The sequence below is a fragment of the Triticum urartu genome, chromosome 1A, assembly GCF_056163025.1.
Source record: "Triticum urartu cultivar PI428250 chromosome 1A, HENAU_Tu73, whole genome shotgun sequence".
Lineage (NCBI taxonomy): Eukaryota > Viridiplantae > Streptophyta > Magnoliopsida > Poales > Poaceae > Triticum > Triticum urartu.
The window spans coordinates 277,644,332-277,716,420 of record NC_141873.1 but is presented as its reverse complement, the minus strand read 5'-3'; positions in this window follow the sequence as shown (position 1 = coordinate 277,716,420).

Sequence of the window (72,089 nt, the reverse complement as noted above, 5' to 3'; positions counted from 1 at the left end):
CTATGTTAAAACTGCTTTATGTGATCTTGGAGCTGGTGTTAGTGTTATGCCTCTCTCTCTATATCGTAGACTTGATTTGCATAAGTTGACACGTACTGAAATATCTTTGCAAATGACCGATAAATCAACTGTTATACCTGTCGGTATTTGTGAGGATGTGCCTGTTGTGGTTGCAAACGTTACTATTTTAATGGACTTTGCTACTCTTGATATTCCTGAGGACGATAGTATGTCTATTATCCTTGGTAGACCTTTTTTGAATACTGCAGGGGCTGTTATTGATTGCAATAAAGGTAATGTCACTTTTCATGTTAATGGTAATGAGCATACGACATACTTTCCAAGGAAACAACCTCAAGTCCATAGTATCAATTTCTATTGGAAACATTTCAACGATTACTATTGGAGGTTTTGAATTCCTCCTTCCTACTGTCAAGAAGAAATATGATATTCTTATTGTTGGGGACGTGCATATCCCCGCTGAGGTAACCTAGTGTTATTCAAAAATTCTCCGGTTTCATGTTATTCGGAAAGAGTTTGTTAACAAGACTTGATCAACCTTATTAGTGGATTCCTTTTGATGAGCATGAGATGGATGAAGTTAGAAACAACAATTCTTTGTACCCTCCTTTTACTTTCTGTTATTTGGATTAAATAAAGCAAAATAATAATTTCTGTCAGTTTTTTTGAATTATCCTTGCAATAAAAAATACCCCGAAAATAAAAGTTCTCCAAATGCCCTGAAAACGATATATGCATTTTTGTAGAATATTTTAGAATTATTGGCACTGAGAACACAGTAGGGGGACCGACCATCTGGCCACGAGGGTCCAGGGGGCGCCCCCTGCCTCGTGGGCCCCACGTGGACCCCCTCCACTTATTCCAGCACCCACACACTTCGTCTTCCTCCAGAAAAAATCACCCCGTAGCTCAAACCCGTGTTCTAGCTCATCTTGCTGCCATTTTCGATCTCCTTGCTCAAAGCTCCATTCACAAAACTATTTGGGGAGATTGTTCTTCGGCTTGTGACTCCTCCAATGGTCCAATTAGTTTTTGTTCTAGTGCTTTATTTATTGCAAATTTTTGCTACTTAGGTGACCCTGTTCTTGAGCTTGCATGTCAAATTTATATGGTCCAAAGTAGTTTTAATGCATGATATGGCCTCTAGGCACTTGTTGCAGTAGTTGCTATCAATCTTGTTGAGTTTGGTTCACTTTTATTTTGAGTCACTAAAAATTTCAGAATTTTTTTGGAGGAATAAAAATGTTTAGGAAAATGTACCAAGGTGGTTCCTCAAGGAAGCAAGGACCGAGGCTCGCGATACGTGAGCTGGACGATGAACCACCGAGGGAAGCCCAAGTGCGGCCTTGTGAATGGCCGTCAGAGGAGTTTATGGTCCAAGCAGGTATCAAGGATGAATTTGACGCATATGTGCGCAATGCTGATCTTGAGGACTTCGTGTCAGATAAGTGCCGACAGTACCGCTACCTAACCGATTCCTTTGTGAGGAGGTTTAAATTTACATCCTCGCGCAATTCTCACACTGTTTTATTTTATCTTTATGATAAATCATATACCATGGACCTAGAGGATTTTAATACTGCTTGTAAACTCCAACACTGGGGCAATGTTAGTGAACCTCACAAATTTGAATATAAAGACTTTCTGGCTAGTATCACTATGGGGGAATTTAGGGAAATCACACAAGCTACCATAGGAAGCATTCATTTCCCTTCCATACATTATTTTGCTCTCTTCATTGGTAGATGCATTAACGGTAAAGATGAGGCTTGTCACATGTGCGTTCCAGATATTAGTGTCCTCAAGAGTGCAGTATTAGGTGATAAACAATATAACTTGGGGGCCATTGTTGCACGAAGGCTGCATCTTAACGGTATAAGTGGAGATTTGTTTGGTGGAATTTATGAAACTCGTGTAGCTAATTATCTTGATGTGCCCATACATGCAAATGATATGGAATTGCTTCCTGCTTATCTAGATTATAATGTTATGGTTCGCCATCATTTTGTTGAGAGGAATGAACAGTTCCTCCAGTACCGACTAATCTTTGACAGACAACGTACTGTCCATGTTGCTCTCCCTGCTCCTACTTTCTTTAACTTTCAGGCAAAAAGGAGATATGTTATAACCAGGGAGGAGGCAAATGAGTACGAGAGGAGGACGGAGGCAGCTCGCCTCCAAGGTGCAGCTCTTCAGGCAGTAGTTGCCGCATCTCAGTACAACCCCAGCTATGACTTTGGATATGCACTAGGCTAGTAGTGGCCATAGACCAACTTAGGCCAAAATCCTAAGCTTGGGGGAGTACGTATTTCTCACCGACATTACATTCATGTTCAGACACTCATTCCAGTTGTCGGTGCTCATACTTTTTCATTGTACTATCCATGCTAGTTCATTTTATTTTCTAGCATTCTTCTTGTGTGTTTAAAATAAAAAATTTAGTTGTAGCTAGTTTATTTTCCATGCTTGCAGTAGTAGTAATTAAAAGAAAACCCAAAAAGATATCTCGTTCTTCTTTTACTTGTTGGGAGCTTTCTCGTGTAAATAGTTTTATTTATTTTCTTGTTCTTTGGGGGTCGAGAGGAGAAGACCATGATGAAAGTGTTGAGTGGTTATTATATGCATTATTGTTGATTTAACCAAGAACCCATGTTACCTTGTCTTCTCCCTTGTATTAAATGCTCGCAGATTCCAGCTTAGTCCAATGCACATGCACTATTATTATTATCCACACCGTTCGGTCGTGCGAGTGAAAGGCAATAATGATGATATATGATGGGCTGATTGAGATGAGAGAAGCTGGTATGAACTCGATCTATCTTGTTTTTGTAAATATGATTAGTTCATCATTCCCGATTCAACCTATTATGAATGAAACATGTTTGCAATGACAATTCGAGATTATAGTTGCTCATGCCATGTTTAATTTGCTAGGAGTTTATAATGGCTTACCTTGCGTGCCAACGTGCTATTAAAATGGTTGTGATGTGGTATTATAGGGTGGTATCCTCCTTTGAACGATTTGAGTGGCTTGACCTGGCACATGTTCACGCATGTAGTTGAAACAAAATCAACATAGCCTCCACGATATTTATGTTCATGGTGATTTATATCCTACTCATGCGCTCTCTAGTTGGTCGCTTCCCAGTCTCTTTCTAGCCTTCACTTATACTAAGCGGGAATACTGCTTGTGCATCCACTTCCATAAACCCCAAAGTTATTCCATATGAGTCCACCATAGCTTCCTATATGCGGTATCTACCTGTTGTTCCAAGTAAATTAGTATGTGCCAAACTCTAAACCTTCAAACGAAATTCCGTTTTGTATGCTCGAATAGCTCACGTATCAACTAGGGCTGTCTATGTATTCCATGCTAGGTGGGTTATTCTCAAGATGAGTGGACTCCGCTCATCATTCACGAGAAAATGGTTGGTAACCGGGATGCCCAGTCCCATGCTCATATCAAAATAATTGCAAACAAAACTCCCCCAGGATTGTTGTTAGTTGGAGGCACCCGTTGTTTCGGACAAGCCATGGATTGATGTTTGTTGGTGGTGGGGGAGTATAAACTTTACCATTTTGTTTGGGAACCGCCTATAATGTGTGTAGCATGGAAGATATCGAGATCTCTTGGTTGTTATGTTGACAATGAAAGTATGCCACTCAAAATGTTATTTATCTCTGTTTCAAAACTGGAGCTCTGGCACCTCTGCAAATCCCTGCTTCCCTCTGCGAAGGGCCTATCTATTTACTTTTATGATGAGTCATCATCCTCTTATTAAAAAGCACCAGTTGGAGACCACCGCTGTCATTTGCATGCATTGCTATTAATTTACATTGAGTATGACTGTGACTGGATCTCTTTTACCATGAATTACAATGTCTAGTCAGTCCTTGATCTTCAGGGGTGCTCTGCATTTATGTTTCACGGTCTCAGAAAGGGCTAGCGAGATACCATCTTGTTATATCATATTATGATTGGTTTGAGAAAGTGTTGTCATCTGAGATTTATTATTATTGCTCGCAAGTTGATTATGCCATTGATATGAGTAAACATGAGACCTAAATGTTATTGTGAATACGATTAGTTCATAAACTTTGCTGAAAAATTGAATGTTGGCTTTACATATTTGCAACAAAAAGATCAAACAGAGTTTGTAAAAGTTTTTCTTTATCACTTTCAGTTTGTCAACTGAATTGCTTGAGGAAAAGCAAAGGTTTAAGCTTGGGGGAGTTGATACGTCTCCAACGTATCTACTTTTCCAAACACTTTTGACCTTGTTTTGGACTCTAACTTGCATGATTTGAATGGAACTAACCCGGACTGACGCTGTTTTTAGTAGAATTGCCATGGTGTTATTTTTGTGCAGAAATAAAAGTTCTCAGAATGACCTGAAAATTTATGGAGACACGTTTTGGAATTTATAAAAAATATTGGCGAAAGAATCAGCGTAAGGGGGTCCACACCCTGTCCACGAAGGTGCAGGGCGCCCCCCTGGGGCGCGCCCCTGCCTTGTGGGCCCCCTGAGGCTCCACTGACGTCAACTCGAACTCTATATATTCACATTCGGGGAAAAAAATCAGAGAGAAGGATTCATCGCGTTTTACGATACAAAGCCGCCGCCAAGCCCTAATCTTCATCGGGAGGGTTGATCTGGAGTCCATTCGGGGCTCCAGAGAGGGGAATCCGTCGCCATCATCATCATCAACCTTCCTCCATCACCAATTTCTGATGCTGACCGCCATGTGTGAGTAATCTCATCGTAGGCTTGCTGGACGGTGATGGGTTGGACGAGATTTATCATGTAATCGAGTTAGTTTTGTTAGGGTTTGATCCCTAGTATCCATTATGTTCTAAGATTGATGTTGCTATGACTTTGCTATGCTTAATGCTTGTCACTAGGGCCCGAGTGCCATGATTTCAGATCTGAACCTATTTCGTTTTCATGAATATATGTGAGTTCTTGATCCTATCTTGCAATTCAATAGTCACCTACTATGTATTATGATCCGGTAACCCCCGGAGTGACAATAATCGGGACCACTGCCGGTGATGACCGTAGTTTGAGGAGTTCATGTATTCACTAAGTGTTAATGCTTTGGTCCGGTACTCTATTAAAAGGAGGCCTTAATATCGCTTAGTTTCCAATAGGACCCCGCTGCCATGGGAGGGTAGGACAAAAAATGTCATGCAAGTTCTTTTCCATAAGCACATATGACTATATTCGGAATACATGCCTACATTATATTGATGAACTGGAGCTAGTTCTGTGTCACCCTATGTTATAACTGTTGCATGAGGAATCGCATTCGACATAATTATCCATCACTGATCCATTGCCTACGAGCTTTTCACATATTGATCTTTGCTTAGTTACTTTTCCGTTGCCACTGTTACGATTACTACAAAAACCACTACTATTACTTTGGCCACCGTTACCGTTACTTTCATACTTGTTTGCTACTAAATACTTTGATGCAGATATTAAGTCTTCCATGTGTGGTTGAATTGACAACTCAACTGCTAATACTTGAGAATATTCTTTGGCTCCGCATGTGTCGAATTAATAAATTTGGGTTCAATACTCTACCCTCGAAAACTGTTGCGATCCCCTATACTTGTGGGTTATCACTTTACGGCTTAGAACCAGGATTTCAAAAATGTTTTGAATGCCACAGAGCATATGAGATGTTCCAAGAGCTGAAATTGGTATTTCAGACTCATGCCCGTGTCAAGAGGTATAAGACCTCTGACAAAGTACTTTGCCTACAAGATGGAGGAGAATAGCTCAGCTAGTGAGCATGTGCTCAGAATATCTGGGTACTACAACCACTTGAATCAAGTGGGTGTTAATCTTCTAGATAAGATAGTGATTGACAGAGTTCTCTAGTCATTATCACCAAGTTACTAGAACTTCGTGATGAACTATAATATGCAAGAGATGACGAAAATGATTCCCAAGCTCTTCGTGATGCTGAAATCAGCGAAGGTAGAAATCAAGAAAGAACATCAAGTGTGGATGGTTAACAGGACCACTAATTTCAAGAAAACGGGCAAAGGAAAGAAAGGGAACTTCAAGAAGAATGGCACTCCCGTGAAGAAGCCCAAAGCTAGACCTAAGCCTAAAACTGAGTGCTTCTACTGCAAAGGGAATGGTCACTGGAAGCAGAACTACCCCAAATACTTGGCGGATAAGAAGGATGGCAAAGTGAACAAAAGTATATTTGATATACATGTTATTGATGTGTACTTTACTAGTGTTCATAGTAACCCCAGGGTATTTGATACCAGTTCAATTGCTAAGATTAGTAACTCGAAACAGGAGTTGCAAAATGAACATAGACTAGTTAAGGGCAAGGTGACGATGTGTGTTGGAAATGACTCCAAGGTTGATAACATCACCATCGCACACTCCTTTTACCTTTGGGATTAGTGTTGAACCTAAAATAAATGTTATTTGGTGTTTGCATTGAGCATGAATATGATTGGATCATGTTTATTGCAATATAGTTATTCATTTAAGTCAAAGAATAATTGTTGTTCTATTTAGATGAATAAAACATTCTATGGTCATACACTTAATATAAATGGTTTATTGAATCTCGATCATAGTGATACACATATTCATAATATTGATGCCAAAAGATGCAAAGTTGATGATGATAGTGCAAAATACTTATGGCACTGCCGTTTAGGTCATATTGGTGTAAAGCGCATGAAGAAACTCCATGTGGATGGACTTTTGGAATCACTTGATTATGAATCATTTGGTGCTTGCGAACCATGCCTCATGGGCAAGATGACTAAGACTCCGTTCTCTGGAACAATGGAGCGAGCCACTGACTTACTGGAAATAATACATACCGATGTATGCAGTCCGATGAGTGTTGAGGCTCGCGGCGGGTATCGTTATTTTCTAACCTTCACAGATGATTTGAGCAGATATGGGTATATCTACTTAATGAAACACATGTCTGAAACATTTGAAAAAGTTCAAAGAATTTCAGAGTGAAGTGGAGAATCATCGTAACAAGAAAATGAAGTTTGTATGATGTGCTCGCGGAAGCAAATATTTGAGTTACGAGTTTGGCCTTCATTTGAAACAATGTGGAATAGTTTCGCAACTCACGCCAGCTGGAACACCACAGGTTAATGGTGTGTCCAAACGTTGTAACCGTACTTTATTAGATATGGTGCGATCTGTGATGTCTCTTACTGATTTACCACTATCATTTTGGGGTTATGCATTAGACACAGCTGCATTCATGTTAAATAGGGCACCGTCTAATCCATTGAGACGACACCGTATGAACTATTGTTTAGCAATAAACCTAAGTTGTCGTTTCTTAAAGTTTGGGGTTGCGATGCTTATGTGGAAAAGCTTCAGCCTGATAAGCTCGAACCCAAATCGGAGAAGTGCGTCTTCATAGGATACCCAAAAGAAACTGTTGGGTATACTTTCTATCACTGATCCAAAGGCAAGATCTTTGTTGCTAAGAGTGGATCCTTTCTAGAGAAGGAGTTTCTCTCGAAAGAAGTGAGTGGGAGGAAAGTAGAACTTGATGAGGTAATTGTACCTTCTCCCGAATTAGAAAGTAGTTCATCACAGAAATCAGTTCAATGATTCCTACACCAATTAGTGAGGAAGTTAATGATGATGATCATGAAACTTCAGATCAAGTTACTACCGAACCTTGTAGGTCAACCAGAGTATGGTCTGCACCAGAGTGGTACGGTAATCCTATTTTAGAAGTCATGTTACTAGACCATGACGAACCTATGAACTATGAGGAAGCGATGATGAGCCTAGATTCCGCAAAATGACTTGAGGCCATGAAATCTGACATAGGATCCATGTATGAGAAAAAGTATGGACTTTGGTGGACTTGCCCGACGATCAGCAAGCCATTGAGAATAAATGGATCTTCAAGAGGAAGACGAACAATGATGGAAGTGTTACTATCTACAAAGCTCGAATTGTCGCAAAATGTTTTTGACAAGTTCAAGGTGTTGACTACGATGAGATTTTCTCACTCATAGCGATGCTTAAGTCTGTCCGAATCATGTTAGCAATTGCCACATTTTATGAAATCTGGCAAGTGGATGTCAAAATTGCATTCCTTAATGGATTTCTTAAAGAAGGGTTGTATATGATGCAACCTAAGGTTTTGTAAATCCTAAAGGTGCTAACAAAGTGTGCAAGCTCCAGCGATCCATCTATGGAACTGGTGCAAGCCTCTTGAAGTTGGAATATACGCTTTGATAAGTTGATCAAAGCATATAATTTTATACAGACTTGCGGCGAAGCCTGTATTTACAAGAAAGTGAGTGGGAGCACTACAACCTTTCTGATAAGTATATGTGAATGACATATTGTTGATCGGAAATGATGTAGAATTTTTTGGAAAGCATATAGGAGTGTTTGAAAGGAGTTTTTTCAAAGAAAGACCTCGGTGAAGCTGCTTACATATTGAGCATCAAGATCTATAGAGATAGATCAAGACGCTTGATAAGTTTTTCCAATGAGTACATACCTTGACAAGATTCAAAATGGAACAGTCAAATAAGGAGTTCTTGCATGTGTTGCAAGGTGTGAAGTTGAGTAAAGACTCAAAACTCGACCACGGAAGAAAATAGAAAGAGAATGAAAAGTCATTCCCTATGCCTCAGTCATAGGTTCTATAAAGTATGCTATGTTTTGTACCAGACCTATTGTGTACCTCACCATGAGTTTGGCAAGAGGGTACAATAGTGATCCAGGAGTGGATCACTATACAACGGTCAAAATTATCCTTAGTGGAATAAGGATATGTTTCTCGGTTATGGAAGTGACAAAAAATTCGTCGTAAAGGGTTACGTCGATGCAAGATTTGACACTGATCTGGATGACTCTAAATATCAATCCAGATACATATTGAAAGTGGGAGCAATTAGGTAGAGTAGTTCCGTGCAGAGCATTGTAGACATAGAAATTTGCAAAATACATACAGATCTGAATGTGGCAGACCCGTTGACTAAACTTCTCTCACAAGCAAGACATGATCACACCTTAGTACTCTTTGGGTGTTAATCACATGGCGATGTGAACTAGATTATTGACTCTAGTAAACCCTTTGGGTATTGATCACATGGTGATGTGAACTATAGAGTGTTAAGTCACATGACGATGTGAACTATCGGTGTTAAATCACATGGTGATGTGAACTAGATTATTGACTCTAGTGCAGGTGGGAGACTGAAGGAAATATGCCCTAGAGGCAATAATAAAGATGTTAGTTATATTTCCTTATATCATGATAAATGTTTATTATTCATGCTAGAATTGTATTAACTAGAAACTTGATAGATGTGTGAATACATAGACAAACAAAGTGTCCCTAGTATGCCTCTACTTGACTAGCTCGTTAATCAGAGATGGTTAAGTTTCCTGGCCATAAACATGTGTTGTCATTTGATGAACGGGATCACATCATTAGGAGAATGATGTGATGGACAAGACCCATTCGTTAGCTTAGCATAATGATCGTTTAGTTTTATTGCTATTGCTTTCTTCATGACTTATACATGTTCCTCTGACTATGAGATTATGCAACTCACGAATACCGGAGGAACACTTTGTGTGCTATCAAACGTCACAACGTAACTGGGTGATTATAAAGATGTTCTATAGATGTCTTCCATGGCCGCCCGCCTTGCTCGCATCCTCTCCATTAATGGCGCCCAAGCCGCAGTTTAATATGGTTTTTAAATATAAAACACTCATTGCAAACGTTTTAGTTAGAACACCTGTATGCAAACCGACAACTTCCCCAGGAAGTCAATGGAAAATGTGACTAGCAGGATTTGTGCAGCTCTTGATCGCAAACGTTTTAGTTAGAACACCTGTATGCAAACTGACAGCTTCCCCAGGTGTAACACCCATGATGCGGCTATATCTCCCACGTGTCGGAGCACGACTTAGAGGCAGAGCCGCATAGTAGGCATGTCGCAAGAGGGGTAATCCTTACACATCCCATGTATTGAATAAGAAAGAGATAAAGAGCTGGCTTACAATCGCCACTTCACACAATACATAAATATAACATTACATCATCCAGAATACAATCAAGGTCCGACTACGGGACCAAAATAAAGACAACCACAAATGCATAGGTCCCCGATCGCCCCAACTGGGCTCCACTACTGATCGTCTGGAAAGGAAACATAGTAACGTTCTGAATCCTCGTCGAACTCCCACTTGAGTTCGGTCGCATCCCCTGGACTGGCATCATCGGCACCTGCATCTGGTTTTGGAAGTAATCTGTGAGTCACGGGGACTCAGCAATCTCACACCCTCGCGATTAAGACTATTTAAGCTTATGGGTAGGAAAAGGTAGTGAGGTGGATCTACAGCAAGCACTAGCATATATGGTGGCTAACTTACGCAAATGAGAGCGAGAAGAGAAGCAAAGCACGGTCGAGAAGCTATAATTATCAAGAAGTGATCTGGAAACTACTTATGTTCAAGCATAACACGAGACCATGTTCTCTTCCTGGACTCCGCCGAAAAGAGACCATCATGGCTACACACGTGGTTGATTCATTTTAATTAAGTTACGTTTCAGGTTTTCTACAACCGGATATTAACAAATTCCCATCTGCCCATAACCGCGGACACGGCTTTCGAAAGTTCAAAACCCTGCAGGGGTGTCCCAACTTAGCCCATCACAAGCTCTCACGATTAAAGAAGGATATTCCTTCTCCCAGGACGACCCGATCAGACTCGGAATCCCGGTTACAAGACATTTAGACAATGGTAAAACAAGACTAGCAAAGCCGCCCGATGTGCCGACAAATCCCGATAGGAGCCGCACATATCTCGTTCTCAGGGCACACCGGATGAGACATCCTACGAGTAAAACCAAACCTCAAGTTGCCCCAAGGTGGCCCTGCAGTCTACTCGTTTCAGACCAACACTCAGAGGAGCGCTGGCCCCGGGGGGGGGGGTTAAAATAAAGATGACCCTTGAGTCCACGGAACCCAAGGGAAAAAGGCTTAGGTGGCAAATTGTAAAACCAAGGTTGGGCCTTGCTGGAGGAGTTTTATTCAAGGCGAACTGTTAAGGGGTTCCCATTATAACCCAACTGCGTACGGAACGCAAAATCAAGGAACATAACACCGGTATGATGGAAACTAGGGCGGCAAGAGTGGAACAAAACACCAGGCATAAGGCTGAGCCTTCCACCCTTTACCAAGTATATAGATGCATTAAAGTAAACAAGATATAATGATGATATCCCAACAATAATCAAGTTCCAACAAGGAACAAACCCCATCATCACCTGCAACTAGCAACGCTATAAGAGGGCCTGAGCAAAGCGGTAACATAGCCAAACAACGGTTTGCTAGGAAAGGTGGGTTAGAGGCTTGTCATGGCAATATGGGTGGCATGAAATAGCAAATGGTAGGCATCGCGACATAGCAAAGGAGCGAGCAACTAGCAAGCAAAGATAGAAGTGATTTCGAGGGTATGGTCATCTTGCCTGCAAAGTTCTCCGGGTTGACGTAAGCTTGATCCTCGTAAGCATACTCAACGGGTTCCTTGATCATGAACTCGTCTCCCGGCTCTACCCAAGGCAAGAACACAAGGAAAGGAAACCACAATCAACCACGATGCAATGCGCAAGCAACATGATGCAAAACATGACATGATATGTGGGATGTGATATGCAATGCATATGCGTGCTCCGGAAGGAAAAGATTGAACCACACCTCAACTTGGAAGACCAAGAGTATCGCTGGAAAGATGAGTTGATTTCAGTCGAAATCGATATAAAGATCACCAGAATCGGATGCACGGTTTGCAAATGGCAAGCAAAACAATAATGGCACAATTATGCGATTAACGGCACGATGCCATCTAAAATGCAACAAGAAACTAAGCTACTGCACTCCAACATAGCAACAAAGCACATGGCAGTGATCTACTCAAGATGCTTGACAAAATATGAACACTGAGCTACGGCTAAATCACACAATAACAGGTTCAAACAAGCATGGAAAAAGTGCAAAAGATATCAGCTTCACAGACTTAGTGAAAATACTAACATGCCAGGAATTAACATCAAGAAGCAATGTTTAGAGCAAGATAACAACATGCTACAGGATCAGATCCTAGCTATACAAGGCATGGCATGAATCTACTCAAAGCATATAACAAAAGTCCCTTACTAACCATAAGCCAAACGGGCACAGAAAATATGATGGCACCCATGTAAACATAGCAAGTTTCGTTAACAGATTCAGACTTAGCAAAAAACTGGACATGGCATCAACAGAATTATGAAGGCAAGTTTGCGAGCTCGATGCACTCAACACAAGGCATTGCGTGACAAACTAAGCATACTACCAGCAATAAGACATGATAATGAAGCCAAGAAAAGTAATAACAATTTGATAGCATGCATGGATCAACTACAATAATCTTGGCAAAATTGATTAACACGTAACCAATCTGCCAGGAACATTTTATAGCAAAAGTAGAGCAAGATTGTGTCATTCTAGGGCACTCCATAAATGCAAACAGGGACATGGATGGATAGAGCATAACCATATGTCCAAATCATCCTTACTGAACATACTCAAAAGAAGCATGGATCTCTCTGTAGCAACATGAATACATGGCATAAAAATAACAGCAGGGAAAAGTCTTAGTGAAATTCTAAGTCCCTGAAATCAGCAACATCACGAGAGCTACTTTGCATGCTTGTGCTAGTCACCACATTAATCACAAAAATACATGACATACACCCCTGTAAAGATGGCATGGCATAGCCCAAAACACATGTAGAGCTCATGCTCATATGCAACACACAATAATCATGGCAAAAATGACAAATGCTCAAGATCTGTTAAGAAACAAGAACTAACATTTTATAGCACTCTTGCAACAGTCATTAGGGCATCAAGATGGACTCAAACAAGCATGGTGCAATGGAACAAAATGAAGAACACATCCTGATGAACATTTTGATATATTGCACGCCCAAAATGGAACAACACACATGAAGTTATGATGCAATGAATAGAGCTTCAGAATGTAAATATTTGAGGACTTAGAAGATATTTCGTGGTCAACCTAGTCTTCCAGATCCAGATCCGGGCGGCGCGGTTTACGAGGTTCACCGGAGAAGGCTCGCCGGAACAGGAGGAAGACGGTGGCCGGAGCTTATGGGGTCGCCGGGGTCGTGGATCCGGCGGCGACGGACGGAGGCGAGGCGCCGCGCGGTGGCCGGCGTCGGGCGGAGAACGGAGCGGTGTCACCGGAGCGGTTGAAGGCGGCGAGCGGTGAGACGGCGGCGAGGCGTGGCGGCGGCCGGCGCACTCGGGCTCGGGCGGCGGGGCCGGCGCGGGGGCACAAGCGGCGGCGACCCGGGCCGGGAGGGCCGCGGTCGAGCCCGGCAGGCCGACGCGGTGGGAGGCGGCGACCTGCCACGTGGCGGGCGCTGGTTGGCCGCGGGCGTGTCCGGTGGGAGCGGACACGTCCGGCGGCGGAGAGGACGAAACTAGGGTTTCGGGACCTGGATTTTTGGACGGGGAGGACAGATATATAGGTAGAGGGAGCTAGGAGAGTCCAAATGAGGAGCGGTTTTCGGCCACACGATCGTGATCGAACGGCCGAGAGGATGGAGGGGGTTTGGATGGGTTTTGGGCCACTTTGGAGGGGTGTTGGGCTGCAACACACACGAGGCCTTTACGGTTCCTCGGTTAACTGTTGGAGTATCAAACGGACTCCAAATGGCACGAAACTTGACAGGCGGTCTACCGGTGGTGTACCAAGGCCGCTTGGCAAATCTCGGTCCATTCCGAGAATGTTAAACACCCGCTCACGAAAAGAGGCAAAGGTGGCGCTGGAGGACATAGGAGCGCCGGATTGCAAAACGGACCATGGGGAAAATGCTCGGATGCATAGACGAACACGTATGCAAATGCTATGCACATGATGACATGATATGCAATGCATGACATGGAGAAAATGCAAAACAAAGACAAAACCCAACCACGAGGGAATATCATAACTTAGAGCCGAAAACGACAAGAGTTGAAGTACAAATATGGTAAGTTACATCCGGGGTGTTACACCAGGAAGCCAAGAGAAAATGTGCCGAGCAGGATTTCGGCAGCTCTTGATCGCAAATGTTTTAGATAGAACACCCGTATGCAAAGTGAGAGCTATGGTCTTCCCCCTTAAGTCTAGGGAAAATTCGCAGCGTAGGATTTGTGCATCTCTTCAACGCAAACGGTTGTTTTGGATGACCCATGTGCAACCACGTACAAACAATCTGGTAAGATTTGCATCTGTCATATTGGGTATGTTGCCATTTGTCAAACTGGAAAGATTGACATTTATTGCTCTAGTAACATTGCCATTTGTCAATCCTTGTAACAGTGTGATTTGTCAAAATATACAGCTAAAAATCACTAGCACTATCTAATTTTTGCAACTAAAATCCAGTAATTAAGCATAGATTCCATTCATAGATTAAGCAGTCGTTCTTAATTCATACAAACATTTCAACTCGACAGCTGAACCGACCAAACTTTTTCCCACTTGTTGCCAACCACATACTGAAATAGCTAGTTCAACTATATATACTAGCTAATTTTAAGTACGTTGTACAGTTCCACCACATCTATAGTCAGATGAACTGAACAAAATAGCCCCTAAATACTACTACTACTATGGAGGGGCTTTGTGCTACTTCCGGCAACCTCTCCTCTGCCGAGCGCGCTCAGTAAGAGGCAGAGGAGGAGGAGCCTACCGACGAGCTGGACAAATACAATACGGTGCCTGCCACTGCTACATGTTCAGCAACGCTCACCAGCTCGAACGCCCACTGCCGCTCCAGACGATCCCTCTCGAAGCGGCCGGACTGCTCGTAGATCTCCTGATTCCTCGCCTCTGCGCCGGCGTGTGCTACGACCACGACTGCAGTAAGGCTCTTTGCATGCCCGACGAGGCGCTCCTCCTCCTCCCGCGGGAACTCGATGTAGCACGCGAGGTCGCTGACGCACGTGCGGGCTTCCACCTCTGCCTCCCTCCTTCGGGCGGCGGCGGAGCGGGTGATGATCCCGGCGGTTGACGGTGGGCTGGTGGCCACGGCGGCCAACAATGGGGTGACGGCCATGATGGCCACCTCCTGCCTTCGGGCCGCGGTGGCGGAGCTGGTGATGGCCGGCAGTGGGGTGGCGGCCATGAGGCCACCTCCCGCCTTCGGGCCGCGATGGCGGAGCGGGCGATGGCCGGGAGTGGGTGGCGGTCACGACGGCGACCTCCCGCCTTCGGGCCACGCTGGCGGAGTGGGCGATGGCCCTGGCTTTTGATGGTTCTGTGGCGGCAACGGCGGCCGGCAACAGCTGCCGACGGGCACCGGCGGCGGAGCGTGTGGTGGGTGTTCCGAGCACACCCAACAGGGACGCCACACACACTACACTACGTCGGGGACTGAGTCACCGCCGTCGCGTTGTAGCCTCCCAGCTGGAGCTGTCCTCTGATGACAACGGAGTGGCTGAGTGACGATGACAGACCGGTGCCATTGGTGATTGTGGGAGAAGCCGACGAGATAAGCTACAGGGAGGGAGTGGAAAATGCGACGCGGGACTCACCGGCCATGAAGGTTTATATAGCAGGCCGATAAGCATTGGGATTTTGGGCGATTTCACCTAGTCGGGCGGGAAGCTTCCGCGGGAACATGCGAGGTTGTGCGGGAACGAGCTCAACGAAGATTAATCGGCGCCACCGTTTGGCCAAAAGAACGCCCCCACACACTGCGCAAGCTTGCGCTGTAAGCCGTCTGTGGTAGTGGGGTGACAAGATGTGCGAGAGGAGGACGAAAGGACACATACACATACGGTTAATACAAAAAGCGTTTGCGATTTAATTACCTACTCTACTCCCGTCCTGGTTTATAAGTAGGATTTAACTAATAAAATACGAATGCATGTCGCCAAATATTATGTCGTTGGATTCGTATTTGAACATAGTTTCCAGTTATACAATTTTTGTAACATGCATTAACACTTTTTTGGTTAAATTTAAGGTTATATACCAGCAAGCGTTTTCCCGCAACACACACGGCTTATTCCATCACAAACAGCTCGGATGGATCAACTTTATGCCACGTATCGCACACACAACTCTAATCTGAGTCGTGCTTGATGTCTGCGACATCGCTCGCATAGTTCGTCTTATTTGCCACGTATCACTGTGCTGGCCTCTGCTCACGTCCCTCGGCAAGCTCTACTCGCTGTTAGGCGCCGCGGCACGCTCAACTTGTGGACAGATTTTCCTTGCATGTTCAACTGCTATATATATATATATGGTTGCTCGCCGTTGAGGCAACCGCGGAGCGCTCTGCTCGCGTCCCTCCGCGCGCGCTCTGCCAGCAGTTGGGCATGCGCACGATCACATCGGGGCCCCATATGCATGCGGTTGCGCCGCGCGCGTTGCCACGCGGTGTAGTTACGTGCGACACGATGGAGTTACGCGCTACAAATTAGAACTGCCATCAGGGCCTGCCGATATTCCTGGCCGTTCAGCTTCCCCTTTAATTCCCGCGGCCATTATAACCTTAGTCTCTTCAACCTTTCGATCGCGCCCCACAACACAACAAGCACACCCACGATGACACATAGAGACGGGATGTCTAGCAGTGCTCCAATGGAGTTCGGCGAGCAAGAGTGGAGACCCATGCGAGGGAGATGGATCTCTCGGTGGTGTACACCATCGACCCGGCCGTGGTGGATGACTACATCAACAACGTTGAGAAGTTGCTTGCTCAAGACAAGTACAAGGTGGTCGGCATCGACCTCTAGTACACCGCCGGTCGTCTCGACATAGATCAGAAGGTTGCCGTCGCCCAGTTGTGCGTGCGCCATCATGTCCTCATCTACCACTACTGCATGGCCACAGAGCCTTGCGACCGTCTCAACAGGTTTGTCAACAACACCGACTACAAGTTCTCCACGGTGGAAACCACCGACGATGTAAAAGCGCTCAGGGTTACGGACTTGGCCTGCCAGAACCTTGTCGAAATCCATGAGCACTACAGGGTCTAGGGCAGCATGAAGGACTCCCTGGTTGAACTCGCCTCGGCCATCATCGACCCCTACTACAAAAAGATGAAGCAAGATGCCTAGAGAACAAGTCCCGTATCCTGGCATAGGGCCTGGATGCGGCAACCGGATAAACCTCACCTCAGGTTCGCGGCCAAGAGCGTGTACACATGTTACGAGATGCACAGGCGGATTGTTGACATGAGGAAGTGCCTCGTTACCCAAATCGACGAGCCCGGATCGAGCCACAAGCAGAGCAAGCGTCACAAGAAGTAGACAATGATCAGATGATCGTTTATGCTAGTTAATCATGCATGCAATATATAGTTTACTTTATTGGTGTGTGGAAATGTCATGTGTGTAGTAGCCACCTATGTAATTATGCATGTAATAGTTTACTTTGGTGTGTGCAAATGCCATGGTTGTAGTAGCCACCTATGTAAGTGGATGTTTAATTTGGTTATGCAACCATGTCCTTATAAGTGTGTATATATGTTGTTGTTCTGTATACAATCCCATCACACAACACACATGTCTTATTAGCAGCAACCGTCTGTGTTATTATAGGTCTTTGCACACATTTCTGATTACAGACATGTTTGCCGCGTATCACACACATCATGTTATATTCAACCATTTCTGTTCTCTTGTCTCAATGCAAATAGTTCATCCAAGTGAACCGCATGCCGTATATCACACACACCTTGATCTGGCTGACATTTTCTTTTGTGTTTCCTAATCACAAACAGTTCATCTGAGTGAACCGTATGCTGTATATCACACACACCTTCATCTGGCTGTCCGTTTCTTTTGTTCCTCCTCATCGCAAACAATTAATTGAACTGAACCGTATGCCCTTCATTGCACACGCAACTAAAATCTGAATCATGTTTGATGGCTCTGCCATCGCAAATGTTTTGCACCTTTTTTGACGGGTTTTTACACCACCGTTTGCGATTAATGCATCGCACACAGTTTCGTCGAAGGTTCTCTGATCGTAGTGTCACGTTAGCAGCATCCTGCAGTAGTGATCCCTGTGATCAAATCACACTGTGTCTGGCCAGACGATGATGGATACCGTAACACCGAGAGGGCCCGAGAATATATCTCCATCGATGGAGGAGAAAATCCCAATCTTGAGCTATCAAGTTACTTGACATACTTTTCCATGAACCCGTAAGCCACCGTAATAGCCACCCATTTATGGATGACGTTTAATAAACCCCAAAGTTCATGAAGCAAGTATGAAGAAACTCGATACTCTCATGGTCTAAGGAATTATGCAAACATTAACTATCTCTGTGTTATTAACCATTAACTTGTGACGAATGTATCTGAAAGTGCTAGTTATCGACTAGAGGGGGGGTGAATAGGCGATTTTTATGAAAGTCTTCAAAACACGGGGGCTTTGAAGACAGACAATAGAAATGAACCTATTGATATGCAGCGGAAGGTAGACTACACTAGACAAGCCATAGTCAAGTAAGCAATGAAGTGAAAGCACGAAGACTATCAGCACCTAGGTAGTATGGATTAGGATGGAAGATAGTATGAAGCCAAACAACAACAGTCTTCACACAATGAAGTCAATCAGATCATGCAAGCAGGAAATGACTACACGAAGACAAATTGTAAGTAAAGAGAAGTAAAGGATAGAACCAGTTGCTTGGTGAGGACAAGGATTTGTTGGACTAGTTCCAGTTGCTGTGACAACTGTATGTCTGGTTAGGGAGGCTGAGATTCAACTCAGAAGACCGCGTCTTCACCTTATTCCTCTTGAGCTAAGGACACACAGTCCTCTCCCAATCACTTTGGTAAGTCTTCAAGGGAGACTTCCAAACCTTCACAGACTTTGTTCACCGGCAATCCACAATGACTCTTGGATGCTCAGAACGCGACACCTAACCGGCTGGAGGATTCACAGTCCTCAAGTGTAACAAGTCTTCAGGTCACGCAGACAGAAAGACTTCAGTGATGCCTAACACTCTTTGGCTCTGGGTTTTTAGGGCTTTGTCCTCTCAAGGATCTCTCTCTCAAATGCTTCGAAGGTGGGTTGCTCTCAAACGACAAAAGCCGTGCACTAACTCTGAGCAGCCACCAATTTATGGTGTAGGGGGTGGGCTATTTATAGCCAGGAGGCAACCTGACATGATTTGTCCGAAATGACCCTAGGTCACTAAGGAACTTACACGTGTCTAATGGTCAGATTTCAAACACATGCGACAACTTGACTTGGGCTACAAGTAAAGCTGACTCATCCAGCTCTGGATGAGATTTGCTCTCATTGTCTTCACTTGAAGATATAGGATTTGGTTGAGCATCACTTCAGTCACTCTGACTTTGTTCACTTGGACCCCACTTAACAGTGCGGTGGTTCCTATGACTCAACAAAGAAGAAAAGGAAACTACAAAACAACTATGTATTCGCACTCCATAGTCTTCACGTGAATGTCTTCTCGAGTCATAATCTTCATTGTGAATATCTTCACATACCACCATTGTCTTCAATGTCTTCACACATTTTTAGGGGTCATCTCTGGTAGGTAAACCGAATCAATGAGGGACTACTACCTGTGTTATCCTACAATTCTCACAAACACATTATTCCCTCAACCAAGTTTGTCGTCAATACTCCAAAACCAACTAGGGGTGGCACTAGATGCACTTACAATCTCCCCCTTTTTGGCGATTGATGACAAACTGGTTGAAGTTTTCAACGGGGATAAAAGTATGTGAAAGTTGGGAATTACGGCATTGTCTTCGTAAGTAGCAAAAGTCTCCCCCTGAAGATGTGCATATAAGTAGTTTGCTTTTGAATGCAAATGAACATGGCATGTTTTACTTTGTGGAGATCCTCTTCAACTTATGAAGACAATTCATCATGCATATAAAGATACGACGAAGATAATGACATGCATAATGAAAAATGGACGTCCGCGAAATGACTTCATGCGGAATTTATCATCGCATCACAAAGTAGTAGAAAAAGTAGCAGACAACCATCAAGTTTAAGTGTTACAACCAAAAGAACCAAATGTATCAAGAAACGAAGGTTGTAATCACTTGGCAAAAAGTAGCAACCACCCATAAAGGACCCGCTTGAAGACTATCAACTCATATGCTTCTCCCCCTTTTGTCAGTAAGGACCAAAAAGGTTTGAAGACATAGAGTATCTACTCATCCCCATCAGGAGTAGATGCAGGAGCAGGGTCGACGTTGGAGTTTGGTGGTGCAGAGGGTCCTGGTGCAGTGTTGATATGCACTGAAGCCATGGTTGGTGAAGTGGCATCGTCTTCTTCATCAATGTCTCTCGCAACAACAGTTGCAACCGAAGATGAATACTCAGAATCTCCAATGGAAGGAGTCCGATGCCAGCTTGGATTCCGGGGAGGCTTGGAATCAAATTTGAAGCCCTCTGTGAAGCCGTCTTAGCGAAGATCATCTTCAGAGCATAGTAGTGTGAGACTCTTCCAAGACCGCCGACAGGCTTCATGAGCTATGAATGAGTTCTTGGTGGCAAGATTGCGAATGCGATTGACATCCACCAAGATGCTCTGCATCTGACGCTTTAACCAGTCATGATGCTTGTCCTGCTTCTAATGTAAGGCCACAAGAAGCTCTCGGTCATTGAGTGCACGAGAACGCCTCCGAGGCCGTTGAGCAATGGTGCTGTCAGTGGCTTCAGTGTTTGCATGGTGAGGCACACATATATTGCCAGCCAGAGGATAAGCAGGAGTTTCAGCATTGGAGACATGAGTGCCTTCAATTGGCTGCGTGAACTTTGGCGATAAACATTATGAAGATAAAGTGGCTCATTGGCAGGCTCAGGGTAGATGGCTTTAACTGATAGATCAACCTCAGGCAAAAAGATAAGATGGTTGTGCGCTGATGGCTGATACTCGACAGAAGAGTGAAGCTTGATTGGGTTCCCTCCTCGTGGTCGCCGTTGATGAGGTCTGACTTGGAAGCTGTGGAACCCAAGCCAGCGTCGCAGAACGTGTCCTTCAGAAATGACAAAAGGGGCTCGATGGCGATGTAGGATGGCAAATTGTTGACAACGAGCTAGAGGAGATCAGCGGCGGCTCCATGGATGAGATCGACGGCGGTTGAACCCGAGGGGTTGGGGGTAGGCCACGTAACCTGTGACATAGCCCACCTCACGCCGTCGCTGTCGATGACCTCGATGTCGTCGCCGGCGGCCGAGACATGCCCGCATACTCTAACACGCTGCTTGTGTGCCTGCCGCTAGTAATGGTCGTCAGCTTCCTCGGCGATGTCAGGCAAAGAGACCGTGATACACCTCTTTTGGGCCAGTCGCTCCTCGAGCTCCATGGGAAGCGTAGCCGGGCTTAGGCTACGACGCTCTAGAGTGGGGAATGGGGATGGGGATGGGGATCTGTGGGAAAGGGGGCGTTTGGTAGGCGTCATCTAAGAAACTCAGGGCGGCCTGGGTATGGAGACCGGTGGGTAAGCTACACGGGCAAACCGGCAGATGTTGACAATGGAGGCCTTGCGGCGGCGGCGGCAGGGACCTTGCTAGGGTTTCGAGGGAGGGAGTGTGTGTGTGTGTGTGTGTGTGCACGCCCGAGGAGGTTTTGGTGTGTGTGTGTGTGTGTGTGTGTGTGTGTGTTGAGGGGGGTGTTTGAGAAATGACGCGAGTACTGAAAATTTTACTACGGGGAGTGAAATGCCAGGGCTATTGAAAATTTTGATGATGGGGCATCACACACGGTCCGGAGATAACAACCATGTGTTATGAAACAAAAAAACCCTCGAGCCAGGTAGATATTTTTGAGGGATGCAAGCGGGATTGGGAATAAGAAACATCACACACGGTCGAAACACAATAACCATGTGTTATCAAACAGAAAAAAGCTGCAGGCGGGTAGATATTTTTGAGATGGGAATCCTCATGGAGCCCAATGCACACGGTTAATTTGAGTGAACCATGTCTGTTGCGTCATCCGACTTGTCTAATGTTCATAAATTTGGCAAAAAATGACGCGGGAGAGGGTCAGAACACGAACACACTTGCACATGGACCAAACTTATGTATAAAAAGGATGGTTTGATTTCAAATACCAAATGCAACTTCGATGTGGCACCTATCTCCCAAAGTGCACGGTATTGCTTGGCCCCACCCCCCTCATGTCGACACGAAGGGAATCCTAAGCTATGAATGCATGCCCCTCCCCCCAACCGAGGTTCACCTAGCAAAGTGCGAAGTAGCTAGCAGCCCCCCTCCCTTGTGTCGGCACGAAGGGAATCCTAAGCTATGAATGCATGCCCCCAACCGAGGTTCACCTAGCAAAGTGCGAGTAGCTAGCAGCCCCCCTCCCTCATGTCGGCACGAAGTGAATCCTAAGCTATGAATGCATGCCACCCCCAACCGAGGTTCACCTAGCAAAGTGTGATGTAGCTAGAAGCCCCCCTCCCTCGTGTCGGCACGAAGGGAATCCTAAACTATGAATGCATGCCCCCTCAACTGAGGTTCACCTAGGAAAGTGTGAAATAGCTAGCAGCCCCCTCGCGTCGCCACGAAGGGAATCCTAAGCTATGAATGCATGCCCCCCAACCGAGGTTCACCTAGCAAAGTGCGGTAGCAGCCCCCCACACTTTCAGTAGGCAGGCCAGAGAGGCATATCTCACCAAGATGGATCATAAAACGGACCAAGAATAATCCACCATGGTCGTACAACCTCTCTCTTGTTGTTGGTCAAAGTGATGGCTGTCCATGCGACCCTGATATAGGCTAGCTCGCCAATAATCACCCAAGTAGCTAGTCCCCAAAGACAACCACTACATGCGTGTGGCCCAAACATATGTATGGAGAGGTGTGTTTTTGAGTAACAATGGAACAACTTTGATGTGGCACCATGATTTCAAACTAGAAATCCCGACATCGAGTGAGGGTTAGGTTGACGATGCATATGTATGTTACACCACACTTCAAGCCAACGACGGGGATTCATGCATGCATGCGTGCATAGTATATGCACTCAAAATTAATTAGGTCTGAATCTCACCATGACCTATACTACGATAACACGAACTAAATGAAGAATCCGCCATGGTAACCTATCTTGTTGTTGGTCAAGGTGATCATGGATGTCCACGCGGGCCCATGAATATATAGGCTTTTCGCCGATAACCACGCGAGGGAGTGTACCGTTCGAAGGCAACCACTACATGCATATGTATGGAGGTGATGTGTGCATGCATGTTTGAATACCATTTCACAACATTGATGTGCCGCATGCGTCAAAAATCGTACACTAGCTCCCCACACAAAGCGAGATCGGTTCATGACGTGTCGTTGTACTAGCCACTTCGACTCGATGGGAGGGATTCATGCGTACACATGCATGTGTGTGTGCTCAAACTGTATCATGCGTGTCATCCTAGAGCATGACCTATATATATACCGTATTACAAGCAAAAAAATAATCCCCTCCTAAGTCAAATTAACCTCTCTTGTTGTCAGGCAAAAAGTAGTGATGGACCAAGCGGGCCCACAGATGGAAAGCATCAATATCACTGATAATCGCTTAAGTGGGTGCGAGAGGACAAACACCACCGCTTTGCATGTGGGCCAAACATATATATGTTGAATACCCAAAATGCACAACTTTGATGTGCCACATGCCTCAAAAACCGTAAACCATGCACCCACACAGAGCGAGGTTCATGAAGCGTACTACATATGATGGTCCCCTTCCCCCCTCTTCACCGCATACTATATGCTCCCATCGTAATATGTAAGACCCAAAAGAATCCTCATTGATTGTGAAATTAATTAACCTCTCCCGATGTAGGTCAAAGTGATGCATGCCTGCACCGAGGATGGCCTCGTGGGCCCACAGATGGAAGCGTCACACGTGAGTGTCCTAGCTAGGATAACCACCGCGTGCATGCATGTGGCCCAAAGAGGTGTCGTGTGATGTTTGAATAGCCAATTTTACAATTTTGATGTGGCACGTGCCTCGGACACTGAAAAGTCCTGACACTGAGTGAGGTGTACTTGTTCACGGACGCATACGTATAGTATATATGCTAGTCCCCTCCCACATTTTCGACGCATACTATATACCACCATAACACAAACAAAAAAGATTCTACCTTGCTGGTCAAATTAACCTCATTGTCGGCTATTCGTCAAAGTGATGGACGACGACCTCGCGGGCCCACAGAAAGCGTCACACACGAGTATCGAGTTTCATGTAGGACAACCATCGACTGCATGTGGCCAAAACATGTATGTATGAAAGGGTTGTGTAACATTTTAAATAATGAATTCACGACTCTGATGTGGCACCGTCCTGCCTAACAAAACAGCCAACCCACACGGTGGCTCACAACTAGTAGTGTACTGCGAGCCACTCGCCACCCCCAGACGCACACACCCACACACACACCGCGAATCCATCGCAACTACGATGCATGTTAAATTAATTATCCCGCGGTGAACATATGTTACCAAAGGAGGGACGTTTTAATTTCGAAAAAATCACAGAGATCATTAAGACATTTTAGTACATTAATTGATTGATTTTCTACGGGTATAATGTGCAAAAATCAAATTCGAGTTACATGCACACATGACAGTGCACCTAAATGGATTGCAAAATGTGTCTCACTGGGTGCATGTTTACTCCCCGTGCAACAATTTTCAAACATTGAGAACCTTGATTTTTAAACTCTAGTACATCCACAACTTATTTGAAGTTCATGAAACTTATCGTGTTGTCATATGGACACCAATACAAAGTGACATTGTACTGAGGCTAGTTTTGATGTAATCTTTATCTAATTACAAATGGGAGATCATTAATAATTGGGAACCAATATCTCAAACGGATTATTTATTCGAACTGTGAGCATTAGACCAACAATTGATACATGCCTGATACGTCTCCAACGTATCTATAATTTTTGATTGCTCTATGCTATATTATCTACTGTTTTGGACATTATTGGGCTTTATTATCCACTTTTATATTATTTTTGGGACTAACCTATTAACCAGAGGCCCAGCCCAGAATTGTTGTTTTTTGCCTATTTCAGAGTTTCGCAGAAAAGGAATATCAAACGGAGTCCAAACAGAATGAAACCTTCGGGAACGTGATTTTCGGAACGAACATGATCTAGGAGACTTGGACCCTACGTCAAGAAATAAAGGAGGAAGCCACGAGGTAGGGAGGCGCGCCTACCCCCCAGGCGTGCCCTCCACCCTCGTGGCCCCCTATTCCTCCACCGACGTACTCCTTCGTCCTATATATACCTACGTACCCCCAAACGATTAGATACAGAGCCAAAACCCTAATTCCACCGCCGCAACTTTCTATATCCACGAGATCCCATCTTGGGGCCTGTTCCGGAGCTCCGCCGGAGGGGGCATCCATCACGGAGGACTTCTACATCAACACCATAGCCTCTCCAATGAAGTGTGAGTAGTTTACCTCAGACCTTCGGGTCCATAGTTATTACCTACATGGCTTCTTCTCTCTTTTTGGATCTCAATACAATGTTCTCCCCCTCTATTGTGGAGATCTATTCGATGTAATCTTCTTTTTGCGGTGTGTTTGTTGAGACCGATGAATTGTGGGTTTATGATCAAGATTATCTATGAACAATATTTGAATCTTCTCTGAATTCTTTTATGTATGATTGGTTATGTTTGCAAGTCTCTTTGAATTATCAGTTTGGTTTGGCCTACTAGATTGATCTTTCTTGCAACGGGAGAAGTGCTTAGCTTTGGGTTCAATCTTGCGGTGTCCTTTCCCAGTGAAAGTAGGGGCAGCAAGGCACGTATTGTATTGTTGCCATCGAGGATAACAAGATGTTTTTTTTATCATATTGCATGAATTTATCCCTCCACACCATGTCATCTTGCTTAAGGCGTTACTCTGTTTTCATGAACTTAATACTCTAGATGCATGCTGGATAGTGGTCGATGAGTGGAGTAATAGTAGTAGATGTAGGCAGGAGTCGGTCTACTTGTCTCGGACGTGATGCCTATATACATGATCATACCTAGATATTCTCATAACTATGCTCAATTCTGTCAATTCCTCAACAGTAATTCGTTCACCAACCGTAAAATACTTATGCTCTTGAGAGAAGCCACTAGTGAAACCTATGGCCCCCGGGTCTATCTTCATCATATTTATCTTCCAATACTTAGTTATTTCCTTTGCTTTTTTACTTTGCTTTTATTTTACTTTGCATCTTTATAATAAAAATACCAAAAATATTATCTTATCATATCTATCAGATCTCACTCTCGTAAGTGACCGTGAATGGATTGACAACCCCTTATCGCATGGTTGCGAGGAGTTATTTGTTTTGTGCAGGTACGAGGGACTCGCGCGTAGCCTCCTACTGGATTGATACCTTGGTTCTCAAAAACTGAGGGAAATACTTACGCTACTTTGCTGCATCACCCTTTCCTCTTCAAGGGAAAACCAATGCAGTGCTCAAGAGGTAGCAGTGCCATGCTTCGGTTAAGCAATAAAGCAGGATCATTAATCATCCAAATAGAAAAACAATATATGTGCCGCTGTGCGACCTGTGTGCCATGCGAGCAGGCGTGAGTTGACGGGACACATGCGAGCAGTCCACCGTGTAGGCAGACCGGGAGGCGTGCACACATGTGTGTGAATTGATGGAGGCGTGCTCGCTGCGCAGTGTCATCGGGAGGCGTGCGAGTAGCTGTGTGAAACTTTGGTAGGCATGCCAGCAGTCCGGTGCACAGGATCACCTGGAGGCGAGCCATCGGTATGACCGCCGCCCGCCTCTCTCCCACAACAACCACTACTCCATATTAATGGTGCACCCGAGCGGCCACACACCCCATCCTCGCTACACACACAATCCCCTCTCTTCACTTTGTAGGATCGAAAGTATGTCTAGAGGGGGGTGATTAGACTACTTGACCAAATAAAAATCTAGCCTTTTTCAAATTTTAATTCTTGGCAGATTTTAGCAACTTAGCACAAGTCAAGCAAACAACCTACACATGCAATTCTAAGAGTATAGCAGCGAAATGTAAAACAACTGCATATGAAGGTAAAGGGAGGAGTTTGGAAGGAGCAAACGCAATGTAGACACGAATATTTTTGGCGTGGTTCCGATAGGTGGTGCTATCGTACATCCACGTTGATGGAGACTTCAACCCACGAAGGGTAACGGTCGCGCGAGTCCACAAAGGGCTCCACCCACGAAGGGTCCACGAAGGAGCAACCTTGTCTATCCCACCATGGCCATCGACCATGAAGGACTTGCCTCACTAGGGTAGATCTTCATGAAGTAGGCGATCTCCTTGCCTGTACAAACTCCTTGGTTCAACTCCACAATCTTGACAGAGGCTCCCAAGTGACACCTAACCAATCTAGGAGACACCACTCTCCAAGAGGTAACAAATTGTGTGTTGATGATGAACTCCTTGCTCTTGTGCTTCAAATGATAGTCTCCCCAACACTCAACTCTCTCTCATAGGATAGGATTTGGTGGAAAGATGATTTGAGTGGAAAGCAACTTGGGGAAGACTAGAGATCAAGATTTATGTGGTTGGAATGAAGTATCTTGACCTCAACACAAGTGTAGGTGGTTCTCTTTCAAAAAATGTATGTTGGAAGTGTAGGCATGTTCTGATGGCTCTCTCCACGAATGAAGAGTGGGTGGAGGGGTATATATAGCCTCCACACAAAATCTAACCGTTACACACAAATCACCAAACTTGGTGGGACCGAATCATACAACTCGGTCAGACCGATTTAGTTCATAATGTGACCGTTAGGGTTTTCGGTGGGACTGACATGTCAACTCGGTGGGACCGATATCATTAGGGTTAGGGCATAACGTAATCTCGGTGAGACCGATTACACAAACTCGGTGAGACCGATTTTGGTAATAGACTAACCAAAGAGTTGGTCAGGCAATCTCGGTGGGACCGATTCGCTCTCTCGGTAGGACCGAAACATTCGAAAGGGAAACAGAGAGTTTGCATTGCAATCTCGGTGGGACCAATCGCTCACTCGGTTGGACCGAAACATTACCAATGGAAATAGAGAGATTAAAATCCCACTCGGTGAGACCGAGATCCCCATCGGTAGGACCGAAAAGACTAGGGTTTGTGGCAGTGGCTATGTCAAGTGAACTCGGTGGCGCCGGATAGATCAAATCGGTGGGGCCGAGTTTGACTTTTGGTTTGGGATATATTTGGATATGATAAAGTGGTTGAGGGTTGTGGAGCATATCACTAAGCACTTTGAGCAAGAACCTCATTAAGCAACACCTCACCCCCTCTTAATAGTATTGGCTTTTCATATGGACTCAATGTGATCTTGGATCACTAAAAAAATGAAATGTAGAGTCTTGTGCTTTGAGCTTGAGCCAATCCTTTTGTCCTTAGCATTTTGAGGGGTCCACTTTCTAATCCATGCCATGCCAATCATTGAGCTTTTCTTGAAATATTTATCTTTAAGTAGGATTAGCTCAATGAGCTATATGTTGTTAGGAATTACCAAAACTACACAGGGATAGTTGCACTTTCAATCTCCCCCTTTTTGGTAATTGATGACAACATATAGATCAAAGCTTCGACAAATGATTATAAGATTGAAAAACATCGTCGCTTTGAGAAGTATGTGATAAGCAAGAGCTCCCCCTAAATTTGTGCATTATTGAAAATTTGCTTTTGAATGCAAATGCACAATTGATTAGGATCATGGGTTACTCTTCCATGTCACATACATGTTGGTGGAGCGCTTAAAATGATAGAAATTAAAAGCATGCACTCATCACCAAGCAAGTGAATGATCATATATGGAATATAAAGGATAGCATCATTCAACCAAACATTAAGGTAGCATATGATCAACCACATGATCATATAAGTATCTCACAAGGACATAAAGTATCTCACACAAGCACACAATAAAGTAGTTCAACCAAAATAGCAAGAGAGATAAAAAGCAAGACACTCTCTCTCGAAGCCTATGATCTATACATATTTCTCCCCCTTTGGCAACAAGTTACCAAAAAGTTTGAAAATGCATAGTGCTATACGTCTCTCAGGCTTGATCTTCGGGAGGTGGTGTAGATAGAACTCCAAGGACGAAGGCTTCCGATGAAATAGTTGGAGCTGATGGAGTGGGTGTTGGAGGTGGCACTGGAGCTGTAGCTGCTGTGTTGACACTGAAGCTCTAGCATCTGAGATTGGCACTGCAGCAGACCTTGGACCTCATGGCACACGCTTAAAAGCATCAGTGCTTGCTTTTCCTCTCCTCTCATCTGCTTCCTCCGGAAGCTTCTCAACTACAGTCTGAATCTCAGTCACCTTCAGATCAAGATCATAGAATTTTGTTTCCACAATCCTCTCCAGGCTCTCCTGATTCTGAGTCAGGGTGGCCAAGCCCTTCTCAATCCTCAATGTAGCTTGAATCAGATAGCCTAACTGATCTTGCTCGCTCTTCAGGAAGACTCGAGATGCCTCTTCAACACTTGGCATCTGGGCAGCTTTCTCAGCCTTTTCCTTAGCTCTCTTCTCCTGGACTTGAGGTGATGATGGTTCTTCCTCATTCATCACAACAGTGTTGTCTTCAAATTCGGGATGTAGAGGTAGATGCTCCTTGTCCAGCAAGTAAGTCCCTGTGTCCATCTTAGAGTTGATGAGCTCCTGAATGTGTGGGGCATACCCACAACTCCTCTTTTGATCAGCAGCAGTCCTTTTGATCGTTTCTACAATCAAGCTCATAACTTTGAATTTCTGGGGAACATCAAAAATTTGCAGCATGTTGATGGAGTGTCCTCTGATCATCTTGTGATCTCCTGACTTAGGTAGCAATGTGTGCCTTAAGATCCAATTGATTGTAGGCAGACCAGACAACAAGAAATGCACAGATCCAAGCTTCTGAGTTTCTAAAGCCTTATCAGGGATCTCCTTGTACATGTTTGCCATTGAGTTATGGTCTTTCTTCTTGGTGGCATACACATCCAAGTCATCTTCATGTTCCTCTGGGGCATTGATTAGCTTGGCCCACTCATCAACTGTGGACTGGTACTTGGTACCCTCAGACATCCAAACTATCCTCCCATCTGGATAGAAGTGGGCAGTGGAGTAGAAATGCATGATCAACTCATCATTCCATTTGGTGAGCTTTTGTCCAATGAATTCATCTACTCCACAAGCCTTAAAGCTGTCATACACTCCAGGGAAGTGATCTTCATTTTCCTGGATGAACTCCCAGTCCACCCATTTCATGTCACACACTATGGGCTTCTTGTCAAGCAGAATAGTCTCATAGAAATCTTGTTGTTCCTTTGTATGGAACCTGTAGTCAACTGCAGTCCTCCTCCTAACAGCATAGGGATCAGACTGTCTCCACAACCTTAGTCCTGCATCTTTCCTGATGTGCATGTCCTCAGCGACTGGGTGAGCATCATTGTGGTCAGGAATTTTGGGCTCCAACTTACTCAAAACAAGACAATCATCTTCTTCTTCTTCAGTTTAGGGCAATGGGGCCTTGTTCTTCTCCTCAGCGGGTATACTCCTGGTGTTCCTCTTGGGTTTTGGGGGTTTCTGAGCAGCAGCCTTGGGAGCAGACTCGGGCTTAGATGGAGAAGCCCCTGACTTGATTGCATCTCCCACAAACTTCTGAGCCTTAGGAGCTGGTGCAGCATCCTCTTCCTCCTCCTCTTCTTCTGAATCTCTCATAATGGAGGATCTACCAAGTACTCTGGCAGTGGTCTTCTTGACCCTTTCTTTTCTTTTCTTTCCTTCTTCAACTGCCTCTTTAGTTGGCTTGGAGGTTTCAGCAGTTGAGGCTCTGGCCTTAGACATGGGAATCCTCTTTGCTGGAGCCTTCTTGTGCATCCCTGGCTTTGTTGTAGCAGCTGAGCCATACTCTTTCTTCAGCACCTTTTTCTTCGAGCTGACTTCTTCCTCAACAGCCACATAATCCTCATCCTCAGAATCCGAGGTCTTCTTATTCCTTGTTCTGGTGGCTGCCTTGGGCAAGTTGCTTGGTGTGCTCCTGCTGCCCTCATCAGAAGTATTAGAGGGACTAGTGCCCTCACTCATATGAACTTGCTCCTCAGACTTGTTCTGGCTGTCACTTTGATCAGACATCTTGCAGGCAAACTGTCAGCAGACCCTGTGAATAGATTGTAGATGGGGTAGAGTAGATGAGCATCACAAAGTGCAGAATTTTTGTAAAACAGATGACTTACAAACTTAGTTTTAGTTCTTCACAGAAAAAAGCATTTCGGATCTACCAATTTGTAAACTCGATGATACCGAAGCAACTTTTGGAACCTAAACTAGTGAACTCGATCAGACCGAGTCATAGTTGGTTGGCACCGAGACTGCTAAGGTTTCACAGAGAATCAAACTCGGTCACGCCGATTTGCAATTTTTGGTCAGACCAAAAACGCATGTGCAATGGCCTAAGCCAAATCGGTGAGACCGATTTCTACAACTTGGTCAGTCCGAGATGAGTTCGGTGGAGACCTAACCCTAAATTTTCAAATCAAATCTAATCTACGGGATGCTTTCGCTGGACAGGATAATTTCATACGTGGAAAGTATCATGGCAAAGCAATGTGCTACAAATTGGAGTTTAGGAATAGCACAAAGATCAAGTTCATACCCTACTTCGGCGGTGAACTTGCTACGGCGGCAACGACGGGGTAGATTGCCGTTGACGGCGGCGGAGACCAGCGGCGGGAGGTCGCTCGCGGTGAGAGGACGACCCGGAGACCCGAGGAGGCAGAGCAGGTCACGCGCACGTGAATGGTTTCGGAAATTTTTCCAAAATTTGACCCGTCAGTATATATACAACTCGGTGGCACCGAGATGCAGAACCGCAAGCGGTTACTGCAACTCGGTGTGACCGAAAAGTTCTAATCGGTTGCACCGAGATTGAAAACCTGGATCAACTTAGTGATCTCGGTGTGACCGAAATGGATGACTCGGTCATACCGAAGTGCACAAAGAGGTTTTGGAAGTTTAAGTCTATGACGAATCAGGGACTCCGAGTGCTCCTCACACAGAGTGGTTCGAATCTGACTTGATCAGACTTTGTGATGTAGCATGGATATAGTTTGAGACGAGGAAAGCATAAATAGCTAGAGGGAGTTCTTAGGCATTCTTGTCCATCCATTTGGCAAAAGAGAACAAGCCAAACAATCAAAGCAACAAATGGATGTCCTTAAATGAGTAAAATATGCAACCAACATGCTCACACAATAAGATGACAAAAGAAATATGTGACAAAGCATGCACAAACACTCTAGCATCTATCAAGCAATTTGGCGATGACTAGGTCATCTATATATGAGTATATTGACTTAGGAGTCAAATGAGAACATTTGATCGTAGGTCATACTCATTGTTTAAGCACAAGTGGGGTTGCCACTTTTACATAAAGCATTGTTGTGTTCACACCATTAGAGTTGCTTTAGCTCAATTGATTAGAGTAAAGCTCCCCCTAGATGTGATATCCCCCCTAATAGGGATGAACTAACCTTGGGTTTTGTCGATGATGACTTCATGTAGGTGTTGAAGATGTAGATGCTCAATGTTGATGTAGATCCTTTGGAGCAATCCTTTGAAGTGAGTTGCACTTTCAATACTTACACGGGTTAGTCCCACAAGGAACAAACAAGGATATCCATAGACATAGAGTGATATTCACATGAGATGATGTCCATGAATGCATTAGGTTACCTTGTCCCTTGTCTTACCAACAATAGGGTTTGTGACTCCTTAAACTAGTGCAAGATATGGAAGTTGTTTGCACTTGTCCTCGCCAAAATGATATGAGTGAAGTGTGTTGGCGGAGTCACCCTCAAGAACTCTCTAGTTCTTCTTCTTCGGGATCCACACCATCTTGATGGGAATCCTTGGAGTTGTAGTCGTACTTGATGAGGTAGAACTTGATGTAGTCTTGGGAACCCACTTGACCAAGGCTTTGGGAGCTTCTTCAAATGCATCAATCTCCTCTTGAAGCTTGTCCTTGCCTTTTTGCTTGTGGTCTTGTGGTGGAAGATCATCTTGAGCTTGTGTTCCTTGGAAAGAAGTAGGATCATACTTCTCTTGTTGAGGAACAAACTTCGTCTTGGGGTATTGATCTTCTTCCCACTCAACTCCATTGGCATTGAACTTTTGTTCAAAACCAACACCTTGATTCTTCCGGTGTCTTCCTTGCTTGCGTACACCTCAAATTGCTTACTTCCATTAAGGCTCTTGTAAACACCTTTCTCTATAATTCCCTTTGGGCCTTTAGCCATGAAGCATCTTCCAATCCCTTCATTTCGTGACTCAAATATGTCGTAGGAGTTGGTTGACACAAGTGCTAGACCGGCAACACCTTCATCTTGAGTATATCCGGAGTCGGAGTGATAACTTCTCTCAGAGTGATCGTGGGAGTCGGAGCCAGATACCCATTCACCAACATGAGCTTGATGTCTTCGTTTTGTGTAGCCCCTTCATGATTTGTCCTTCCTTTCCGAATCCTTACTTCTCCGTGATGTTCTTCGTTCATAACGGTCATCTCTACTCCTTCTCTCTCTTGGTGGTGATTCTTCTCTCATACTCCTTCTTTTGGGAGAACCTTCTTGATGAGGACATGACTACCTTGGATATGACCAAAAATATTGCATAGATGCATATTTGTCAGGTGATTTCTAGTGCAAACTATTCAATAATCTATTTATGTTATCCAGAACAAAAATACTTCACACACTTTTATGTTTTGTCTAATTGTAGGTGTATGGGACATTTGTACAATCCACATATGAAGATAAGGGAAAAGGAGAAGTTTAGGTTCTGTTCAAAAAGTTCTCTCACGTCACTTTTGGGCCAAGAGAAGATAGAGTCCAAGTCTCTCACGTTCTGTATTCAGATTCGGACTGCACGGACGTACCTGACTCAAAACACCAACAACTTTTTCATACGAACTCCGAATTGGGTGATTCTTTTTTTGTAGGAAACTAGATTTCATGCTCTTTCCAACCCAATTGGATTCACCTTCAAATTCGTCCGGAGCGTTGAGTTATGGACGAAACAATCTGACGTTGCAGCAGAATCCGAGTCAAACTACAAGCCCAAAGGTGTTGCATCACCTCCACTTGGGCCCATGAGCCTTGTACGACCTAGGGTTAGTTTTAGGCTGCCTTGGGACGTCCTCCCAACTCCTTGGCCGCCACCCCTTGCCCCTATATAATTAGATCCATCTAGTAGCTTTTTCCTTGGGGTTTTGTTTAGATTAAAAGTTTGCCATAGCTGCAACTTCGCGTATTTCGTTTGTGTCCAACGACCAGACCAAGACGTCACAGAACCCCACCTTGATCAATAAAGTTTTCATCTTATATTCGCAATATCCAGATTGCAATCTCAGTTTCTTGCTTGTTCTTCGTTTGCTCGTAGGAAACAGACCCTCGTGGTCAGGTTGATCGTGCTCCGGCGTGGTCAATAACCCCTCGGAAGTTGGTTTAGCGATTGCTAAGGCACGACGTCTCGCACGATCGTAGTCGGATCGTCAAGGTCGACTCCCACATAAACGATAGCCACCATCTCATCGAAACATCGGGACACCTTTGCCTCTATCAAGTGGTATCGGTTTTCAGGTTGCTCGGTGAGAATTTCAAGTTTGTCCTAGATTAGATTTATTTTCTTATCTATTGTCCAAGAAAAAGCCACAAAAAAAAGTTAGATCTATTCATCCTTTGTCCAAGCCAGTCTGAGCCTTTGCAATTTTCTTTTCATTGCTTGCATAGTTGAATTATCGGTTGCATCGTCGTGTCGAGTTGCTGGTCTTAGTGTCTAGTTCGTTTAGAGTTTCGAGTTCTGTTCACATTAGTAACGCCGCCGCTGCATCGTTATCCCTTCCGCTGTCCACCACCCATCCATCAATTTCCACCACATGCTACCCATCGTTCATTGTCACAATCATAGTTGAGGTCGTTCACATCTTCGCTAGATCCAATCTGCATCTTATCTAGTTTGTTTTGGAAAGAGGGAGAGAAAAAAACAAAAAAAGAGAGAAAGAAAAAGAAAAAAAGTGAGAGAAAAAAACAAAATTCGGATCTTTCTAGACTCAATCTCGTAGTTGAATTCGGATTGGAATCTGTTTTGTGCACTGTTCAGTAAAACAGGCATAACTTCCTCATATGAAGTCCGTTTTGGCTCCGCGAGTACTCAAATGAAAACCAGCGACGAGCCGCTTCTAAATAGTTTCAGAATCTAGTTCAATATTTGGCACCTCAAAATCGGCTTCTAAATAGGTCTTTTTGCCCTCCGAAGTTCACGAACACAACTTATTCCAGTGTTTCAGGCCAATTTTAGAATTTTTTGACTCCTCATATCAACTCGGAATTGAGTGATTCCTTTTGCGTTTGAAAGCTTGAGTCAATAACATTCTTGAAAAATTATCAAAAAAATTGGCACAAACTTTTCCAGAGGAAAGTTGGAGAGAAAGTTGTTGATATATCCTTCTTGGCTGTTGTTTCATATCATTATCTTTACTGTCATTGTGATCTTCACTTATATCTTGCTGTCGAGAGCTACTTAGTATCCTTCATTGATGCTAGTTGTGCTACGACGTGACCTCATTAGTGTTTTAGGCTCGCGTCTCTTGTCCGGTCTAGCCTAGGACCAGCACAGTACCGTCGTTGAACGTTTATTCAACATTGCATCTTTGAATTGATTATTGCTTATCTTTTTGCTACCATATATAGCCAACCCAGCTCCACATATTTCTACACCGTGTATACGTACGTTCCCCTGGCAATCGCTTTACTCAATCTTCAGAGTTATTTGACACCGTTGGTTGCCGATCACCACCTGCTGCATGGTAAGAACTTGTAAGATATTGAGATTTGCTATACTGTGAGCATTTTACCACCACTTCCAAGTAGTTGATAGGAACATTTTTTTTGGATTCTGTTTCTTGTTTCTACTAATCATGATAGGATCCAGAGTCAATTCATGGGCTTTGTCGATCGTGGGAGACGTGCCACCACCTTTGCAAATACCATAACCGTCACAAGCAGTGCACAAACATCCAAATGCACATGACCAGGTTAATGTATCTATACCACCATTTAATGGCCGTTTTAGACCCGCTTTATATATTGAATGGGAGTTCAATATAAAAAATATATTTGCTTCTCATAATTTTGATGAACATAAAAAGGTAAAGGTTGCGGTTGGTTCTTTCACTGGTTATGCTTTGGTTTGGTGGAGTGAATATTGTCGGTTACACCCTGATTATACCCCTACTACTTGGGATGATTTGAAACTTGCGATGCGACATACTTTTGTTCCCTCTTATTATACTCGCGACATGATTAAGAAGTTGCAACATTTAAAACAAGGTAGTGACACTGTAACAAAATATTATGATGATTTACAAACTACCTTGTTGTATTCCTCTTTAGAAGAAAGTGAAGATGATTTTATGGATAGATTTTGGGGAGGATTAAACCGTGATATTCAAGAGATATTAATTCATGAAGAGTGTTATCCTATGGACCATTTGTTTCGTCTTGCTTGCAAAGCTGAACAGGAAATAAAACGATGTGTTGCCCACGAGGAGAACAAGCGCACGGTGCACATTCCAAGAGTTGATATGATTGTTCTTTCAACTACTAGGCATACTATGGCAACCACATCCGTTGTTGTGAGGGCTACATCACCTCCACCATGTGACACATCGCCCCCGAGAGTCGCTACATCATCTGAGTTGATCATAAGAGGTAATGACAAAGGTACTGATCTTCCATCTCTACATGAGAATGATGAATGCCTTGTCAATTTGAATGCATCATCAAATGAGCTACCCACTACTTTGATCATACCACCTATTTTAGAGGACTATCTTGATAATTTGACTTTGCCATGTGATCAAACAACTGAAATACCAACAATTTTGAGTGCACCCGTTGAATTAACTGTTGATGCAAAAAACCCAATGTTTAATCATTTTGATATGACCTCTAATCTTGGTGATGATTCTGTGTCCAATGACTTATTGCATGTTTGCTTATTTAAGCATGTTGTCGCATGTAAATTTGATGCAAGTAAGATTTATTCACCAATGTTGGGATGGTTTAATGATGAATATTGTCAATATTTTGATATGAATAAGAGCTTCACTTATATGTGCAAACTGAGTTGCAATATTTTCATGCCTTCCACTTGTGATAATTTTTTGGCTTTAGATTTTATGAACCATGAAACTTACTCATGTATACATGTGTCATATGTGCAAAAATCAAGGGAAGTAAAAATGGATGACATATACATATACAACATGTACACCTTGTCTCTTTTGTTAGCCACATTTCAGATTAAGCAACACCGAGGACGGCTTTGTTTTCAAAAAGGGGAGGATGATGAGGACATGACTACCTTGGATACGACCAAAAATGTTGCATACATGCATATTTGTCAGGTGATTTCTAGTGCAAACTATTCAATAATCTATTTATGTTATCCAGAACAAAAATACTTCACACACTTTTATGTTTTGTCTAATTGTAGGTGTATGGGACATTTGTACAATCCACATATGAAGATAAGGGAAAAGGAGAAGTTTAGGTTCTGTTCAAAAAGTTCTCTCACGTCACTTTTGGGCCAAGAGAAGATAGAGTCCAAGTCTCTCACGTTCTGTATTCAGATTCGGACTGCACGGACGTACCTGACTCAAAACACCAACAACTTTTTCATACGAACTCCGAATTGGGTGATTCTTTTTTTGTAGGAAACTAGATTTCATGCTCTTTCCAACCCAATTGGATTCACCTTCAAATTCGTCCGGAGCGTTGAGTTATGGACGAAACAATCTGACGTTGCAGCAGAATCCGAGTCAAACTACAAGCCCAAAGGTGTTGCATCACCTCCACTTGGGCCCATGAGCCTTGTACGACCTAGGGTTAGTTTTAGGCTGCCTTGGGACGTCCTCCCAACTCCTTGGCCGCCACCCCTTGCCCCTATATAATTAGATCCATCTAGTAGCTTTTTCCTTGGGGTTTTGTTTAGATTAAAAGTTTGCCATAGCTGCAACTTCGCGTATTTCGTTTGTGTCCAACGACCAGACCAAGACGTCACAGAACCCCACCTTGATCAATAAAGTTTTCATCTTATATTCGCAATATCCAGATTGCAATCTCAGTTTCTTGCTTGTTCTTCGTTTGCTCGTAGGAAACAGACCCTCGTGGTCAGGTTGATCGTGCTCCGGCGTGGTCAATAACCCCTCGGAAGTTGGTTTAGCGATTGCTAAGGCGCGACATCTCACACGATCGGAGTCGGATCGTCAAGGTCGACTCCTACAGAAACGATAGCCACCATCTCATCGAAACATTGGGACACCTTTGCCTCTATCACTTCTCTTCTTTTGTAGGGAGCCATACACTCATTGGAGTAGTGTCCGGGTCTTCCACAATTGTAGCAATTACGTTCACGACTTGAAGATCGTTTGCCATTGTCGGACCTTGACTTGGAACTTCTTTCCTTGCTTCTACTCTTGTAGAACTTGTTGAAGTTCTTCACCATTAGGCTCAATTCTTCATTGAAGTTTTGTTTCCCACTTGATGATGTGGGAGCATCACATGAGGCTTTGTAAGCACCACTTGACTTGTTGTGAAGTTCTTCCTTATCCTTGAGTGACATCTCATGAGGAACAATCCTTCCAATGACTTCCGTTGTCTTGAGATCTTTGTAATTGGGCATCATTTGGATCAATGTGCACACGGTATCATATTTTCCATCCAAGGCTATTAGGATCTTCCTGATGATGAATCTGTCGGTCATCTCTTCACTTCCTAAGCCGGCAATCTCATTTGTGATGAGAGCAAGCCTAGAGTACATTTCAGTGACACCTTCACCATCCTTCATTTTGAACTTGTCAATTTGCCTTTGAAGCACATCCAATTTGGATTTCTTGACGGAGTCGGTACCTTCGTGCATATCAATCAAAGTATCCCAAATTTCCATTGCATTCTCAAGACAACTGATTTTGTTGAATTCTTCAGGGCAGAATCCATTGAAGAGAATATCACAAGCTTGAGCATTGTATTGCAGCATCTTCAACTCTTCCGCGCTAGCCTCACGGTTCGGTTCCCTCCCATCAAGGAATTCACCTTGCAAGCCAATACACACAATAGCCCAAACGGCGGGATTATGTCCAGGAATATGCATTTTCGTCTTATGCTTCCAACTAGCAAAATTAGTACCATCAAAATAAGGGCTCTACGATGGTAATTTCCTCACTAGACGCCATACTCTCCTAGGTTGTGAAACCAAGGCTATGATCACCAAAGCTATGGAAATCAAGGCAAATGGAGACCAATGCTCTGATACCACTTGTAGGATCGAAAGTATGTCTAGAGGGGGGGGTGATTAGACTACTTGACCAAATAAAAATCTAGCCTTTTCCCAATTTTAATTCTTGGCAGATTTTAGCAACTTAACACAAGTCAAGCAAACAACCTACACATGCAATTCTAAGAGTATATCAGTGGAATGTAAAACAATTGCATATGAAGGTAAAGGGAGGAGTTTGGAGGGAGCAAACACAATGTAGACACGGAGATTTTTGGCGTGGTTCCGATAGGTGGTGCTATCGTACATCCACGTTGATGGAGACTTCAACCCACGAAGGGTAACGGTTGCGCGAGTCCATGGAGGGCTTCACCCACGAAGGGTCCACGAAGAAGCAACCTTGTCTATCCCACCATGGCCATCGCCCACGAAGGACTTGCCTCACTAGGGTAGATCTTCACGAAGTAGGCGATCTCCTTGCTTGTACAAACTCCTTAGTTCAACTCCACAATCTTGACGGAGGCTCCCAAGTGACACCTAACCAATCTAGGAGACACCACTCTCCAAGAGGTAACAAATGGTGTGTTGATGATGAACTCCTTGCTCTTGTGCTTCAAATGATAGTCTCGCAAACACTCAACCCTCTCTCATAGGACAGGATTTGGTGGAAAGATGATTTGAGTGGAAAGCAACTTGGGGAAGGTTAGAGATGAAGATTTATGTGGTTGGAATGAAGTATCTTGACCTCAACACAAGTGTAGGTGGTTCTCTCTCAGAAAATGTATGTTGGAAGTGTAGGCATGTTCTGATGGCTCTCTCCATGAATGAAGAGTGGGTGGAGGGGTATATATAGCCTACACACAAAATCTAACCGTTACACACTAATCACCAAACTCTGTGGGACCGAATCATACAACTTGGTCAGATCGATTTAGTTCATAATGTGACCGTTAGGGTTTTCGGTGGGACCGACATGTCAACTCGATGGTACCGATATCATTAGGGTTAGGGCATAACGTAATCTCGGTGAGACCGATTACACAAACTCGGTGAGACCGATTTTGGTAATAGACTAACCAGAGAGTTGGTCAGGCAATCTCGGTGGGACCGATTCGCTCTCTCGGTACGACCGAAACGTTACGAAAGGGAAACAGAGAGTTTGCATTGCAATCTCGATGGGACCGATCGCTCATCTCGGTTGGACCGAAATGTTATGAAGGGAAACAGAGAGATTACAATCCCATCTCGGTGAGACCGAGATCCCTATCGGTAGGACCGAAAAGACTAGGGTTTGTGGCAGTGTCTATGTCAAGTGAACTCGGTGGCGCCAGATAGATCAAATCGGTGGGGCCGAGTTTGACTTTTGGTTTGGGATATATTTGGATATGAGAAAGTGGTTGAGGGTTGTGGAGCATATCACTAAGCACTTTGAGCAAGAACCTCATTAAGCAACACCTCACCCCTCTTAATAGTATTGGCTTTTCCTATGGACTCAATGTGATCTTGGATCACTAAAAATGAAATGTAGAGTCTTGTGCTTTGAGCTTGAGCCAATCCTTTTGTCCTTAGAATTTTGAGGGGTCCACTTTCTAATCCATGCCATGCCAATCATTGAGCTTTTCCTGAAATATTTATCTTCAAGTACCATTAGCTCAATGAGCTATATGTTTTTTAGGAATTACCAAAACCACCGAGGGATAGTTGCACTTTCACGCTTGCATCCTCGACGCTGCTGTCAGTCCTCAAAGCCGCCAGTGTATGAGGATGCCGCCGAAGTGCCCCATCGAAGGGAGTGGTGACGCCGGGGCTGCTATATCACCGGAGGATGGTGTGGAGATGGAGACAGAGGTTGACGTCACCGCCGGCGAGTTATCTCTGCACCCTGACATCGTTCATGGCGTCGAGCTTCCATAGCCAGAGGCGGAGTTCCACACCGACTCTGGTGATGACCCCGATGACGACTCCGATGACCACTCCGGCTATGACTCCGATGACGACGGATAGCTGGCTAGTCATCTAAACCCATTTATGTGTCAAATAGATCATAGTTTTTCTCTGGTTACTCCTGCCTCCCCCTTTTTGGAATAGATGGTTATGTTCTCCCAATCCATGAAATCTGAGTAAGTTTCGTTAGATCCGTGTAGTGTATTGATTGTTTGAATGGTACAAGTGATAAGTGACTAGTTGTTTCATCTGTACAAATAATTTCTTCTACTAATCCGACTAGGGTTAGTGTTCATGCTAATAATTCCTAGCCAGGACTTGACAATTGATTTTGAATTACCTACATATGTTTGTGCCATTATTTTCTTCAAGATTGGTCTGTACATAGACGACTCTGCTTAAAAATCGAACCATAATCTCTGGATATGTATAAATAAATAGCCACAAATTCCTAATCATACTTCATGGCATGTAATCATTGATTTGATGCCAATTTTTTTTACTATTTGTATAGGTGTTGTTTGACGATGTGGATAGCGAGGATGAAGATGGCCAGAGGAGGTGCAAGAGGCAAATCCTGAGGGAGCTTTATGCGGGAATGCATAACAGGCGTATTAGGACCTGGAGCGGCGGCTATCAATGCCCATTTTGCAACCACAAGCTTCATGACGCATATCTAAGTGTTCTGATGCATGCAAGAGTACGGGCCGTTGGCTCCTTCAAGCAGAAGTATTCTCACAGGGTGGCGCACGACGCGTACGCCGAGTACCTAGAGAAGCTTCAGGATCGTGCCGGCATGTGAGATGAGATGTGGGATCAAACTATGTACGCTTGAGTATGCTTAATGATAGTTGAACTATGTACTTATGGTTGAACTATGCTTGTGTACGTGTATGCCTATTATCTATGTCTGAGTATGTTTAGTCTATGTTCACTTATGTCTAATCGTGGGATATGGATGCAACCAGTTCGGTTGATGGAATCTACCTCCGTCTTGGTTTATTGGTCCCCTTTGTAATTTATGTTAAATTTTGACCAAAGGTTTAACTGGAAAAATATTAGTGCAGGTCAGCAAAAATTATATCGTTGGATGGGTATTTGAGCATAGTGTTCAATGATATAATTTTTGGTGACATGCATAAACATTTCTTAGTTAAATATTTGGTCAAAATTTGGTAAAGATTACAAAGGGGACCAATAAACCAGGACACAGGTAGTACGTCAATCACACACGGTTCCCAAAATTGGAACCATGTGCAATGACTTTCATTTTGCTTGTTGCGTCCATCACACATGGTTGGCTCTAGCAAACCGTCGCCTCCAAAATTCTTTGTGGGACAGAAAACCCTCACCACCCAATTCAAAAAAGAAAACCCTCACCATCCCCACGTCACAAAAACCCTCACCCTGCCCGCCACCCCCTCCGGTCCCCATTCACACCTGCACAAGCTCCTCCGCGTCTATGCATGGCACTTCCTATCGCGGCGGTAAACACTTAGCTCGAGGCCTGCCGCCGCCGCCAGGCTGCCGGCAAAGCCCACCGCATTTCACCACTTCTGCTTGCCGCCGCCTATCGCCATCGACTTTCTCGATGCTGCTCGCGGTCGACCCAGCTCGCTCGGTTGGTGAATCTGCCATACTGAGGGTTATTTCTCATGGACAACAAGGTAACTAATTTAATGAGATATTATCTCATCTCTTATCCCAGTTCATCTGTCACCTTTAATCACCTAGCTGAAATCACCGTGAATTCATTTTTATTCGAGCTGATTTTAGGGTTTTCTTCCGTTCATAGAGTGTACAGTGTGCGGACACATCAGTACCTTGCGTCCTCCACCAGACATTCCATCTCACCGTACCAGATGACTTGAGGATGCGTGCGGTATGTTCAATCTCACCCTAAATCGGCTGGCATGGCTTACTTTCCTGAACATATTCTAAATATTACTACATTTGGATAAAAGGTGCCACATGCACCATATACATCAAAGGGGAATTTCCCCTCTTATTTCTATATTAGGAAAATTAATGATGTATTGTTCTTTCGATTACTCTCATATTTCCATGACATCATGTTTACCCTATCTGTTTAATTATAAATTTTTGTCCTTCGATTTCGACTGTTGTACAGTTCTTTCAACTTGGGCCCATATTTGCATGTTACCATATTTTCTTTAACAATCCTACCATTTTCTGCAACGCGTCCCTTGCTATGCAACAGAATGTGTAGTGCACAATCTTTCCCTTTACATAAATCAAGACTGCAGGGATGTCATACTGCACACAAACCATGTATTTACAATCGTTGCTACTGTAAGACTTGATGAACATGGTGAATCCTATTTTGGCACTGGCTTTTAGAAAGAAATTTATAAGTTTTATGAACTTAAAGCTGGCACTACAATTGTACTGCACATAAAAGGGCCTGGTCATGAGATATATGGTAACTTCCCTGACGATATCATCCGTCCAGACTTTGTTTGAAGTAAGTTTTCTTTTCAACTATCTGCATGTTGACTTACCCAGCAATATCAAATGAATTGTGTAGTATTTAAGCAACCAACTATTATTCCCTTTCTTACTATATTCCTACCTACTTCTAGTTACCAATACACTTTTCTATTGCCCTATTTTAACTAAATATTCCATGTACTCCCATTTCTATCAGAAAGCACCGCTGACAAATGGACTCCGGAGGTGGAGAACGGGGCTGCCAACAAGCGGAGGTGGGGCGAGCTAGAATCGCAAGTGACTCCAGCAGGCCTAGACTTCATCAGCAGCCTCCCCAATGATATGTTGACAGTCATCATCTCCCTCCTCCCAATCAAATATGGGGCGCGAACAACACTCCTTTCTCGGCGGTGCCCCCCCCTATGGAACTCCAACCCTCTCGACCTCATCGACACCCACGAGCTCTGCCATGGCTATCGCAAAAGCTTGATGCGTTCTCCAAGATCCTGGGCAGTCACCTTGGCCCAACCAGAGGCCTTAGAATGGGCAAGTTCCGGTCCAATGGCAAGGACCAATCCAAGCTTGATGAATGGTTCCGATCCCCCACCCTAGATCAGCTCGAGGGGCTCACTTTTGATGATGGGCATATGCGGTCGCTGCCAACGTCCGCACTCTGCCTTGCGCCCACACTGCGCATCGCCAAGTTCAAGAACTGCCATCCCCCCTTAATGACGCGCCCGCTCTTATTCTACCACGACTGAAGCACCTCGAGCTCTTCGCCATCTGCCTCTCAAATGGTGACATGGAGCACCTGCTTCATGGCTGTAATGCACTCGAGTACCTTCGTCTTCAGGCGATCAATGGGTTGAGTACCTTCCACATCACCTCCATGACTCTCTGGAGTATTTATGTGTGTTGCTGGTGCGGCAGGAAGACATCACAAGATGTGTACCACAGTATGGTCATTGAGGACACACCTGCACTTGAGAGATTAGTTGTAGTTGATCAAGAAGGTCCAACAAGAATCAATGTCATTTCTACACCGAAATTGACAGTGGTGGGCTACTCGTCAGACAAATACTACGAACTTGTTATTGGATCCACACCCGTTCAGGTAAAACAGCCGCCTTCTACCTCTCCTTCTACAAATTAACATTATTTCTAATTTTGAAGATGTTTGTTCGTCTTTCATTCAGAAAATGATTCCAACAAGCTTGACCCGGAAACTGCACACAGTGAAGGTCTTGGCACTAGAATATATCGGCCCCAACCTGGAGCAAGTTGTCAGTTTCCTGAGATGCTTTTCGTGCCTGGAGAAGCTATATATCGAGGTGATGTTCCTTTCCTATTAAATGTTAACCATAAGGGAGTTCAATTTGTGACACCTTTTTCCAAGTTTACAATGATAATGTACTACGATTTCTGAAGGATTCTTTTGAGGATTTCAATACATACATGTCCCCCCCTCCATATTGGTTGTTTGATCCATATGGTTACAATCAATAAGCATTTCTCCTTTGGATTCATCTGTACATGTTTTCTTAGGGAACTTTTCATCCACTGCAACCTCTTATGAAGTAGGCTACATTTTTCTAGAATTTAATCAAATGCCCATGTTAATCATGTCGGATCGAAGATGGCATGTTAGTGCATTTTACAAATCCTGCAAACCAAATAGGCCAGTAGTAATGTTCAAAACTGCATGTAGGCACTAGCACATTTTCTTATTTTCCAGATAAGATTAGGCCCAGTGGTGGATAATGTGATACAATATAACAATCACGTCGAATGCCTAGATCTGCATCTCTTAGAAATTACTTTGAACTCCTATCGAGGGGCCTTACCAGAGATTATATTCGCTAGGTTCTTTGTTCTCAGAGAAAGGGTGCTTAAGGAAATGAGGTTTGACCTATATTTATTTCGCAAAAATGAATGGTTTGTTGATCAGCATCGACGCCTGCGGCAGAATGGAATAGGCTCCAAAAATGTTGAATTTCATTTTGGAACTTCAGATGACAGAGTAATCGGAAGTCATCATGTCAACCCCATACATGACTTCTCAGTGGCTGACCCCTTTGCAAAAATTGTGAGGTTTCTAAACCAGACTTGGAAGTGGTAATATTAGTTTGAACCTCTCTGATATCCATGTTCAGCGGATCAGCACGAGCGTTTGCAGCTGATGAGCTGAATTTTATTTCTAATATCAGTTTGAACCTTGTAATCTTCGAATTTGAGCCATATAACTCTGGAATTTGAACCTTGTAATATTTCGAGCTTTTGTGGTACAATCGTTTAAATGGCATCGTATGAGACTCGTATATTGGTAGTACTATTTTGACCTTAATATGCAATGGTCTTAGATTTTATTAACCATTCTCGAATATGTTTACCTTGTCGATCTTCGACATTATTGCACACAGTTGGTTTCTTCGACCGTGTGCCCTGTAGAGCGCAGAATTAATTATTGCACTTGAGTGTCCATCACCACCCTTTTGTGTAACTTTGACCTCATCACCCACAGGTAAACTTATGACCGAAGTCATTCCACACACTTCGTTTTTACAAAGCTTTTTGCCAATAAACGCCCACAATTTGTCCCTCTTCTAGCCGATGTGTGGCCAAACTAGCCGAGCGGGAAGCTTGCATGGTAAACTGCATGGTAGCGCGGGAACAGGCTCACCGACGATACATTTGGTGCCTCTTCGAGCCCACGCGTGCGGTGCAGTGTTGTCAAGCATGCATTGGAATCCTCCGCTATGAACGCCGTGAAAAGACGTGACGATTACAGGTCGTCCGACCCCCATTTATTACAGTGGCCATTTAACACTTGTGTCTCTTTAACCTTTCGATCGCGCCCCACCATTGCAAGAAGCACACCCACCACGAGAAATTCTTAGAGGGTATCCTGCGCGGCTCCAATGGCGCTCTAAGCGGCCGCCGAGGACGAGCAGTAGTTCACCAAGCGTGCCTTGGTGGACACCCACAGAAGGTTCATGGACCACTCGGTGGTGTACACCAACGACCCGGTCTGGGTGGAGCACTCCATCCACATCATGGAGCTATTGCTTGCCGAGAAGTACAAGGTGGTCGGGTTCGACCTTGAGTACATCCCCGTTCCTGTCGGGTCTCGTCCCAAGGTCGCCGTCGCCAAGATGTGTGTGCGCCACCACGTCCTCGTCTACCACTACTGCCTGGCCACAATGCCTTGCGAGCGTTTCGCTAGGTTTGTCAACAACCCCCACTACATGTTGGCTACAATGGACATCACCAAAGATGTAAAGGCGCTTGAGAATTCGGGCATCGCCTGCCAGAATCTTGTCAACATCCAGGGCTAATACAAGATCTGGGGCAGTAAGGAGGATGAGAAGGACTCACTGGTTCACCTTACCAAGGCCATCATAGACCGCTACTACAAAGACATGAATGATTCGTGCAACAAGGACAAGCGTGCCTGGCACTCGACCTGGATAGAGAAACTCGACAAAGCTCATGTCATGTATACGGCCAAGGAGGCGTACACGAGCTACGACTTGTACAGGCGGATCGTTGACATGAGGAAGTGCCTCCTTCCCCAAAACGGCCAGGGATCTAGCCGGAAGCAGAGCAATGGCAAGCGTCATCGCAACAATAAGTAGATGATTAGATCCTCGTTTCTCCTACTTTAGTATGCATGTAATTGCTTACTTTGGTGTGTCGAAATGTTATGTGTGTAGTCACTTGTGTAATTGTATGCTTAATTTGGTTATGCAATGCTGTCTTTTTAAGTATATATGTTGATGCTCTGTAGACAGAGCATAGATGTTGTGCGGACAACGAAAATCACATCGCACACGGACTAAACAATGGAACCTGTCGGTGATGTTTTCATCAATCACTCACAATTGTATACCAGCAATCGTTTGCTCACAACACACACGGCTTGTTAGCAGTAATCGTCTATGTTGTTATCGGTCTTCGCACACGTTTTCGATTGCAGACCTGTTTGCCACGTATCACACACATCTTGTTAAGTTGAACCGTTTCTGTTCTCTTGTCTCAACGCAAACAGTTCATCCGAGTGAACCGCATGCCATATATCGCACACACCTTGATCTGGCAGACTGTTTCTTTTGTGTTTCTTAATCACAAACAGTTCATCCGAGTGAACCGTATGCTGTATATCGCACACACCTTCATCTGGCTGCCCGTTTCTTTTGTTTCTCCTCATCGCAAACAGTTAATTGAACTGAACCGTATGCCTTGCATCGCACACGCAACTAAAATATGAACCGTGTTTGATGCATCCTCCATCACAAATGTTTTGCAGCTTTTTTGACGGTTTTTTACACCACCGTTTGCGATTATTGCATCGCATACAGTTTCGTCCAAGGGTCTCTGATCGTAGTGTCGCGTTAGCAGCATCATGCAATAGTGTAGTCTTCTATGATTGCTAACACTCACCGCATACACATGAGCAAAATGTTCCAAGCGGACACATAGAAAGATAGGGGCTTATCGTTTTTCTTCCCAACGTACTCGCCTCAAGGGTGATATCAACAATAATAACTAATGCTACCCATATTCAACTGGACATATGTGCCTAGATCTTTCCTCACCACATGATGCATGCCAAAGGAGAAAAACAAAAAGGAATAGAGAGAAAATTTTGACTCTTTGCATAAAAGTAAATACATAAAAGTAAAAGATAGGCCCTTCGCAGAGGGAAGTAGAGGTTGCCATGCACTTATTTTTTTGTATGCTCGACCCCTTAGTGCAAAAGAACGTCACGTTGTATTTCCCCTTGTGATGGCAACCTTTATTATACAGTCTGTTGCTTTTATTCTTCCCCATCACAACTTCGTACAACGCTCAATTTTCTCTTACACTAAATGATCTCACACTTTTAGAAGCAATTTTTATTGCCTTATTGCACCGATGACAACTTACTTGAGGGATCTTGCTCAATCCCTAGGTAGGTATGGCGGACTCTTGAAAATAAGATTTGGGTTTAAGGGTTTTTGGATGCACAAGTAGTATCTCTACTTAGTGCAGAATTTTTGGCTAGCAAAGATAGGGGTCAAGCAACACATGTTGAAGGATCTCTGACAATATAACTTGTATGTGAATTTGAACAAACATAAATCATTAAGTTGTCTTCCTTGTCCAATGTCAACAATTTTAGCATATAATATTTTGATGGGGGCTCACAATCACAAAAGATTTCTAGGATAGTGTATTTATATGTGAATATTCTCTTCCCTTATTAATTATTTCATGAGTTGCATCATTGACTAATGCTATGTTTCTCAATCTCTAATGAAATTTTCTACTTATACTTTTCCTTATGTGGTGTCATCACCTACCATAAGATTAGCATATGATCTTCTTGATTTATTTCTTTTCCTTTTATTTATTTCCTTTCTTTTTATTGCAACATGAAAGTAAAGAAAGCAAAAACTCAAACTAAACTTTATTATATAACTTACACACGATTACAAGGATAGATCACTAAGCAAACTCTCGAAAAGAAAGGATCGAACTAAACTTTTATTCATCTAAAGAAAAAGATTGAACTAAAATAAGTAAAGGAAAAAAAGATAGTGGGGATGATACGATACCGGGGCACCTCCCCCAAGCTTGGCAGAAGCCAAGGGGAGTGCCCATACCCGATACTCAATTTTCTTTTGGTGATGAAGAAGAAGGTGGCGGTGATGCGATCATGTCCTTCTTCCTCAGCTTATGCTTGAGGGTAGAATTTTCCTCCTTCAGTTCACCGATCTCCTGTTCAAGCTCTAGTACCTTTTTCCATAAATCCTCCTTACTGTCCTGCAAAAGACGGAAGGGTATAAAATGAACCTTAGGCCTCTTTGGTTTGTTCGGGAGGCTTGACTTCTTGAATTCCACATGCATGCCCCCTGGTTGAGGCAACAGGGTTTTGTCCTCATCTGAGCTCGTCTCCTCCTTCTCCCTAGGATAATAGTCTTCCTGTTCCTCCGTGGTCCAGCCATAGTGCTCCACATCCCCATAGGACTTGGGGTTTGTGATGAAATCAGTAACATAGCTCTCACCTTCAAAGTTATGGGATGACATATTTTCAGATGACAGGAAAATAGCAAGAAAAGAAAACAGAAGATTTCTCTATGATACGGTGGTCAATAGGTTCAGGGGGTATATAAAGATTTTTTATCTTGGGAAACAAGAAACGGAAGAAAAACGGAGTCCGGAAGGTACCCGAGGTGGGCACAACCCACCTGGGCGCGCCTGGTGCGCCCTGGTGTCTTGTGCCCACCAGGGTACGCTTCCTGGAAGTTTCTTATGTTCCTAATTTTCTAAATATTACAAAACTAAAAAATATTTTTGCGGATTTTTCAGGGTCCGTTTACTTACCGTATCACGTACCTCCTTATTTTCACGATTTTGGAGCGTTCCGGAAGGACTCTGTTATGTGTTCTTCCGGTGTCAAAGTTTGGATAATATTGCTTTCAACATTAATGGGCGTACCTGAGATATAATGTTTTATTCGTTGCCCATTAACAACCTTCGGGTTAGTACCTTCGGTATTATTTATTTTGATAGCTCCAGACCGATAAAACTCCTCAATAACATAGGGTCCTTCCCATTTGGAGAGGAGGTTTCCTGCAAAGAATCTGAAACAAGAGTTGTACAAAAGAACATATTCTCCAACTTTAAACTCACACTTTTCAATTATTTTATCATGCCATCTTTTAACTTCTTATTTAAATAACTTGGCATTTTCATAAGCTTGGTTTCTCCATTCATCTAATGAGCTAATATAAAATAACCTCTTTTCATCGGCAAGTTTGAAATCATAGTTAAGTTCTTTGATTGCCAAATATGCTTTATGTTCTAACTCAAGAGGCAAATGACAAGCTTTTCCATAAACCATTTTATAAGGAGACATACCCATAGGATTTTTATATGTTGTTCTATAAGCCCAAGGTGCATCATCTAATTTCTTAGACCAATTCTTCCGGGACCTATTGACAGTCTTTTACAAGACTAATTTTATTTCTCTATTGCTAAGTTAAACTTGACCACCAGACTGAGAATGATAAGGTGATGCAATTCAATGGTTAACATCATACGTGGCAATCATTTTATGAAAAGCACCATGAATAAAGTGTGAACCACCATCAGTCATCAAATATCTAGGGACTCTAAACCTTGGGAAAATAACTACCTTAAGCATTTTGATAGAGGTGTTGTGATCAACACTACTGGTTGGAATAGCTTCTACCCATTTAGTAACATAATCAACAGCAACCAAAATATGTGTATACCCATTAGAGGAAGGAAAAGGTCCCATGTAATCAGATCCCCAAACATCAAATGGTTCAACAGCAAGTGAATAATTCATAGGCATTTCTTGACGCTTACCGATATTACCTATTCTTTGGCATTCATCACAAGATAAGACGAACTTACGGGCATCCTTGAAGAGAGTAGGCCAATAAAATCCAGATTGCAATACCTTGTGAGCAGTTCTATCTCTAGCATGATGTCCTCCATATGCTTCAGAGTGACATTTCTGTAGGATTTGTCCCTGTTCATGCTCATGTACACAACGTCTAATAATACTATCTACTCCTTCTTTATAAAGATATGGGTCATCCCAAAAGTAATGTCTTAAATCATAGAAGAATTTTTTTCTTTTGTTGGTATGTAAAGCTAGGTCTTAAATATTTAGCAACAATGTAATTAGCATAGTCAGCATACCAAGGAGTGTTATGAGAAACATTTATTGCAGCTAACTGCTCAACAGGAAAACTATCATCAATAGGTAGTGGGCCATCAAGCACATTTTCAAGCCTAGGCAACTTATCAGCTACAGGGTTCTTAGCTCCTTTTCTATCAGTGATATGTAAATCAAATTCTTGTAGAAAGAGAATCCATCGAATAAGTCTAGGTCTAGCATCTTTCTTTTCCATAATATATTTAATAGCAGCATGGTCGGTGTGAACAATAATTATTGAATCAACAATGTACGATCTAAATTTATCACAACCAAAAACCACTGCTAGAAATTCTTTCTCAGTATTAGCATAATTTCCTAGAGCACTGTCTAGAGTTTTACTAGCATAATGAATGACATTCAGTTTCTTATCAACTCTTTGTTCTAGAACAGCACCAACAGCATAATCACTAGCATCACACATAATTTCAAAAGGCAAGTAGGTGGTTGAACAATAGGTGCAGAAATTAAGGCTTTCTTCAGTGTTTCGAAGGCTTCTAAACAATCATCATCAAAAACAAAAGGAATATCCTTTTGCAAAAGATTTGTAAGAGGCCTAGAAATTTTAGAAAAGTCTTTGATAAATCTCCTATAGAAACCAACATGACCTAGGAAACTACGAATACCTTTGATATCTTTAGGGCATGACATTTTCTCAATTGCATCAGCCTTAGCTTTGTCCACTTCAATACCTCTTTCAGAAATTTTATGACCCAAGACAATACCTTCATTAACCATAAAGTGGCACTTCTCCCAATTCAAGACAAGATTTGTTTGTTCACATCTCTACAAAACTCGATCAAGATTGCTTAAACAATCATCAAAAGACTTCCCATAAACAGAGAAGTCATCCATGAAAACCTCAACAATAGTTTCACAAAAGTCAGAGAATATAGTAGTCATACATCTTTGAAAGGTAGCAGGTGCATTGCATAAACCAAAAGGCATACATCTATAAGCATAAGTTCCAAAGGGACAAGTGAAAGTGGTCTTTTCTTGATCAGGTTGAGAAACAAGTATTTGTGAGAAACCAGAGTATTCATCAAGGAAGCAAATATGTGTGTGCTTAGATAATCTTTCTAGCATTTGATCAATAAAGGAAGAGGGTAATGATCTTTTCTAGTTGCTTTATTTAATTTTCTAAAATCAGTTACCATTCTATAGCGTGCGACAATTCTTTGTGGAATAAGTTCATTCTTATCATTAGGAACAACAGTAATACCTCCTTTCTTAGGGACACAATGAACATGACTTACCCATCTACTATCAGCTATAGGATAGATTATACCTGCTTCCAGAAGTTTTAATAATTCCGTTCTTACCACTTCTTTCATCTTTGAATTTAACCGACGTTGGTGATCAACAACAGGTTTAGCATCAGGTTCCATATTAATCTTGTGCTGACATAGAGTGGGACCAATGCCATTTAAATCATCAAGAGTATATCCAATAGCAGCTCGGTGCTTCCTTAGAACTTTCAATAATCTTTCTTCTTCATGTTTTGAAAGGTTAGCACTAATAATAATAGGTTATATCTTATTTTCGTCAAGATATGCATATTTCAAAGTGTCTAGCAATTGTTTTAATTCAAACACAGGATCACCTTTAGGTGGAGGAGGACCTCCTATAGTTTCAATAGACAAATTGTGTTTAAGTAGAGGACGTTGTTCAAAGAAAATCTTATCTATTTCATTTCTTTCATGCATATGTAAATCATTTTCATGGTCTAGCAAATATTGTTCTAGTGGATCAGTAGGTGGCACACCAATTGAAGCAAGACCAATTATTTCATCCTTAGTAGGCAATTCTTTTCCATGATCCTTTCTACTAAACTTGGGAAAAATTAAACTCATGAGATTCATTACCAAAACTAATACCGACAGTTTGTTTCTCACAATCTATCTTAGCATTAACGGTGTTCAAGAAAGGTCTACCAAAGATAATGGGACAAAAGTCATCTTGTGGGGAACCAAGAACAAGAAAATCAGTAGGGTATTTTATTTTCCCAAACAAGACTTCAACATCTCTAACAATCCCAAGTGGTGTGATGGTGTCTCTATTAGCAAGTTTAATAGTGGCATCTATTTCTTCTATTTCAGCGGGTGTTGTGTCATTCATAATTTCTTGATATAAGGTAAAGGGAATAGCACTCACGCTAGCACCTATGTCACATAAACCATGATAACAGTGATCTCCAATTTTAACTGAGACAACATGCATGCCAACAACAGGTCTATGTGTTTCCTCTTTATTAGGTTTGGCAATTCTAGTAGCTTCATTGCAGAAGTAAATAACATGCCCATCTATATTTTCTTCCAGGAGATCTTTGACCATGGCAACACTAGGTTCTACTTTGATCTGTTCATCAGGTTTGGGTGTTCTAATATAACTTTTGTTGACCACAGTTGAAACTTTAGCATGTTCCTTTATCCTAACAGGGAAAGGTGGTTTCTCAATATAAGTAGTAGGAACAACTGGATCGACATTATAAAGTATAGTTTCTTCCTTAGCTAGTACCGGTTCTTTAATTTCTTCTTTAATAGGTGGATGATATTTAAACCACTTCTCTTAGGGAGATCAACAGGGGTGGCAAATGATTCACAAAAGGAGGCTAATATCTCAGAGTCAAGTCCATATTTAGTGCTAAACTTTTGAATAGCATCGGTATCCATAAAAGATTTAACACAATCATATTTAAGCTCAATACCTGACTTTTTACCTTCATCGAGTTCCCAATCTTCAGAGTTGTGTTTAATTATTTCTAAAAGATCCCACTGGAATTCAATAGTCTTCTTCATAAAAGAACCAGCACAAGAAGTATCAAGCATGGATCGATCATTATGAGAAAGCTGAGCATGAAAATTCTGAATAATAATTTCCCCCGAGAGCTCATGATTGGGGCATGAATATAACATTGAATTCAGCCTCCCCCAAGCTAGAGCGATACTCTCTCCTTCACTAGGCAAAAAAAGTATATATGTAATTTCGATCACAATGAACTAGATGCATATGATAAATTTTTTGGTGGAACTCCAATTTCAATCGATTCCAATTCCAAGATCCAATATCATCGCATAGCCTATACCATGCCAATGCTTTTACCTTCAAAGATAAAGGGAAAACCTTCTTCTTTACTTCATCTCTGGGTAAACCTGCAATCTTAAACAATCCACAAATTTATTCCACATATATCAAGTGCATATCAGGATGTTCAGTTCCATCTCCTGCATAAGGATTAGCTAGCAGTTGTTCTATCATACCCGAAGGAATTTCATATTCAATATTTTCAGTAGGTGCAGTAGGTTGAGGGGTAGCTAATTGTGGTTCCGGTCGAGGTGAAGATACCCCGAACAAACCCCTCAAAGGATTGTTTTCCATAGTAACAAGTGACAATAAATTTCAGCACACTATATAGATGTTTCCTTACCATATTCCACTTACCAAAGGCACTTCACTCCCCAGCAACATCGCCATAAAATAGCCTTGATGACCCACAAGTATGGGGGATCAATTGTAGCTCTTTTCGGTAAGTAAGAGTGTCGAACCCAACGAGGAGCAGAAGGAAATGACAAGTGGTTTCCAGCAAGGTAATGTCTGCAAGTGCTGAAATTGTGAGTAACAGAGTAGTTTGATAGCAGGATATTTGTAACGAGCAGGTAATGGTAATAGTAACAAAAGTGCAACAAGGTATCCCAATCCTTTTGAGGCAAAGGACAGGCCAAAACGGTCTCTTATAATAGGCAAAGCGTTCTTGAGGGTACACGGGAATTTCATCTAGTCACTTTCATCATGTTGATTCGATTCGTGTTCGCTACTTTGATAATTCTATATGTGGGTGGACCGGTGCTTAGGTGCTGTTCTTAATTGAACAAACCTCCGACTTATGATTAACCCTCCCACAAGCATTCGCAACTATGAGAAAAGTATTAAGAATAAATTCTAACCATAGCATTAAACTTTTGGATCCAATCGGTCCCTTACGGAATAGCGCATAAACTGGGGTTTAAGCTTTTGTCACTCTCGCAACCCATCATATAATTGCTACTCCACAATACATTCCCTTAGGCCCAAGTATGGTGAAGTTTCATGTAGTCGACGTTCACATGACACCACTAAGGGAATCACAACATACATATTATCAAAATATCGAACACATATCAAGTTCACATGATTACTTGCAACATGATTTCTCCCGTGACCTTATGAACAAAAGTAACAACTCACAAGTGATAAACATGATCAATATCAGAGGGGTATTAAATAGCATAGTGGATTTGAACATATAATCTTCCACCAAATAAACCATATAGTAATAAACTACAAGATGTAATCAACACTACTAGTCACCCACAAGCACCAATCTATAGTTCCGGTAATAAGATTGAACACAAGAGATGAACTATGGTTTGAGATGAGATGGTATTGTTGAAGATGTTGATGGAGATTGCCCTCCCCAATATGGGAAAGTTGTTGGTGATGATGCTGACGATGATTTCTCCCTCCGGGAGGGAAGTTCCCCTGGCGGAATCGCTTCGCCGGAGGGCAAAAGTGCTCCTGCCCAAGTTCCGCCTTGAGACAGCGGTGCTCCATCCCGAAATTCCTCTCCTTATTTTTTCTAGGTCAAAATGACTTATATACTAGAAGATGGGCACCGGAGGTGGGCCTGGGTGAGCACAACCCACCAGGGCACGCCTGGGCTCCCTGGCGCGCCCAGGTGGGTTGTGCCCACCTGGTGGGCCCCCTCTAGTACTTATTTGCTCCAATATTCTTAACATATTCCATAAAAATTCTCCGTTTAATTTCAGCTTGTTTGGAGTTGCGCAGAATAGGTAGCCTGACGTAGCTTTTCCAGCTCCAGATTTTGAGCTGCCGGAATTCTCCCTCTTTGTGTGTACCTTGCAAATTATGAGAGAAAAGGCATTATAATTACTCCAAAAAGCATTATTATGCATAAAAACATCATAATTAACAGTATGAAAACATGATGCAAAATGGACGTATCAGGGGGTGCCCCAAGGGGGGCACAACCCACCAAGGCATGCCAGGGCCCCCAGGCTCGCCCCAGCGGGTTGTTCCCACCTTGGTGGTCTCCCATACCCCTTCTTCGCCCTATAAATCGTCAAATATTCCAAAAACCCTCGGGATAACCCTAGATCAGAAGTTCCGCCGCCGCAAGCCTCTGTAGCCATGAGAAACCAATCTAGACCTTGTTCCGTCACCCTGTCGGAGGGGGGGGATCATCATCGGTGGCCATCTTCATCATCCCGACGGCTACCACAATGAGGAGGGAGTAGTCCACACTTGGGGTTGAGGGTTTGTACCAGTAGCTATGTGTTTAATCTCTCTCTCTCTCATGTTCTTGAGATGTCACGATCTTGATATATCGAAGGCTTTAATATAGTCGGATCATATGGTGTTTTCCCCTCTCTATCTTGTTGTGATGAATTGAGTTTTCCCTTTGAGATTTCATTTCATCAGATTAAATACTTTTATGGATTCAAGAGCACTTGATATATGTAACCCGTGGTGACAATGGGGTATTATTTTGATTCACTTGATATATGTTTTGGCACTCAACTCGCAGATTCCCGAGGTGACATTGGGGTAATCTACGCATAGGGGTTGATGCATGTTCTTATCTTTGTTTCCCTGGTAGAAATCTTGGGGCACTCTTTGAGGTTCATTGTGTTGGATTGAGTATTATGAATCTGAAATTATGGTGTTATTTTAGTACGAACTCTTGGATGGATCGATCGGAAATAATAGCTTCGAGGTGGTTTTGTACCCTACAAATGATTTCTTCTTATGTTCTCTGCTAGACAGGAACTTTGGAGTGATTCTTCGTTGCACGTTGAGGGATGGTTATATGATCCAATTATATTAGCATTGGTGAGAGATTTGCACTAGCGAAAGTACGAACCCTAGTCCTCATTTTCAAGCATTGCAATACCGTTTGTGCTCCATTTCATCAGTTGCTACCTTGCTGTTTTTTATTGTTCTTATTACAAAAATAAATATCTAATATCCATATTACACTAGTATCACCATCTCTTCGCTGAACTAGTGCACCTATACAAATTACCATTGTATTTGGTGTGTTGGGGACACAAGAGACTTTTTATTATTTGGTTGCAGGGTTGCTTGAGAGAGACCATCTTCATCCTACGCCTCCCACGGATTGATAAACCTTAGGTCATCCACTTGACGGAAAATTGCCACTGTCCTACAAAACTCTGCGCTTGGAGGCCCAACACGTGTCTACAAGAATAAAGTTGCGTAGTAGACATCATTAGGCATCACTGAAGTCTTTCTGTCCACGTGACCTGAAGACTTGTTACACTTGAGGACTGTGCATCCTCTAGCCGGTTAGGTGTCAGATTCTGAGGACCCAAGAGTCATTGTGGATCGCCGGTGAACAGAGTCTGTGAAGGTTTGGAAGTCTACCTTGAAGACTTACCAGAGTGATTGGGTGAGGACTGGGTGTCCTTAGCTCAAGGGGAATAAGGTAAAGACATGGTCTTCTGAGTTCAATCTCAACCTTCCTAACCAGATGTACAGTTGTCACAACAGCTGAAATTGGCCTACCAAATCCTTGTCTTCACTAAGCTACTGGTTCTATCCCCCATCTCCTTTACATTTCAGTTTGTTTTCGTGAAGTCATTGCTTGCTTGCCTGATCTATTTGACTTCACTGTGCAAAGAATATTACCTGTTTGGCTTCATTCTGTCTTCCATTCTGATCTGTTCTACCTAGCTGCTATTAGTCTTCATGCTTTCACTATATTGCTTGCTTGACTATGGCTTGTCTAGTGTAGTTTATATTCCGCTGCATATCATATAGGTTCAATTTGATTGTTTGTCTTCAAGACCACGTCGTTAGAGTTGCTTTAGCTCAAGTCTAGGAGTAAATCTCCCTCTAGATGTGAGATCCCCCCAGAAGAGGGATAAACTAACCTTGGGTTCGTTGTTGACGACTTCATGTAGTTGTACTTGTTGTGGGAGCACAAATTTAATGATGCCATCATGAGTTGGGAGCATTCCGTTGGATTTGAAGCACTTTCAACCTACACGGGTTAGTCCCACAAGGAATAACAAAGATATCCCAAAGACATAGTGAATTACACATATGATGATGTTGATGGATGCCTTGATTACCTTGTCCCTTGAATTACCAAGGAGAGGGTTTGTGACTCCATGAACTAGTGCATGATCTGGAATTCGTTTACACCAACTCCTTGCCATAAATGAATGTGAGTGAAGTTTGTTGGCAGAGCCACCCTCAAGAACTCTCTAGTTCTTCTTCCTGGGTTCCCACATCAACTTGATGTGAGTCCTTGGAGTTGTGGTAGCACCTGAAGAGTCGAAGCTCAAAGTATCTTTAGGAACCCACTCGACCAAAGCTTGAGGATGTTCTTCATATGAGTCATTCTCATCTTATAGCTTGCCCTCCCCCTTTTTTTCTTGTGGTCTTGTGGTGTAAGATCATCTTGAGATTGTGTTCGATTGAAAGGAGTAGGATCACACTTCTCCTATTGGGGAACAAACATCATCTTGGGATATTGATCTTCTTCCCACTCTACTCCATTTGCAATTAACTTCCGTTCAAAACCAACACCTTGCTTCTTTCGATGTCTTCCATGCTTGCGTACAATTTCCTTAGGTTGCTTACTCCTGACAAGACTTTTATAGACACCTTCTATAATTCATTTCAATAAATTATTTTCCTGCTCAAGTGTAACTTGGCCAAGAGAATCGTTAGAGGAATCAATAGATACACTAGAAGCAACAACATTAGATTTAGCATTGTTATTGTTCCTACTAGAAGTTGAACCTTTCTTGCTTTTGTTATGTGATTGCTTAGATTTAACTTGTGGCACAAATGTAGAAGAGAGAAGTTGTTCGGAAATGTAAGCGAAACTCTTCCTTCGAAGGTCATCATTGATAGCTTTGAAGAACTCATGCTCTTATTCTAAATTTAGCTTCTCGAAGCGTAACTTCTCATGGGTCTTTAGGAGCTCTCTATGATCTTCTTGGTGAGTTTCATGAGCTAACTTAAGAAAGTTTAGTTCTTGATTGAAACACTCAATTTCCCTCACTGCATTAACAAATAACTCATCTTGACTTTGTTGGTGCAATGTCTTGCCCCGTTTGGTTTTGGAGATTGTTGTCAGAAATAGTGTGGGGCTGATTTGTTTGCTACTACACACAAAGAGAAATAATCATTGGCGTATCAAGAATAATGGTACATTCCAGCGGGAAGTTTGATATAAACTTCATCGAGAAGTATCTATGTTGCAGAGAAGAGATAGAGATATGTTTTGAGAAGAGACTATACTTAGAAGATTGTGTGACGATGTCAACCCCCAAAAATGTTGTTGAAGTGAAGCAATTTGGCACTCGAGGTGTGCGAGAAGAAATGAGCGCAGCCAAGGAGATTGAAGGCGGAGTGAGGACGTAACATTTGTTTTGTTGTTCCTCTTTCTTCCATTTGAGTCATAGGGCATTGTTTCAATTATCCGGGCTCGCCATCAATAGATATTGGTTTCTCTTCCGACTATTAAGAGGGGTATAAGTATTTGAGACTTTTATCCGTTGTGATGCTTAGCCGAAACCTATGCGAGTTAAGATAAATCTCTTTGTGTTCCAAAACATTACTTGGCATCTAGAGACGTTGATCTTCTGGGCTACGATATATGCTTCGGGCCGAGGACTCATTTACTTGTTCCTCAAGTAAATTTTCCATGTGCTTGAAAATTTGACTGTTAGAAACATGTCGGTTGGCCATTGGCTGGACCGCGTGTCCTAAATGGTCATGTCCATCTGAGAAGGCTGCGGATATAAATAGCATCCCTGCTCCAACGTTTGTTGTTGGCTGCTCCGCTTGAGATTCTGTGAAGATTTTTCAAGCACCCCTCTCTACGAGATTTGAGTTTAAGATTCACCAAGAGAAAATCAAGAGCCAGAACTTAGATAGTGGTTGAGTATCACAATAGATATGAGTTGAGAGTTCTTGTGCCTATTACTCCTGAGAGCTGCTAACTCCCTAGACGAATAGGTGTTGGTTTGAGTGTCGAAGATTAATTGTCTTCACCAAGCCAAAGTCTTCAACAACCAAGAGTAATTGTGGTTCGTGAAGCAAGTCTGTCAAAGGTTTGGAGATCACCGATAAGCATCTACTCTGAGTGAAATCAACTGAAGTTCAACCAGCTTCATGTTGAAAGAGAATAGGACGGAGAGAGGTTTGCTCCTATGTTCAATCACAAGTCCCTTCAACCAGACGTAGCTCTTTTTCTTAAGAGTGAACCGGTCTACCAAATCATTTGTCACCATTGAGCACCACTGGTCATTTCTACTCTATTGCAATTATTTTAGCAGTTTAATTATCTTTTGTGCTCTTTGCTCTGATAGATATTACTGTGATCATTTTGCACATGTGTTTGTTATTGGTTTTGTAACCATCACTACAAAAATTGCTCTATTTTGCGACATTTCACTTGTGTCACGTAAAACCATTTTTTGTCACCGAAAATGCCCTAGTTACGTTTTCCAACTGTCACCCCCACCGTCACTGAAGCGCCATCACGAAAAATAAAATCTTGAAGATACCACTTCCTCCATCACGCAAGATCGTGTCTTTGGTGACGAACCCAAATTTTTCACCGATGGCCGTTTTCAGCGATTACCCTGAATGTCACTTATGATAGGCAAATCTGTCGCATAAGATCTTTTTGGTAACAATAATTCCTCACCAGTGATCGGTCCGTAGGTTTGATCGGCCAAAGATTCTTTCAATTGGGCCAACACTTACTGGCGTGGCTGATTCCATGTGGGTCCACCTTGAGTTTTATCATCGACGGTCCCATCAGTAATAAGTCGGGCATCAATTTTGACCAGTCAACGGTGCTGACATATGGGCCTAGAATATGCTAACATGGCTGCTTACATGTGGGATGAGACAATGGTGACGGCATGCATTTACGTCACAATTACCGTCGCACATACAAAAAAGCTTTAATTCATATATTATTAATTTTGCTGGCAAATCTGTATTTAATTTGCAATTTTAGGAAAATAGATTCAAAATTTGAATCGATGCAATATGAGAATTCAAAATTGACAATAGATCTTTCATTATAAATGAAACCTGACATTTTACAATGAGAAGCACACGGCATAGTCTTGGATAGTACACAAAGGAAAATTAAGTTGACTAAGCATGAGGCCCATCAGCGCTTTTCAGACACTGTCTTGTGATGACTGTGTGGATTTCCTTAATAGGTGACTAAGCATTGCCTCCATATGTCTTTGCCTTTTTTTCAAAGACAGTGGTTTTCTTTCGTTGATCCATCTTGAAATCTTAAATATCTTGTAACTACTTCTTTTTAAGTTCTTTAATTTCTACTATTTGGGCAAAAAGTATTTCATTTAGCTCTTGCTAAAACATATCACTTGCCTTTTTTGCATCTACCTCCTGAGTTGCAATGATGTGTTCTAGCTCAGAAGAGGATCAATTCTTCCCAGAGGAGGATGAGACGCCCATGCTCAAAAGTAACGTTCTTGAGGAGTACTTTTCCTGAATAATTTCTACATCAAGTATTGTTGTCGTATCAAGTTGTTTTGATGTTTTTTCCTTGATCCCCGATTCATTCTGTAATATGATTGATAGCATAGTGAGAGGAGTGTTTGATACTTTCAACAAGTATGGTCAGACTCACACAGGTTGTCAGTTGTAATGTGTTCTTTTAGTAGTGTTGTTTGCGAATTTATTTATTAGAATTAGGAAGTAATGATAGCTTATTGGTGCTAGCTTTACCTCTCTTTTTTGTGGAAGGTACCTTTACCTTTTTTAGTTGTATAATTGGCTATTTTTATGAATTCCATAACTATGTCTCTACTTTGTAGTTAGATTAAAAAATAGTGGCGCACAAAAAACTACTAAAAAATATAGATATTTTTGTACTTTTACCAGTAATAATATGATGGATTGGCTTTTGAGACTTTGTTTATGTATCATCTTCCTGATAGCCAAACCGAATTGCATCCGCGAACTAGCAGGTCCACTAAATTGGTGCATTGGATGCTAACTGCCAAGGCAACACCAATATGCGCATAAGGATCATTAAATGTATCCCATGGTTGTTCAAGGAGTACCGAATTATCCAACGCGAATGAAAGGGCGGCCAGCCACCTGATACGTCCATTTTGCATCATGTTTACCTACTGTTATTTATAATGTTTTTATGCATAATAATGCTTTTTGGAGTAATTCTAATGCCTTTTCTCTCGTAATGGCAAGGTACACAGGAGAGGGAGAATTCCGGCAGCTGGAAATCTGGACCTAAAAAAGCTACATCAGGCTACCTATTCTGCTCAACTCCAAATGAGCTGAAACTTTACGGGGATTTTTTTATGGAATATATGAGAAATATTGGAGTCAATATGTACCAGAGGGGGCCCACCAGGTGGGCACAACCCACCTGGGTGCGCTAGGGAGCCCAAGCGCGCCCTGGTGGGTTGTGCCCTCCTCGGCCCACCTCCGGTGCCCATCTTATGGTATATAAGTCATTTTGACCTAAAAAAATAAAGGAAGGACTTTCAGGATGCAGAGTCGCTGTCCCGAGGTGGAACTTGGGCAGGAGCACTTTTGCCCTCCAGCGGAGCGATTCCGCCGGGGGAACTTCACTCCCGGAGGGGGAAATCATCATCATCATCACCAACAACTCTCCCATCTTTGGGAGGGAAATCTCCATAAACATCTTCAACAACACCATCTCCTCTCAAATCATAGTTCATCTCTTGTGTTCAATCTTTGTACCGGAACTATAGATTGGTGCTTGTAGGTGACTAGTAGTGTTGATTACATCTTGTAGTTGATTACTATATGGTTTATTTGGTGGAAGATTATATATTCAGATCCATTATGTTATTTAATACCCATCTAATCTTGAGCATGTTTATCACTTGTGAGTGGTTACTTTTGTTCTTGAGGTCACGGGAGAAATCATGTTGCAAGTAATCATGTGAACTTGATATGTGTTCGATATTTTGATAGTATGTATGTTGTGATTCACTTAGTGGTGTCATGTGAACGTCAACTACATGACACTTCACCAAATTTGGGCCTAAGGGAATGCATTGTGGAGTAGCTATTAGATGATGGGTTGCGAGAGTGACAGAAGCTTAAACCCTAGTTTATGCGCTATTCCGCAAGGGACCGATTGGATCCAAAAGTTTAATGCTATGGTTAGAATTTATTCTTAATACTTTTCTCGTAGTTGCGGATGCTTGTGAGCGGGTTGATCATAAGTACGAGGCTTGTTCAAGTAAGAACATCACCTAAGCACCGGTCCGCCCACATCTCAAATTATCAAAGTAGCAAACACGAATCGAATCAACCTGATGAAAGTGACTAGATGAAATTCCCGTGTATCCTCAAGAACGCTTTGCTTATTATAAGAGACCGTTTTGGCCTGTACTTTGCCTCAAAAGGATTAGGCTGCCTTGCTGCACTTTTGTTACTACTATCATTACTTGCTCGTTACAAATTATCTTGCTATCAAACTACTCTATTACTTACAAGTTTAGCACTTGCAGACATTACCTTGCTAAAAACTACTTGTCACGTCCTTCTGCTCCTCGTTGGGTTCGACACTCTTACTTATGGAAAAGTCTACAATTGATCCCATATACTTTTGGTTCATCAAAGCTATTTTCTGGCGCCATTGCCGGGGAGTGAAGCGCTCTTGGTAAGTCGAAATTGGTAAGGAAAAAATATTACCACGTGCTAAAATTTATTGTCACTTGTTACTATGGAAAACAATCCTTTTGAGGGGTTTGTTTGGGGTATCTTCACCTCGACCGGAACCACAATTAGCTACTCCTCAACCTACTACACCTACTGAAAATATTGAATATGAAGTTCCTTCGGGTATGATAGAACAACTGCTAGCTAATCCTTATGCACTTGATATGCACTTGATATATGTGGAAGAAATTTGTGGATTGTTTAAGCTTGCAGCTTTCTCGTGATGATCAATCCATGTTCGATAATTCTTGTATTGGTTTATTTATGAAGAATACTATTGAATTCCGGTGGTATCTTTTAGAAAGAATTAAACGCAACTTTGAAGATTGGGAACTCGACAAAGGTAAAGAGTCAGGTATTAAGCTTAAGTATGATTGTGTTAAATCTTTTATGAATACCGATGCTTTCAAAAGATTAGCACTAAATATGGACTTGACTCTAAGATAGCAGCCTCCTTTTGTGAATCATTTGCTACTCATGTTGATCTCCCTAAGGAGAAGTGGTTTAAATATCACCCCCATATTAAAGAAGAAATTAAAGAACCGGTACTAGCTAAAGAGGAAACTATTATTTATAATGTTGATCCAATTGTTCCTACTGCTTATATTTAAAAACCACCTTTTCCCTATTAGGATCAAGGAACATGCTAAAGTTTCAACTGTGGTCAACAAAACTTATATTAGAACACCTAAACCTGATGAACAAATCAAAGTAGAACCTAGTGTCGCTATGGTTAAGGATCTCCTGGAAGAAAATATAGATGTGCATGTTATTTACTAATGTGAAGAAGCTGCTAGAATTGCCAAACCCGATAAAACGGATAAACACAGACCTGTTGTTGGCATGCCCATTGTCTCAGTTAAAATAGGAGATCACTGTTATCATGGTTTATGCGCCATAGGTGCTAGCGTGAGTGCTATTCCCTTTACCTTATACCAAGAAATTATGAATGACACAACACCCACAGAGATAGAAGACATAGATGTTACTATTAAACTTGCTAATAGAGATACCATATCACCAAGTGGGATTGTTAGAGATCTTGAAGTCTTGTGTGGGAAAATAAAATACCCTAGTGATTTTCTTGTTCTTGGTTCCCCACAAGATGATTGTGAGAAACAAACTGTTGATGTTAGCTTTGGTGACGAGTCTCATGAGTTTAATTTTTCCAAGTTTAGTAAAAAGCTTCATGAAAAAGAATTGCCTAGTAAGGATGAAATAATTGGTATTGCTTCTATTGGTGTGCCTCCTACTGATCCATTAGAACAATATCTGCTAGACCATGAAAATGATTTACATATGCATGATAGAAATGAAATAGATATGGTTTTATTTGAAAAACGTCCTATGCTTAAACACAATTTGCCTATTGAAACTCTAGGAGGTCCTCCTCCACCTAAAGGTGATCCTGTGTTTGAATTAAAACAATTTCCAAACACTTTGAAATATGCTTATCTTGATGATAAGAAGATATATCCTGTTATTATTAGTGCTAACCTTTCAGAACATGAAGAAGAAAGATTATTGAAAGTTCTAAGGAAGCACCGAGCTGCCATTGGATATACTCTTGATTATTTAAAGGGCATTAGTCCCACTCTATGTGAGCACAAGTTTAATATGGAACCTGATGCTAAACCCATTGTTGATCACCAACGTCGGTTAAATCCAAAGATGAAAGAAGTGGTAAGAACGGAAATATTAGGACTTCTAGAAGCAGGTATAATCTATCCTATAGCTGATAGTAGATGGGTAAGTCCTGCTCAATGTGTCCCTAAAAAAGGAGGCATTACTGTTGTTCCTAATGATAAGAATGAACTTATTCCACAAAGAATTGTGTAGTGATCCGACCTCAAACGGTCAAATCTTTGTGTATAAGTGTCATCCCTGGATCGGTAATGCTGACACACACAGTAGAGGACTCATAACAGAGTTCAATCTCTCACTTATTACATCGAATGTCTCAAAAGAGATCTTATTACAATAATATGGCTGAAGGCCATCTAATAAGATAACATCGGAAGCTTCGAAGGTAAATGAGTCCATTAACTCCGACGACATAGCTGAGTGCATGACAACGACCTAGCGCACCTTACTCTTCGTCTAAAAACTCTGCAACATAATACGTTGCAGCCTGTGTAGGTCAGCACATGGAATATGCTGGCAAAATAACACTATAGAGCAATAAACATGAAACAACTATAACTATATGCATATATGGCTGGTGGAGGCTCTATGGTTATCATTTTGCAGAAAGCTAGTTTTTCCCTACAACAAAGGAATATATTTTATTTAACTACAAAGTTTGTTGAAAACATTGAAAATGGTAACCCCATGTCAATCCCAAATTAATAATCAATAACCCAACAAATTAATTAAGTAAAGTGATGAGATCAACATAATAATTCAAGCACCAGATACGCAAGATGTCCATAACCGGGGACACGGCTAACCATGATTAGTTTGTACACTCTGCAGAGGTTTGCGCACTTTTCCCCACAAGACTCGATCTCCTCCCTTGGATTTCCTGCACTACATGTTGTTTGAGAAATGGATGACCGAGACAAAGTCTTTCAGAAGCATTAACTCTTTCGATGGGTAGACCGTACCACCTACATCCCCTACATCTGCTAGTCTACCACTGAAAGAGGTCACGCAACATACTCAACTATGCCAGAGCCCGTAACATAATGATCCCTTTGAGCCTGGGTGGCAAACCATAGGAAAAATCACACGGATACCCCAGGATTCTCCTTGGACAGCACTGGATTTCCCCAGGTGCCCACAAACCAATCCACCCAGATGTGTGTTAAAGTAGCCACCTTAAGTTAAGCCTTAGTTAACAATAATCTCTCACATATGTCATGAATTCTCTCAAACCAAACCACGTCTACAAGCATAGGATAGCAGTATAAGCATAACGTAGAAGTAACTCCCAGGGTTTGAAGTAAAAGACAATAGGTTCTACCTCATCAACTACTTCCCGATACCCACATGTTATCAAACCTACTCATGCAATGTTTGAGGGTTGAAACTAATGCATAAAAACTGGGTAATAAAGGGGTATGATCAAAGTGTTACTTGCCTTGCTGACGATCTGAAAACCCTAGTGACTCGTAGTAGCATGCTTCGCACTCCAGAAACTCTATCGTGAACAAACAATAGCATACATAAGCACTCAAGCATAAGATGTAAGGGGAAAACTCAAGAGAAAAGATCCAAGCTGAAAGTTCAACTGAAGAGCTTTGATTTGCAAAAAGAAATCAATCGAATCGGAGTTACGAAACACGAACTACGATCAAAAGAAGTTCGAAATTCAAATCTGCTTGGAACCAAATTTTAAATTGTCAAAATCATGTTCAAGTTGGTTATCTGGAAAGAGGGGAACAATACGAAGATTTTGTAGTTGGTTTCACTGGATTTGGACAAATGAGCAAAAAGTAACGAGGGTTTGAAGATCAGGGACTAATCTGTGATAAAAGTAATCGCGGTAGGTCCCTGGCCAAACAAATAAAAAGAAAAACCTAACGGACAAACGTTCGCTCATAGACTAACGAATGAAGATCGTTCGCTACCGTGGATTAACGGACGGACGTCCGCTATTTAGATCCGATCGGAAAAACCAAGAAAACCCTAACCCTAAAAATAAACCGAGAGAAAACCGGGGAAACCGAACGGTTTTCTTACCAGTTAACCGGAAAAAACGACGGCGAGGTCAACAACAACTCTGGTGCAGCTTCGACGGTTGGCGGGGCGAGGCGGGGGCTCCAGCGGCGGCGGCGGCGGTGAGGCGGGGCGGCTGCGGGCAGCGAGGTGAGGAGGAGGTGGCGGGGCGGCTCACCTTTTAAAGGCCCGGGGGTGACGTGCGGCAGGGGGTGGCGATGGGGAGTTCGAGCCGGACTCCCTCGGCGGCGGGTGGCGGTGGGACTCCTCCCACCAGGGAGGAAGGCGGCAGGCGCGAGCGGGCCGGTCTGGCTCGGCTGGGCCTTCGGCCTAGTCGGGCGACGAAACCTTTTAAAAAAAATAAATTTCACCCAAAAGAAAATTCCTAAAAAATATATAAAAAATCCTAAAATACCAGAAATAATTTTCACCGCCCAAACCTAATATATAGGACAAAGTGAACATTTTTCTGGCCTAAAAATGCAGTTTGCAAAAACGCATATTTTTTTCTAATTTCAAATAAAATACAAATAAAATATTAATTTGATTTTAAAATTTCTCCTCCAATATTCCTATCTTTTGAAAAAGTCATTTTATCTTCTCTCATTTATTTTTATTATTGGAAATAATTGGAGAGAAAATATTTAAAATCAAATTGATCCTCATTTCAAATTTGAGAAAATTCAAATATGAAAATGAATGAAACCTCCAACTCTCTCCTTGGGTCCTTGAGTTGCTTAAGATTTCTCGGATCATAACCAAAATACAAATAAAATATGATATGCATATGATGACCTATGTATAACATCCAAATCTAAAATTGGGATGTTATGAATTGTTACATGCTATAGAATGGTAATTGATTTTAGAAAATTAAACAAAGCAACTAGAAAAGATCATTACCCTCTGCCTTTTATTGATCCAATGCTAGAAAGTTTATCTAAACACACACATTTTTGCTTCCTAGATGGTTACTCTGGGTTTTCACAAATACCTGTTTCTCAACCTGATCAAGAAAAGACCACTTTCACTTGTCCCTTTGGAACTTATGCTTATAGACGTATGCCTTTTGGTTTATGTAATGCACCTGCTACCTCTCAAAGATATATGACTGCTATATTCTCTGACTTTGGTGAAAAGATTGTTGATCTTTTCATGGATGACTTTTCTGTTTGTGCGAAGTCTTTTAATGATTGTTTAAGCAATCTTGATCGAGTTTTGCACATATGGGAGCAAACAAATCTTGTCTTGAATTGGGAGAAGTGCTACTTTATGGTTAATGAAGGTATTGTTGTGGGCCATAAAATTTCTGAAAGAGGTATTGAAGTGGACAAAGCTAAGGTTGATGCAATTGAGAAAATGCCATGTCCTAAAGATATCCAAGGTATTCGTAGTTTCTTAGGTCATGCTGGTTTCTATAGGAGATTTATCAAATACTTCTATAAATTTCGAGGCCTTTTACAAATATTTTGTAAAAGGATGTTCCTTTTGTTTTTGATGATGATTGTGTAGCGACCTGATCCCAATGGACCGTAGTCTCTATGCTTAAGTGTCATCCCTGGATCGATATTGCTGACACACACAATAGTCGAGGATTTATAGCAGATTTCAATCACACACTTATTACATCGAGTGTCTCAAAAAGGGTACTTATTACAATAATATGGCTGAAGGCCATCTAAATAACTTGCGGAAGCATCAAAGATAATTGAGTCCATCCAACTCCACGGCAAAACTGAGTGCATGACAACGACCTATCGCAGCTTACTCTTCGTCTAAAATTTTTGCAACATGATATGGTGCAGCCTGTAGGTCAGCACATGGAATATGCTGGCAAGATCACACTATAGAGAATAATGATGCAAAAATAACTATCACTACATGCATATTTGGCTGGTGGAGGCTCTAAGTTTAAAATTTGCATAAAGCTAATTTTTCCCTATAACAAAGGAATAGATTTTAATTAACTACCAACTTTATGTCATTATTGAGAAGATTCCTCCAACTCAATCCCAAAATAATACTAATAACCCAACAAAATTCATTAAGTAAAGTGATGAGATCAATCAATAATTCAAATACCAGATACTCAAAATGTCCATAACCGGGACACGGCTAATCATGATTAGTTTATACACTCTGCAGTGGTTTGCGCACTTTTCCCCACAAGACTCAACCACATCCATGATCAGATGATCGAGACATAGTCTTTCTAAAGCATTAACTCTTTACTCTGGGTAGACAGTACCATCCTACTTTCCCCTACATATGCTAGCCTACCACTGAAAGAGGTCACACAACTTACTCAACTATGCTAGAGCCCATAATGGCTTGTGGCTGCAAACGGAAGTTTCTGAGCATGAATAATATTATGATCCCTTTGAGCCTGGGTGGCCTTCCATAGGATGATCACATGGGTACTCCGGGATATCCTAGGACAACACTGGATTGCTCCAGGTGCTCGCAACCAATCCACCCAGATGTGTATTAAAGTAGCCACCTTAAGTTTTCTTAGTTAAAAACTCTCACAACTTGCATGAATCTCACATACTAATCCCGTCTACGAGCATGACTAAGCAATATGTAACAAACATATATTCCCGGGGTTGATAAAAAGACAATAGGTTCCCACCTCATCAACTACTTAACCATAACCACAAGTTCACAATCCTACTCATGCAATGTTTGAGGGTTGAGACTAATGCACAAAAACTGGGTAATAAAGGGATATGATCAAAGTGTAACTTGCCTTGCTGACGATCGGAAAACCCTAGAGATTCGTAGTAGCAAGCTTCGCACTCTGGATATTCTATCATAAACAAAAGATAGCATACATAAGCACTCCAGCATAAGATGCAAAGGTAAAACAAAATAAAAAGATCTAAACAAAAAGTACGAGTGGAGAGCTTCGATTTACAAAAAGAATCAATCGAATTGGAGATACGAAACTCAAATTACGATCAAAAGAAGTTCAAATTCAAATCTATTTGAAACCAAATTTTAAATTTTCAAAAACATGTGCAAGTTGATTATCTGAATAGAGGAGATCGTAACGAAGAATTCGATGTTGGTTTTGTTGGATTTGGACAAACGAGCAAAAAGTAGTGAGGGTTTGAAGATCAGGTACTAATCTGCGATGAAAATAATTATGGATAGGTCCCTGGCCAAAAATAAACAGAAAAAGAAAAATCTATCAGACGAACGTCTGCTAGTAGAGACTAACGAACGGAAATGTTCGTCGACGGATCTAAACAAACGAACGTTCGCTAACTAGACTAACCTAAAATAATAAACCGAGTTAAAAGAAAAACCAAAAAAACCAAGTTGGGCGGTTTGGTTTATACAGGTTCGGGCGGAGAAAACCGGCGGCAGCGGCGGTGGCTACGACGAGCTCCGGCGACGGCATGTCGGCGGCGAGACAATGGCACAGCGAGGCGGCGGGGTGATGCGGCGCGGGGCGGCGACGCAGGCAGCAGCGACGAGCGGTAGGCGGCGGCGCGAGGCGGCGCGGCGAGTGGCAGGCGGCGGCGCGAGGCGGCCGCGGCGTGCGGCGGCTCGGCTTGGCGGCGGGAGGCGGCACTGCGATTGTGGGGAGGAGAGGGGCCGGGGAGGGCGACTTATAAAGGGGTCGGGGGGCTCTGTGACGCCCCCGATTCAATCGTACACTAATCATGCACGCAAATGTGTACGATCAAGATCAAGGACTCACGGGAAGATATCACAACACAACTCTACAATTAAAATAAGTCATACAAGCATCATATTACAAGCCAGGGGCCTCGAGGGCTCGAATACAAGAGCTCGATCATAGACGAGTCAGCGGAAGCAACAACATCTGAGTACAGACATAAGTTAAACAAGGTTGCCTTAAGAAGGCTAGCACAAACTGGGATACAGATCGAAAGAGGCGCAGGCCTCCTGCCTGGGATCCTCCTAAACTACTCCTGGTCGTCGTCAGCGGGCATCACGTAGTAGTAGGCACCTCCGGTGTAGGGGTCGTCGTCGACGGTGGCGTCTGGCTCCTGGACTCCAGCATCTGGTTGCGACAACCAGAA